The sequence below is a fragment of the Lolium perenne genome, chromosome 1, assembly GCF_019359855.2.
Source record: "Lolium perenne isolate Kyuss_39 chromosome 1, Kyuss_2.0, whole genome shotgun sequence".
NCBI lineage: Eukaryota > Viridiplantae > Streptophyta > Magnoliopsida > Poales > Poaceae > Lolium > Lolium perenne.
The window spans coordinates 119,400,013-119,472,101 of record NC_067244.2 but is presented as its reverse complement, the minus strand read 5'-3'; the positions used below and the strand labels follow the sequence as shown (position 1 = coordinate 119,472,101).

The 72,089-nt window shown below is 43.7% G+C and overlaps 2 protein-coding genes and 1 pseudogene across 4 annotated transcripts; 1 reads left to right on the top strand and 2 right to left on the bottom strand.

Moving 5' to 3' along the window:
* The first annotated feature begins 37,518 nt into the window (after positions 1-37,518).
* Positions 37,519-56,024, top strand: LOC127300235 (UDP-glucose:glycoprotein glucosyltransferase). Of its 3 annotated transcripts, none has more exons than XM_051330334.2 (37): positions 37,519-37,902; positions 38,753-39,130; positions 39,225-39,372; positions 40,314-40,485; positions 40,925-40,998; positions 41,094-41,190; positions 41,300-41,412; positions 41,584-41,699; positions 42,436-42,493; positions 43,545-43,697; positions 44,317-44,415; positions 44,527-44,661; positions 46,430-46,498; positions 46,699-46,787; positions 46,879-47,041; positions 47,182-47,316; positions 47,469-47,571; positions 47,661-47,755; positions 47,877-47,989; positions 48,126-48,336; positions 49,162-49,230; positions 49,770-49,915; positions 50,236-50,325; positions 50,613-50,760; positions 51,676-51,732; positions 51,805-51,935; positions 52,025-52,113; positions 52,189-52,502; positions 52,577-52,669; positions 53,290-53,351; positions 53,783-53,885; positions 53,968-54,126; positions 54,243-54,383; positions 54,510-54,553; positions 54,629-54,743; positions 55,239-55,391; positions 55,484-56,024. In XM_051330334.2, the coding sequence occupies exons 1-37, from the start codon at positions 37,724-37,726 to the stop codon at positions 55,652-55,654; spliced, it is 4,785 nt and encodes a 1,594-aa protein (XP_051186294.1). In that variant the 5' UTR covers positions 37,519-37,723; the 3' UTR covers positions 55,655-56,024. The 3 variants fall into 3 exon arrangements, with proteins under 3 accessions (XP_051186294.1, XP_051186285.1, XP_051186302.1); XM_051330325.2 differs by having other exon boundaries at positions 50,224-50,325; XM_051330342.2 differs by lacking the exon at positions 52,577-52,669 and having other exon boundaries at positions 50,224-50,325.
* A 2,840-nt stretch (positions 56,025-58,864) lies between these two features.
* LOC127300228 (uncharacterized) lies at positions 58,865-60,326 on the bottom strand. Its single transcript, XM_051330317.2, has 5 exons — positions 60,113-60,326; positions 59,900-60,023; positions 59,526-59,781; positions 59,315-59,440; positions 58,865-59,228 (listed from the first exon to the last, which is right to left on the bottom strand). Exons 1-5 carry the CDS (start codon positions 60,199-60,201, stop codon positions 59,104-59,106), a joined length of 720 nt encoding a protein of 239 aa, XP_051186277.1. The 5' UTR covers positions 60,202-60,326; the 3' UTR covers positions 58,865-59,103.
* A 195-nt stretch (positions 60,327-60,521) lies between these two features.
* LOC127332942 (uncharacterized) lies at positions 60,522-65,633 on the bottom strand (annotated as a pseudogene).
* Between the last annotated feature and the right edge of the window lie 6,456 nt (positions 65,634-72,089).

Here is a 72,089-nt window from a genome sequence, read left to right as displayed (position 1 = left end):
GCAACATATGCATAGAGGCATATGTGACACATAGCCATTCCACCAAATCTTGACCTATGCACTTCTACCTTGACCAAATGGTGTGAAACCTTCTCTAAACCTAATCTCACATTATATGGACCCTAACCCATGCCCAAGTAAAGCAAGGAGAACAAATTACAAGAATAAGAAAAATTGACACATCACCTCTTATGTGTTATGGCCATTTTTGCAAATCCTTGAACTAGACCTTTTGGAATGGTTTCAATGGTTTGTAAATGTTCCCAAACTAATAAGAATCACTTTGGAGTCAAGAAAAAGGCAAATCAAAAAGAGAGAAACAAATAGGGAGAAAATCCCATTTTCACTCACGTACACATTAGCCAATTTTGCAAATCTTCAACCAAGGCCACTTTGGCTTCTGCCATTGTTTGTAAAACACTTATATATGAATAACAAACACAAATGCATCAAAGAAACCCAATTCAAATCAAAGAAATTTGCAAATGCAACTTACATGTGATAATGGTCATGTGACCCATTTATAAAATGTTACCCACTTAACACCCCTGGTTTTGACTTTTCCTAAACCAACATTGACCAACTCTTGCCATGTCATCCAAGACCTCATCAAGATGAACAAGTTTTATGTTGACCATTAGGGTTGACTCTGCCTAGGTTGACCAGAATAGAAGAGACAAGAGGAGACTTTGAAATAAAGAGAAGATCAACCCCAAATTTGAAAACTTGCAAATCAACACCAAATTGACCCCCACCACCACCAATCCACTTCATTTATTATATGAATGAGATCCACCAAAGGAATTTCCAAAATTTGACAAAAACTTTCTTGCGGCCATTTCTACAAACACCTTCTCGGCAACATCCAACTATGTGCCCATGCTGCAATTTTGGTTGGACCAAGTCCAACCCTGGACCCTCCCTGCTGCCCTGAAGCCTCCTCTCACCCCTCAGCATCAATCCATGCCTCTGCCTTCATTGTTGCTTGGTCACCACGACCATGATCATGCATGTCGTGGCATGCCAAGTCCACACCATGCCATCCCTTCCTCCTCTCACATCCATCTCCCCTCACCATGTCAGCTGCCTTCCCCTGACTCTCCTGAAGCTGCTCGTGCACACCTTGGACCAAGTTGACGACGACACTGCCCAGTCCACGCGCGCACAGACACGCCCAGAGGATGCCCACGCTCGCCAGGACGCGCACGGTGACATCCCTGACGCGGCAGAAGTGCAGAACGCTGCCATGCCCCGTCGCCTCACGCCTCCCCTCGCTCTCCCCATGCGCACGTCGACTCACCACGGTCCCCTCTACCTCACGGACATCGCCAATTGGCCGCGGACCTACTATAGACGACGCCCGCGTCAAAGATCATCCGCCACCATACTGCCATACTGCGCCGAAGAGGACGACGCGACTACACCACCTCTAGCCTCGCCATGAAGCGCGTCAGCATCGCCTTGACGTCGCCAACGCCCTGCGCCCCTCGCTTGCCCCTTCGTCGCCTTGGAACGGCGATCTCGTCGTCGACCCGCCAGCTCTGCCACGGCCACCCCCTCGAACCTATAAAAGGAGACCCCTCCGCGAAGGATTTCTCACGCCATTCTACTCCTCTCCTCTCCCTGATCCTCCATCGCTCCTCTCCTAGCCACATCATCGCCGGAAGCCGCCCAATTGCGAGTTGAAGACCCGCAGTACCGCCGCCAAGCAAGCCGTCGATTGCGGCCACCATCCGAGCCGCCGTCTGCTCCATCTACTTCCTCTGCCTCGACAACGTCGCCGCAGCCCATCGCCGTCGATCACCGGAGCCTGGGAGCGCCGCCGACCTCCTACCTCCGCCGTGCCCGCCGCTGCTTCTCGCTGAGGACGACGACGACGCTGCACCGCTCGATCCCCTTCTGATCCAACGGTCGAGGTTAGCCCATACTGTTTCGGTGTTAAAAGCCACTGACTACTGGGCCCCATGCTGTCAGCAGCCCAAAACGTTAGTTGGGCTGGTTTCCTCTGTTCGAACCGTTTTAGCCCATTAACTCTCCCGCCAGCCCACGTTTTAAATTCGAAAATAAAAAATAGAGAAATAATGCAAAACTGGTGTTGTGTTCAAAATTGAATAACTCCAAATCTACTTGGCCAAAATTTACAAATTTATATATTTGGAAAGCATAGAGTTTTCTCTACACAATGCCACTGGATTCAAACCTAGATCTATTATAGAATTAAAGTAGGAAAATAAACAAGACAGGGACTTTTCTACCTTAGAATATTTATTAAAAATCAACCACAAATGTTGTTGAGTTAATTCCAACTCCAATAAATCACATTTCACTTGTACTAATTGTTTATGCAAAAATATGCCATGCTTACTTTGAATGGTCATGGCCTAGATTAATTAAAGGACTATATGGCTATTTCTAGTCAAAGATATTGTCCAAAACTATTTAAAAATAACATGGGAGTGTTTCTCTCATTTAAATCTTGTCATGAACTTTTCAAATGAGATAGAGCCTCTGGTCATTTAGGTCTCATGTGAATTGTTTGATGATATTAAATCACTACCATGTTAGGATTAAATTGTATGAGGTGCTTCACCCCATTTAAATCATTTTCTTAAATGATGAGTATGAAGAGGTTGACTTTGGTCAACCTAGGTCATATATTATTCATGAGAGAAATTAAATCTTAAGAAGATAATGAGAGGAAATTATTTCTCTAAGGAATTAAAGGTAACACCTTAATTAGTATGAGAGGAAATTATTTTTCTTAAATAAGAAAACACATCCACCAACTTAATAGTAATGAGTGATGCTAGCTTAAGTTGTGTGAATCATGTGTGCGCTTAGTTTGGTAAATAAGTTTGGTATGATGATTGTGTACCCCGTATTCGTATTTTAGATGCTAGTACCAAGGAGTATCAAGAAGAGGAGGAGGTCTACTTCCAAGGAGAAGAAGACCACTTTGACCAATTCCCCAACCAAGGCAAGATAATACTCTTGCAAAGTGCAAAGCTCACCATGAGCAAGGCATTACCCCATTTACTTTATGCTTATGATCCTATTTCCCAGTTTTACTTTACAAGCTTTATTTACTTTGGTTTTATCGAAGTACTTTTTGATTCATGATTCACTTGGTTAGTACTGGATCTGTACAAGAGTATCAAGGTTAGCCTAGAAGCAAAGCAAATTACTTAGCACCCCTCATACTTAGATGCTAGTGCTAAATTAAAAGTGACTACTCTAGTTGGGAACTTGTGAAATGAAATGACTTTGAAAACCTTGGAATGATGAGTCATTCTATTGAAAGATTTTGAAGGTGAATATGACTTGTGAATGACTTGGTGAAAGTTTACCAAAACTGATGGTTGGGTTCGGATGCGATACCATTCCAATTTTACAAGTACCCCCACAATACCTGAATCTGGGTAAGGCTTAGCTGGAAATTTATGTGTCTTAGTATGGGTTCCCTCTAAAACAAGCGTCATCGGGGTTATGCCGGAGGCTGCCTCTACAACAAAAGGAATGATGTGAAATGACGTGAAATGAGGTGAATGTCCGGCCCAAGCCATGTGCAGTTCCCAGGCTGACTGTCTGTCTTCACTGGGAGGCCAAGCTCATGGGGAGAGGATCCTATACTAGGGTATGTAAATGAAAGGTTAGGATTGGTAGTTCGCGTACTGCGTACGATAAATCAGGGCCAGTTACCCCTGACGAACTATTGCAATTATTGTGGCACAAGTGTACAACCTCTGCAGAGTTAAACCTATTCGAATAGCCGTGTCCGCGGTCATGGACAGTTGGGAAGGCCATACTGTTCCGTCATCAGAGCTTTTCTAAAAATATGAATGGTGACTTGTGAATTTGAATTTGAAAGGTGACTTTGATTTTGAATCACAACAGAGTTGTGGGAATGACACTAATGTTCCCACTTGAGTTAGTTAGCACATGAAGAGTTGTTTACAAAAATGTTTGTGAACTAAAATTGGCATTATGCAAAATAAACTAGAGCTTAGCACCCCTTACTAGAATTGTTAGCACTTACATTAGTATTAGTTTGCGAGTACTTTAAAGTACTCACGGCTGTGTCCCTGGCTATTCAAATGGCCAGACTATGAAGAGGAGCAGAACTATCAAGATGACGACCAGCAGGACGCCTACGACAACTAGGGAATCTTCTGACGTCAGACGTTGGCCTGTGGACTAGAGAGTCCCTTCTATTTACGCTTCCGCTATGAAACTATGAACCTTGTGTCCGTTGATCAATAGATCAACTATTTGTGTAATATTGGATCATGTGATCTCGATTTGTAAGACGACTATGGTATGTAATGAATGATGACTTATGATATTCAACTATTATGTCTCGCAACAACAATATTCCTGGGATTGCAATGTATGGCATAATAGGCATCTGGACTTAAAAATCCTGGTGTTGACAAATATGATGAATGCAAATAAGCAAGTATGTAAGAATCAATGCACAGTTAACACAAGTGTTTGCTTCTAAGATGGAAGGAAATGGGTAAACTGACTCAACATAAAAGTAAAAGAATGGCCCTTCGCAGAGGGAAGCAGGGATAAAATCATGTGCTAGAGCTTTTCAAGTTTTGAAATCATAAAGAGAGCATAAAAGTAAAGTTTTGAGAGGTGTTTGTTGTTGTCAACGAATGGTAGTGGGCACTCTAACCCCCTTGCCAGACAGACTTTCAAAGAGAGGCTCCAATGTAATTTTTATTTTTGGGTGACACTCCTTCCAACCTTTGCTTTCATAAACCATGGCTAACCGAATCCTCGGGTGCCTTCCATCAATCACATACCATGAAGGAGTGTCTTTTTATTTTAGTTTTATTTAGATGACACTCCTCCCCACCTTTGCTTTCTCAAGCCATGGCTAACCGAATCCTCGGGTGCCTTCCAACAATCACATATCATGGAGGAGTGTCTATTTGTAAAATTATGAAGTTTAATCAATTGGGGCTGGGAACCCCATTGCCAGCTCTTTTTGCAAAATTATTGGATAAGCGGATGAAGCCACTAGTCCATTGGTGAAAGTTGCCCAACAAGATTGAAAGATAAAACACCACATACTTCCTCATGAGCTATAAAACATTGACACAAATAAGAGATAATAACTTTTGAATTGTCTAAAGGTAGCACACGAAGTATTTACTTGGAATGGCAGAAAAATACCATGTAGCTGGTAGGTATGGTGGACACAAATTTTGGCTCAAGGATTTGGATGCACGAGAAGTATTCCCTCTCAGTACAAGGCTTAGGCTAGCAAGGTTATTTGAAGCAAACATAAGTATGAACCGGTACAGCAAAACTTACATAAGAACATATTGCAAGCATTATAAGACTCTACATTGTCCTCCTTGTTGTTCAAACCCTCACTAGAAAATAATTAGACTTTAGAGAGACCAGTCATGCAAACCAAATGTCAACAAGCTCTACGGCATTTCTTCACTAATAGGTGAAAAGTACATGATGCAAGAGCTTAAACATGATCTATATGAGCACAACAATTGCCAAGTATCAAATTATTCAAGACATTATACTAATTACCACATGTAGCATTTTCTGTTTCCAACCATATAACAATTAACGAAGTAGTTTCAACCTTCGCCATGAACATTAAGAATAAAGCTAAGAACATATGTGTTCATATGCAACAGCGGAGCGTGTCTCTCTCCCACACAATGAATGCTAGGATCCAATTTTATTCAAACAAAACAAAAATAAGAACAAACAAACGCTCCAAGTAAAGCACATAAGATGTGACGGAATAAAAATATAGTTTCACTAGAGGTGACCTGATAATTTGTCGATGAAGAAGGGGATGCCTTGGGCATCCCCAAGCTTAGATGCTTGAGTCTTCTTGAAATATGCAGGGATGAACCACGGGGGCATCCCCAAGCTTAGAGTTTTCACTCTCCTTGATCATATTGTATCATCCTCCTCTCTTGATCCTTGAAAACTTCCTCCACACCAAACTCAAAATAAACTCATTAGAGGGTTAGTGCATAATCAAAAATTCACATGTTCAGAGGTGACATAATCATTCTTAACACTTCTGGACATTGCACAAAGCTACTGAAAGTTAATGGAACAAAGAAATCCATCAAACATAGCAAAACAGGCAATGCGAAATAAAAGGCAGAATCTATCAAAACAGAACAGTCTGTAAAGACGAATTTTTCTGGGGCACTAAACTTGCTCAGATGAAAATGCTCAAATTGAATGAAAGTTGCGTACATATCCGTGGATCACTCAAGTAAATTGGCAGATTTTTCTGAGTTACCTACATAGAATACTACTCAAATTCGTGACAGCAAGAAATCTGTTTCTCCGCAGTAATCCAAATCTAGTATGAACCTTACTACCAAAGACTTTACTTGGCACAACAATGCAATAAAATAAAGATAAGGAGAGGTTGCTACAGTAGTAACAACTTCCAAGACTCAAATATAAAACAAAAGTGCAGAAGTAAAATAATGGGTTATCTCCCATAAGCGCTTTTCTTTAACGCCTTTCAGCTAGACGTAGAAAGTGTGAATCAAGTGTTATCAAGAGATGAAGCATCAACATCATAATTTTCACAACTTGTCACAATAGGTATCTTAGATGTTCCATTATCTATAGTGGTATTAAGGGCTTTGTCAATTTTAGGCCTATAATAGTTTTTTGGTTTAGGCACCTTAGAGACATACATGAACCTTTGCTCCTTACCCACATAAACTTTCTCCTTAAACTTAAGAGAAGAAAAAGTTGAACCCAAGGTTCCCATAGCTTCTTCAAGTTCACTAATCCTATGGGTTTGATTATCATGAATATCACAAGCTTCTAAGACGGCAATTCTCTCATTAATTCCACCTAGAGATTTATCAAGTTTATCAGTGCTATTAAGTAATATTTACAATTTAGTATTAATACTTGGAAGATTTTGCTCTATGGTCTCCAACTTTTTCATGAAATCCTCAAGAGAGATTTCAATTTTAGCTTCATTAATAGGTAGTATTCCGAATAAACTCTCAATATTGCAACTAGCTTCTAAAGCAGGAGTACCTAGGAAATTACCTCAAGCGAGACTATCAAGAACATACCTATTCCAGCTGGAGATACCAACATAAAAATTCCTGAGTAGGATAATAGTGGAGTGTTTCTTAGTGCACCTATTATGAGCATCACTAATCCTATACCAAGCATCTTTTAAACATTCTCCCCCTTGTTGCTTAAACAAACAAACTTCAACCTCAGGATTACTCATTTTAGTAAATAAAGCAAACTAAATAAAGTAAATGCAAGTAACTAATTTTTGTGTGTTTTTAATATGGAGAACGCAAACAAGATAGTAAATAAAGTAAAGCAAGTAACTAATTTTTTTATTTTGATATAAGAAAGCAAACAAAGCAGTAAATAAAATAAAGCAAGACAAAAACAAAGTAAAGAGATTGGAAGTGAGAGACTCCCCTTGCAGCGTCTCTTGATCTCCCCGGCAACGGCGCCAGAAAATGTGCTTGATACACGTGAGGCACACGCTCATTGGGAACCCCAAGAGGAAGGTGTGATGCGTACAGCAGCAAGTTTTCCCTCAGTAAGAAACCAAGGTTATCGAACCAGTAGGAGTCAAGGAGCACGTGAAGGTTGTTGGTGGCAGAGTGTAGTGCGGCGCAACACCAGGGATTCCGGCGCCAACGTGGAACCTGCACAACACAATCAAAGTACTTTGCCCCAACGTAACAGTGAGGTTGTCAATCTCACCGGCTTGCTGAAAACAAAGGATTAAATGTATAGTGTGTAAGATGATGTTTGTTTGCGAAGAACAGTAAAGAACAATGTTTGCAGTAGATTGTATTCAGATGTAAAAGAATGGACCGGGGTCCACAGTTCACTAGTGGTGTCTCTCCAATAAGATAAATAGCATGTTGGGTGAACAAATTACAGTTGGGCAATTGACAAATAAAGAGGGCATAACAATGCACGTACATATCATGATGAGTAGTGTGAAATTCAATTGGGCATTACGACAAAGTACATAGACCGCTATCCAGCATGCATTTATGCCTAAAAAGTCCACCTTCGGGTTAGCATCCGCACCCCTTCCAGTATTAAGTTCCAAACAACAGACAATTGCATTAAGTATGGTACGTAATGTAATCAACACAAATATCCTTAGACAAAGCATTGATGTTTTATCCCTAGTGGCAACAACACATCCACAACCTTAGAACTTTATGTCACTGCCCCAGATTAAATGGAGGCATGAACCCACTATCGAGCATAAATACTCCCTCTTGGAGTTACAAGTATCAACTTGGCCAGAGCCTCTACTAGCAACGGAGAGCATGCAAGATCTTAAACAACACATATGATAGATTGATAATCAACATAACACAGTATTCCATATTCATCGGATCCCAACAAACGCAACATGTAGCATTACAAATAGATGATCTTGATCATGTTAGGCAGCTCACAAGATCGAACAATGATAGCACAATGAGGAGAAGACAACCATCTAGCTACTTCTATGGACCCATAGTCCAGGGGTGAACTACTCACACATCAATCCGGAGGCGATCATGGCGATGAAGAGTCCTCCGGGAGATGATTCCCCTCTCCGGCAGGGTGCCGGAGGCGATCTCCTGAATCCCCCGAGATGGGATTGGCGGCGGCGGCGTCTCTGAAAGGTTTTCCGTATCGTGGCTCTCGGTACTGGGGTATTCGCGATGAAGACTTTTTATAGGCGGAAGGGCAGATTCGGAGGGCTGACGGGGGCCCCACACGCTAGGGCGGCGCGGGCCCCCCTAGGCCGCGCAGCCCTAGTGTGGCGGCGCCTCGTCGCCCCACTTCGTATCCCCCTCGGTCTTCTAAAAGCTTCATGGAAAAATAAGACCCTGAGCGTTGATTTCGTCCAATTCCGAGAATATTTCCTTTGTAGGATTTCTGAAACCAAAAACAGCAGAAAACAGCAACTGGCTCTTCGGCATCTTGTCAATAGGTTAGTGCCGGAAAATTCCATATATATGACATAAAGTGTGTATAAAACATGTGAGTATCATCATAAAAGTAGCATGGAATATAAGAAATTATAGATACGTTTGAGACGTATCAAGGACTACGAAGATGATGGAGGATATCAGGACGACTATGCGACCTAGGACGATCTCCAAGTCAGCCTCCTGTAGGTCTAAGGCATGACTTGGGCCCGACGACGTTGACGTGTATCCGCTGCTATGTTTGTGAACTTGCCCATTGTGGCATTTATGTAAGACTGGTGCATGTGACCCCGATGTTGTAAGACTTATTTATTCAGTACTGTAATGGATGATGTAATCTGGATATTCAGTTCGGTTATGTGCTCACGGTGCACTGATCATGGGATCGTGAGTTGAATGCATAACAGGGTATTTCGGACAGCTAGTCCGGGGTCCCCACACTGTGGTTGATGGCATTGGCTCACGAAGCGCAGCAGATTGGCCCTGATCAGTTCGAAATCCAGAATTCGCGTCCTCATAACCAACAAAGGCATGCAGACGAGTAAAAACCGAGTTGATTGGGACCGCATTAATTTGATCATTAGGGCCCCAAAAGATCTTCCCCAAATGTTCCTCCGATGGCTTGGCCGCGATCAACGCCTTGATTTCTTGTAGGTGCACATCATCAAGAGAATCCAAAACAGAAGTAATAGGCTGATCATCAATAACAAAACGTGAACATCGCAAGATCTGTTGAAAGTCAAACCCAGCAAGAATAGCTTTTGAAAGAGATTGTTTCTCTTGGTCAGAAAAACGATGCAGAAAGGAGAGCCTTGAGGGTTGTATAGGTCGAGGTGCAGGCCTTGCAAGAGGAACAGAATTTGCTCCGGTCAGAGGCTGGTTGACAACTGCAGCATAAGATTGTTTGCCGACAACTGTCCAGGACATATGTTCTTGTTGCTCCCAAAGAAGAAATTCTCGAGCAAAATTTGGACCTCCATTACCCCACAGGAGGAAGAAAACATCAAAATCCTTACACTTAAAATGTCGGAGGCTGTTAACAAAGAAACCCACTTGCTTGTTACAAACTGAAAATCTAAATGTTTTGTCACGCAGATGTAAGACCTTGAAATCTTGCGGGATACCACCCAGACACGCTTGCAGAAACAGAGCAACCATGGTTGCGTCAAGACGGTGCTTCGAACGGCCAAAAGAAGCCACAAGGAAGAATTCTTGTCGACTGTGAGATGCCGAGAAGGCTACTGGGAAGTGGAACAAATTCCAAATCTGCTTTTGCAGGTTAATGCCAGGACGAAGGTCCAGAACAGGGCCATGTTCAGGCTCCTCCATTGCTCGCACAATGGGCTGATCTTGTGAGCAGATCTTGACTCGGTGGCATGGCAGAGAGATCTCGGAGCCCAGAGAGATCACTTCCACAGAATGGAGGAAACGGGCGTCGACCAGAAGCCCCTCATGATCCATGAGGGCAAGCCGCCTTGCATGCGGACGGAAGTAGAGAAAGCCAGAATCGGAGTCAACGGAGAGGGGACGCTTGGAGAGGAAGGAGCAGTATTTTACCTGCCAGCGAGATGGCGTGCCCTCCATTGTTCCCATGGAGAGAGGGAGGGCACAGATTCGGCGGGGAGACGCCGGATCACCGGCGATCGCCGGTGCGAGGGATCTCAGATCTCATCTCACCGAAACACAATTTTTTGCTTTATTTGTAAGTTCGCATATATTAGAGTATTAGTGCATATGTATGAAAAATAACTTACTCCATGCACGGAACATCTCGTACATTCATCCACCGTTGATTTTCTCTTTTCTGCATTGAGATTTGGAGATGGAGGGATCTTTTGCATGCATATCACAACTCATAGTCTATCTCCCATAGCCCACTCTTTTTTTATTTTCAGCCTTAAATCTAAAAGGTCTATATATGTTGAAATAATTATTAAAACGGCAGTTCGTTTGAATCCGTGTTTTTATTTCGATGGTATCTTTTAAACAAGCCAAAAATTAATGATATTCAAAAAACTGAATTCCAAAACCACAATGAAAGATCATGATTCACAAAGAAACAAGTTGTTTAGAATAAAGTTTCATCAAAGTTCGAAACACGAGTTCAAAGTATGATGAAACACAAAATTCACAACGTTTAAAACACAATGAAACAAACAAACCGTTCACAATAAAATTTCATGGGGTGTCATCAAGTTTTTCAAAGTTTCATTAGGTTTCATGAATCAATTTTCCAATATGGTCAAAATATATTCAATATTGCAAAATTATGTTTTATGTTGGCCTTGTTTTGAAGCTCTCTTCACTAGGAACTTGGATATTCAAATGGTTTTAAATTTGAACTTTTAATTCAAAGCCTACATAAGTTTTAAATTGTGAATGGAGAGGGAGTGAGCTGACGCAACATCATATCCTAAAGTATGGAAAAGTGTCAGTGTTGTGATACATGCATTTTGCATCATCATTTATATGTCATCTGATACATATTTTACCATTACATATATGCATGATTATTAAGTTATTTATAAATTTTAGTTGATTTACAAGACTTTCTTCCAAAGTCTCAATGTTTTTTTATTTAATTCCGAGAGGCGGAAAGCCACCTTTTCCATTTTAGTTTCAGTGACCTTACAGAGCTCGAATAATTCAAGGAAAAAATCATGGAAGTTTTTCATCATAAACAAGAAATGGAGCGCTGGAGGGACATGAGGGGAGCCACGTGGCGCAAAGTTGGGCCCATGGCGTGGCCCACCATGCTCGTCGCGTCATTAGGGCCCAACTCGCCCCTGCGCACTCCTTGGCCCCCTCCTTTTTACGAGATCCATCCTCTCGGGAAAAAAGAGTCACGCCATAATTTTTAGGGATTTTTTTGAGGTGGCGGTGGAGGCGAAAGTCCAATTTTTCTTCGGGAGAGGGCAACTCGTGCTGCTTCGAGGCAGTTGAGGAGTGCAAGTCGAAGCCATCGTCGTCACCAACTCCTCCTTAGCATGGGGGAGTCTCTCCATTAATATCCTCACCATCTCCACCATTATAACCATCATCATCTCTGAGATCAACGCCACCCCTCTAGTTTGGTAGATTCGAACACTAGATCATCTTTGTGATATATAGTGCATGATCGTACTTGGTTATTTGAGATTATTTGGTGGTGAAGTTATATTTGTAAATTGTGTTGTATTCATTATACCATTCATCAGATCCATGTTTAAGAGTTGTGAGCAGTTGCTCATTTCCATGAGGGCATAGGATGTCATAGCCATGATTTTTGTATAATATGAGTTGAGTATTTCGTCAAGTGATACACTTTGGTGTGGTTCTACGATGGTATTGTGAGAATGTCAACTGCATAGTAGTTGACCTATATAAGCTTATAGGGATGCAACTTAGAGTAAGAAAAAAAAGGAACGTGAAGTGAAACAAATCATGGCCCAACTCAAGAATGGCAATGGGTAAGGTATGAGCATGGTAGAGCAATACCATACCCATACATGTGTAATGATTGGGTACAAAATTCTACCCATACCCATATCCACGGGTATGAAACTTAACCCACACCCATACCCATTGGGTACCCGACGGATAAATAAAATAGAACACACATTATTTAAAATTTTACATTTATTGGTAGAATATTGGATGAAAAAATCAATTGTCTCATCTCAATAACAAGTAGTTGAATGCATGGTAATTATCAAAATTTATAAATCACAATCTCATACTCTAACTCATAAGTCAACAAGAGTAGACATGCCACATGACAAATTGGCAATAAACGGGTAGCTTATGGGTATACCCATGATACGTCTCAAACGTATCTATAATTTCTTATGTTCCATGCTAGTTTTATGACAATACTCACATGTTTTATATACACTTTATATCATTTTGATGCATTTTCCAGCACTAACCTATTAACAAGATGCCGAAGCGCCAGTTCCTATTTTCTGCTGTTTTTGGTTTCAGAAATCCTACACAGGAAATATTCTCGGAATTGGACGAAACAAAAGTCCACGGTCTTATTTTCCACGGAGCCTTCCAGAAGTCCGAAGAGGAGACGAAGAGGGGCGACGAGGCGGCCACACCATAGGGGGCGCGGCCCCACCCCTGGCCGCGCCGCCCTATGGGGTGGGCCCCTCGAGCGTCCCCCGACTCTGCCCCTTCGCCTATTTAATCTCTCCGTCGCGAAAACCCTAGTACCGAGAGCCACGATACGAGAAAAGTTACTGTGATGCCGCCGCTGCCAATCCCATCTCGGGGGATTCAGGAGATCGCCTCCGGCACCCTGCCGGAGAGGGGAATCATCACCGGAGGGCTCTACATCACCATGCCCGCCTCCGGACTGATGCGTGAGTAGTTCATCCTTGGACTATGGGTCCATAGCAGTAGCTAGATGGTTGTCTTCTCCTCTTGTGCTATCATGTTTAGATCTTGTGAGTTGCCTATCATGATCAAGATCACCTATTTGTAGTGCTACATGTTGTGTTTGTTGGGATCCGATGAATATGGAATACTATGTCAAGTTGATTATTGATCTATCATATATGTGTTGTTTATGATCTTGCATGCTCTCCGTTGCTAGTAGAGGCTTTGGCCAAGTTGATACTTCTAACTCCAAGAGGCGGTATTTATGCTCGATAGTGGGTTCATGCCTCCATTGAATCTGGGACAGTGACATAAAGTTCTAAGGTTATGGATGTGTTGTTGCCACTAGGGATAAAACATCAATGATTTGTCTAAGGATATTTGTATTGTTTACATTACGCACAGTACTTAATGCAATTGTCTGTTGTTTGCAACTTAATACTGGAAGGGGTGCGGATGCTAACCCGAAGGTGGACTTTTTAGGCATAGATGCATGCTGGATAGCGGTCTATGTTCTTTGTCGTAATGCCCTAAGTAAAACTCATAGTAGTCATCATGATATGTATGTGCATTGTTATGCCCTCTCTATTTGTCAATTGCCCAACTGTAATTTGTTCACCCAACATGTTATTTATCTTATTGGAGAGACACCACTAGTGAACTGTGGACCCCGGTCCATTCTTTTACATCTGAAATACAATCTACTGCAATCATTGTTCTCTGTTGTTCTTTGCAAATAAACATCATTCTCCACACCATACGTTTAATCATTTGTTTACAGCAAGCCGGTGAGATTGACAACATCACTGTTAAGTTGGGGCAAAGTATTTTGATTGTGTTGTGCAGGTTCCACGTTGGCACCGGAATTCTTGGTGTTGCGCCGCACTACACTCCTTCACCAACAACCTTCACGTGGCCTTCATCTCCTACTAGATCGATAAACATTGGTTTCTTACTGAGGGAAACTTGCTGTTGTACGCATCACACCTTCCTCTTGGGGTTCCCAACGGACGTGTGCTTCACGCGTCATCAACCCACAGATACAAGGCTATACCCGTGCCCTGCCCGTGACTTAACGAGTAGGGTACGGGTACTATCCATGGGTATAAAAATAAGCCTATACCCTGCCCATACGGGTATGCGCGATACCCGTTGGTACCCATACCCATGGGTAAAATTTTCATCCTTAAGGTTACATTGAAGTTGTTTTTATTTGTATTCAGTTTTGTCCACTTTATCTAAATTGGTATGGATGCTCCTCAAGTTATCAATTCCTCTTTATTATGCTATATGCACATGCTTAATGTGCCGAAAAAAACTTATGATCTTAATAATGCATTCAATATTCCTACTAATGCCATTGATGTTGTTATTAAGGAACCATTTACATGAGATGGAAGTATGTAACCTTAGCAATAGTAACATATAACTACCCTCTTGTCAATTTCATATGCAATGGTGTTCTGCTGGAGCAATGGTTTTCTCTGGCCAACAAATATTATTCAAAACTATTTTCCAATGGATAGAAACAGAAATTGGAAAATTATGAACTAGAACTTGAGGGGAATTAATTCTAAAAAGAAGTGGCTTGTGCTTTCAAATAAAATTGATGCGTCTAGTTGTGATATCATGTGTCTACAAGAAACAACGAGAGAAAAAAATTCATGTAATATATGAGGAAGTTATGCCCAAAGAAATTTGATAAATTTGAATTCCTCCCATCAGTTGGTGCCTCTAGGGGAATAATTATTATTTCGAATGGATCCTTGTTCACTTGCTTTCTCAAATGAATTTTCAATCTCTGTCATGCTCACTAGTAATCTTTCCAACGACTCATGGATTTTAACCAATATATATGGACCCTGCTAGGCTGAGAGAAAAGCTAGGTTCATTAATTGGTTTTCAAATATTGATATGCCAGATGACTATGATTGGATTATTGTGGGAGATTTCAATTTTATAAGACAACTCTTTGATAGAAATAAATCTAATGGCGATGTGAATGACATGCTCATTTTTAATGAGGCTATAAGTAATCTTAGACTTATTGAGCTACCTATGAAAGGAAGAAAATTCACATGCAGCAACATGCACTATGACCCTCTTTTGGAAAATCTGGACTAGTTTTTTTTTACCTATGCTTCTTGGACACATTCTTACCCATCCACTTTTGTGTATTCTATAACAAAACCAACATCTGATCATGTGTCTTATGTCATTTCCATTGGTTCTAAGATCCCTAGAGTAAATATCTTCAGATTTGAAAATTTATGGCAGCAACACAGTAAATTTAAAGACATTGTTCAGAATGCTTGGAACATCCCTGATGGATATAGTGACAATGCAAAAAGGGATTAATGCCATTCAAAAACTTGAGAGGATGTTTAAATTTATGGGCAAAGAATCTCCCCTGATTGAAGGATCTGATAAACAAAGTGAATTATGTGATGTCTCTTCTTGATACTTTTGAAGAGTTCATAACTTTGTCTCTAGATGAATGGAATCTTAGAGACATTTTAAAATCACATGTCATTACTCTCCTGTGGACTCAAAAAGCATATTGGAGACAAAGAGGAAAAATCAATTGGGTAAAACTTGGTGATGCAAACACAAAGTTCTTCCATACCAGAGCAACCATCAACTATAGGAACAACTATATTTTCTATGTTGAAAGATGAAACAAATAATCATATTGCAGATCATGCTGGCAAAGCTAAAATTCTTTGGAATACCTTTAAAGAAACAATGAGAAAATCCGATTGTCTAAAAGTGAAAGTTCAATGTCGGTAACCTAGAGGGGGTGAATAGGTTCTGCAAATTTTTCTTGACTTGTTTTCAATTTTAGGCTATGCGGATAAATAAAGTGGCCTAATGCAAACTAAGTGGAGCACCCTATATGGCAAAATACATATATCAAGAAATTCAACCTCGATGTCTATCACAAATAAAATAAGTGGAAAGAAATAACCGAAGCATGCGGAGACGACGATGTATCTAGATGTTCACTTCCTTGAGGGGAAGCTAGTCACTGTTGGAGAGGTGCGGGTACCACAAAGGATCCTGAACACTACGAAGGCTCACCGTCTTCTCCATGAGATCCTTCCACGAAGTAGGAGCCCTTTCCACTATGTGAAGAACTTAGGGAGGCCTTCTATCCCATACAAACTTTCCGGCTCGATCACAACTTGATTGCTCCCGGCGACCGCTACCGCCTTGGAGTCCTCAAGCTCCGAGAGTAACAAGATCGAAGCTAGAACTTGACATGAGGCTCAAATCGCAAATTTGATTGGTGGAAAGAGAGATGATGAAAAGATCTTTCAATTGGATGGATCCAATCTCAAAGTTGTTGGTTAAATCTCTCTTGATGAAAGGATTGTTGGAGAAGAGTGCAAGAGAGAGTAAGAGGATGAAGAACTTGATATGAATCTCAAAATAATGGCCAAGGCAAAGATCCACAAAATTAGCCCCTTCCAAATATATAGCAAAACTAACTGTTTTTATGTCAAAATCGTGCTATAACGTGTACGATTGGTACCGGCTCCAGGCCCGGTATGATTAGTCGAAACTCCTGTTTGGGACGTTTTTTCCCTGTCATACCGGCCAAACGCCCGGTATGACCGGCCATACAGAAAAGCAAGAACACTCGGTACGAAAAATACCATAACTTTTGCATCCTAACTCCATTTTGGATGATCTTGGGCATGTTGGAATCACAACAATCAGATTTAAAACTTTATGCATAGAAACATCATAGTCCAACCATGTAGTAAGAATATCAATGTGAAATAATTGATCTAACTAAAAAGACAAACCGATAAAAACTCTAAACTTGAACTTCAGCCAGAGTTCCAGACTCCGATTTCATGATCTTGGGCTCATTAGAATCACAACAACGAGATATACAACTTTGTGCATAGAAACATCATAGTGCAACCACGTAGTAAGAACATCAATAAGAAATATTTTACCTAACTAAAAGGATAAAACGATAAAAACTCCAAACCCAAAAACGCAATAGAATATGCATACGAATTATGTTTTCGATGAACTTGGGCTTTTGAAAGGCTAGCAACAAGCTCAAGAACCTCTCACAGAGAAACACCAAGATGAATGTGGAAAACGTTGAAGTAAAAGGATGGAAAACTTTGATGGAAGTAGAGAGGAAATGATTCGAGCCAAGTACCAAATAAAATCTTTGATCCCCTCTTAATAGCGCGGGGTCCAATACTCAGGAAAAACCAAAAAGAGGAGACTACCTTGTCGCGCTTTTCCGAGTTCCATCTTCGAGATCTCTTTCGAACTCCGTCTCGAGCTCTTCCTCGCCCTTTTCACGACGTGACCCGACACCATAAGAGGGCGAGAGAATTAGCCGCATTCTGGTTGACCTTGATAACAATGCTTATACTTCATTCAAGCCGGAACACCACAGTTAATCGCATGCTCTAGGTCTTGGTCGCCAATAGCTCAACTCATGAGACTTGGAGGATTGTGACACCGACTTCGAGCCAAAGCTTCTCTCTTGACATCAACTATCTTGAATCCAACAAATGGACTTCAAACAAAACCTATGGAGTATTTATTCAAACAAAAACCTCAATGGAAATATTAGTCCATATGAATCGTCAGCAATTACCAAAAACAAACATAGGGGCAAAATACCCTTACAAAAAGTGCACTTCAATCTTCAAGAAATATATGAGAATAGTATGGACAACAACATGAGAGATGAGTTGGTAACTCTTTTTTCTGACACTGAAATTGATGATGTAATCAAGGAGCTCCCCAATGAGAAATCTCCTGGTCCAAATGGCTTCAATAATGAGTTTATCAAAAATTGTTGGAACATTATTGGTGTAGATATAAAAAAGGTAATAGATAATTTCTATGATGGAAACATCTTCTTGTAAAGTATCAACTCTTCATACATCACTCTAATTCCGAAAACTGATAGTCCTTTATTGCCTTGAGATTTTATACCCATCTCTCTGTTGAATAGTGTCCTCAAAATTGTGACAAAACAGAAATCATTCTCAAGCTTGTTCACAAAAATCAGCATGGTTTTCTCAAAAAAAAAATCAATACAAGATTGTCTTGCATGAGCTTTTGAATATCTTTACCAATGTCACAAATCAAATGAAGAAACTTTGGTATTAAAATTAGACTTTGAAAAAGCTTTTGACAAGATTGAGCATAGATTCATTTTGGAAATTTTAAAGGCAAAAGGATTTGGTGAAAAATGGATCAAATGGATAGATATAATCCTCAAAGTGGTACTTCTACTGTACTACTGAATGGTGTCCTTGGAAAAAATTCATTGCAAAAGAGGACTTTAGGCAAGGAGATCCCCTCTCTCCTTTGCTTTTTGTCCTAGCATAGATTTGCTTCAATCCATATTAAACAAAACAATGTCTCATGAGCTCATTTTGAAACCAATTCCTTTCCCTTATCCTAACTTTCTAGTGATTCAATATGCTGATGACACTCTGGTGGTTATGAAAGCGGATGCAACTCACCTCATGTGTTTGAAGGCAATGTTACATACCTTTGCTGAATCAACTGGGCTAAGAGTCAATTACCATAAATCCAATATGACCCCAGTAAACATCGAAAATGAAAGAATGTTGCACTTCGCCGCCACTTTGATGTCAACACCCGGATTTTTAAGTCCGGATGCCTATTATGTCATACATCGCAATCCCAGGAATATTGTTGTTGCGAGGCATAATAGTTAAGTATCACAGTCATTATTCATTACAAACCATAAGTCTTACAAATTGGAATCACATGATCCATATTACACGAATACTTGATCTATCGATCAACGAACAAACACAAGTTCATAGTTCATAGCGGAAGCGTAAGATACAAGGACTCTCGAGTCCACAGGCCAACGCTTGACGTCGGAAGACTCCTAGTTGTCGTAGGCGTCCTGCTGGTCATCTCCTTGTTCATCTTCATACTCTGGCCATTTGAATAGCCAGGGACAAAGCCGTGAGTACTTCAAGTACTCGCAAACTAATACTAATGTAAGTGCTAGACAATCTAGTATGGTTTGCTAAGCTCTAGTTTATTTGCATAAAGCCAATTTTAGTTCACAAGTATTTGAGAAAAAGCTTATTCAAGTGCTAACTAACTCAAGTGGGAACATTAGTGTCATTCCCACCATTTAAGTGGTGATTTCAATTCAATTCACCACAAGTCATTTCACCATCTTCTTTCAACATCATTTTCAAAGATATGACATCGGAAACTGTATGGCCTTTCCAACCGTCCGTAACCGTGGACGCGGCTATTCGAATAGATTTACACTCTGCAGAGATTGCACACTTGTGCCACAACATTTGATTTCATCCGTCGGGATTACCCCGAATCATCGTAACACAGTACGCGGATCATCAACCATAACCTTTCACTTACAAATCCTAGTATGAGCACCTCTCCCCATGAGCTTGGCCTCCCAGTGAAGACCAACTGTCAACCTGGGAACTGCACAGGGCTTGGCCGTACAATTCACCTCAATTTCACATCATTTCTTAACAACGGAGGCAGCCTCAAGCGTAACCCCTATGACGTGTGTTCAGAGGGAACCCATACTAAGATGCATAAACTTCCAGTTAAGCCCTACCCATAATCAGGTATTGTGGGGGTACTTACTAATTGGAAAGGTATCGCATTCAAACCAATATCATGCTTATCAAAAATCACCATCTTCTCTTTGTCATATTCACCTTCAAAAATCATTCAATGGAATGCATCATCATTCCAAGGTTTCAAATTCATTTCAAGTCACATTGTTCCCATCTAGAGTAGTCAAGTTTTATTCATTAGCACTAGCTCTAAATCATGAGGGGGCTATCTTGCTTTGCTTGATGGAGACTAACTTTACTACTCTAGTAAACTTCTTTACTTTGACCAAAGTTAACTATAAAAGTAACTCTTTGAGAAAACAAGTAAAAACTTGTAATGTATAAACTTGGGATAGGCTTATGTAAGAAAAGGTAAGATTCATGGTGCCTTGCCCCAAGGGGCTTTGCACTGTGCAAGAATATTAGCTTGCCTTGGTAGTTCTCAAAATTCTCCTCCTCCTCCTCTTGGTAGCAACCTTCTTCTTCGGTGTACTCTCCGGTGCTAGCGTCTAAATTTGAATACGAGTATAATTACTCACTAATTCAATGGCTATTCCATGTATCACATATAAACACACAAACTATTCTATGCACACAAATAATCCAATTAAAGTGCATGGGTTGTGTTGCTTGAGGAGAATTTACTCCTTTTCATTTAATATGTAAATGATAGTTTCCATAGGGTTCTTGAGAAATAATTTCCTCTCATTGAAATCTTCTTAAGATTTAATTCCTCAAATCATCATGGATGAACTTATATTGACCTAAGTCAAATTTTCATCCTTATCATTTGAGAAAATGATTTAAATGAGGTAGACCACCTCATACTATTTAATAGTGCTACATATGATTTAAATCTCCAAGTAATTCATATAAGTGAGTTTGGCCAGGGGTCCAAACATCACATGAATTCATATGAGGCAAGATTTAAACGAAGTATAATACTTCATATGAATTACTTAATAGTTTTGGACAATATCAACTAGTTAAACTAGCCATATTATCCATCACTTAAACTAGGGCATGATCATGCAAAGTGACCATACCATTTTATTGCATAAACAATTAGTGTAAGTCAAATGTGAGCTATTAGAGTTGGAATTAACTTAATATCTATTTTGGTTGATTTTTAATAATTATTTGAATATGAAAAAGTCCCTGCCTTCTTCTTTTTATCAAATTAATTCTACAATGAATCTGGTCATGGGACCAGTGGCATTGTGTAGATATTTTCATTAGCTTTCCAACAATATAAAGTTCATTAAATTTGGTTGAGCCAATTTAAATCTATTGAATTTCAAATTTGGGCAGTATTGAAATTCATTTGGAATTGTTTAAATAAGATTTGAATTAAACAGGCCGGCGGGAAAGCTAAATGGGCTGAAAGGGTTTAAAACGGCCCAAGGCCAGCCCAGCCACAGTCCAGAGACGCGAGGCGCGCTGACAGCAGGGGGCCACCCGTCAGCGAGTTATAAAACCCGAAACGGTATGTTTGATGTGGGGCGTTGGATTAGATCAAAGATCAACGGTCGAGGTTCATCGTCGTCTCCGACGAGAACCCGACGTGCTGGCGGCGAGCCTAGGGGGTCGGAGGGCTTGCGGCGGCTCCAGCTAGGGTTGGTAGTATGCTCGACGAAGTTGTGGACGATGGCGGTGCTCCTGGTACAGGTGGCGTCGCCTGAGGTGGTCTGGTTCGCCGGCGATTGCTGCAGAGCTTCTGCGGTGGCAAGCTTCCGCGGCGGCGAGCTTCTGATTGGCCTTGCTCCAGCGAGAATCGAGTGAGTGGTGAGGTGGTTGAGAAGCAGTGAGAGGTAGAGAGCGAGGTGGTGTGCTTGGTTCTATCCAGGGAACTCCCTATTTATAGAATCGAGTGAGGGTTGCGGGGCAGGGTGGTGGTCGACCATGGCGCAGCGTCTCCGGCGAGCTAGCGAGCTAGGCAAGGGTACGGCAGTGTTCTACGGTTCTTGGCGATGCGTTTGGTGGCGACAGCTTGGTCGGGCGGTGGTTAATCTGGTCGCCTTGCTTCCACGACGGCCGCGGCGTTCACGGGATGTGGTCGTCGTCTCCGGTGGCGGCGGGCACGGGTCGTGGTCGAGCGCGTGTCTGCGAGCTTTGTGGCGACGCGGCGATGCTCAACCCGCAGCTAGGTGGTCCAGGGCGTGCGTGAGGTGGCCAGGGCGCGTCCATGCACGTGCATGCGCGACGTCGTCGGCATGGCGAGCGCGTTCTGGGCGCGCTGTCTCCGGCCAGTGTCAAGCTTCTCCTCGACCGTGGCGATGCTAGGCGGTGCTAGGGCAGCGAGGTGGAGCTCTGGGACATGGTGGCTGATACGTCTCCGACGTATCGATAATTTCTGGTGTTCCATGCCACATTATTGATGATATCTACATGTTTTATGCACACTTTATGTCATATTCGTGCATTTTCTGGAACTAACCTATTAACAAGATGCCAAAGTGCCAGTTGCTGTTTTCTGTTGTTTTTGGTTTCAGAAATCCTAGTAACGAAATATTCTCGGAATTGGACGAAATCAACGCCCAGGGTCCTATTTTGCCACGAAGCTTCCAGAAGACCGAAGAGAAGACGAAGTGGGGCCACGAGGTGGCGACACCATAGGGCGGCGCGGCCCAAGCCCTGGCCGCGCCGACCTAGGGTGTGGGCCCCTCGTGCCGCCTCTTGACCTGCCCTTCCGCCTACTTAAAGCCTCCATCGCGAAACCCCCAGTACCGAGAGCCACGATACGGAAAACCTTCCAGAGACGCCGCCGCCGCCAATCCCATCTCGGGGGATTCAGGAGATCACCTCTGGCACCCTGCCGGAGAGGGGATTCATCTCCCGGAGGACTCTACGCCGCCATGGTCGCCTCCGGAGTGATGTGTGAGTAGTCTACCCCTGGACTATGGGTCCATAGCAGTAGCTAGATGGTTGTCTTCTCCCCATTGTGCTTCATTGTTGGATCTTGTGAGCTGCCTATCATGATCAAGATCATCTATCTGTAATTCTATATGTTGCGTTTGTTGGGATCCGATGAATAGAGAATACTTGTTATGTTGATTATCAAAGTTATGTCTATGTGTTGTTTATGATCTTGCATGCTCTCCGTTACTAGTAGATGCTCTGGCCAAGTAGATGCTTGTAACTCCAAGAGGGAGTATTTATGCTCGATAGTGGGTTCATGTCTCCGTGAATCTGGGGAAGTGACAGAAATCTCTAAGATTATGGATGTGCTCTTGCCACTAGGGATAAAACATTGGTGCTATGTTCGAGGACGTAGTTACTGATTACATTACGCGCAATACTTAATGCAATTGTCTGTTGTTAGCAACTTAATACTGGAGGGGGTTCGGATGATAACCTGAAGGTGGACTTTTTAGGCATAGATGCATGCTGGATAGCGGTCTATGTACTTTGTCGTAATGCCCAATTAAATCTCACAATACTCATCATAATATGTATGTGCATGGTCATGCCCTCTTTATTTGTCAATTGCCCAACTGTAATTTGTTCACCCAACATGCTGTTTATCTTATGGGAGAGACACCTCTAGTGAACTGTGGACCCCGGTCCAATTCTCTATACTGAAATACAATCTCTTGCACATCTTTGTTCTACTGTTTTTCTGCAAACAATCATCATCCACACTATACATCTAATCCTTTGTTACAGCAAGTCGGTGAGATTGACAACCTCGCTGTTTCGTTGGGGCAAAGTACTTTGGTTGTGTTGTGCAGGTTCCACGTTGGCGCCGGAATCTCTGGTGTTGCGCCGCACTACATCCCGCCGCCATCAACCTTCAACGTGCTTCTTGGCTCCTACTGGTTCGATAAACCTTGGTTTCATACTGAGGGAAAACTTGCCGCTGTACGCATCACACCTTCCTCTTGGGGTTCCCAACGGACGCGTGCTGTACGCGTATCAGTGGCCGTGGCTGGAGAAGAAAGAAGAGGGGTGGAGCTCGACGTGTGGCATGTGGCCGGCATGGCCATGCCATAGCTTGCTTCTCCTCTCTCCTTAGGGTTCCTATGTGGTATTAAGTGAGAGAGGGGACCAGGGGACCATTTAGGGTAGTGTAGTGTAGATTAGGTTTAGGTAGATCACTATTTCAAATAGTGTCCAATAGTGCCATAGATGCTATTTGCAAAATTTGTCCAAATTTGATTTAATTCAAATTGTTGCAAGTGTTGAATTGTAAGTATTTCAATGAGTTAGAAATGGCCAGAGGTGGTGAGAGGTGGTGGTGGAATTGTTGAATTCAAAGATTTGCAAATTTGGCTAAGTGGAAGATTGTTGAACATGTTAAAAAGTTGAAACTTTGGATGAGCATAGCTAATGATCAAGGAAGAATTTGGCATGGTGATCTTTACAAAAAGTGTTCACCTTGATGTTGTCTTGGAAGTGGTGCAAAGAGTTAGCAAGATTTGGTTTGAGAAAATTGAATGGCAATGGCTCAAAGTAGTGATCAGGCTATAATTTGCAGTTTTGACCATTATCATATGTGAGCTAGTTTTGCATTTGAAAATTATTTGAATTGTGATTCCTTGATTCCAAATGTTGTAATAAGTGTTTAGTAACATTATTCAACTAATGGTGAAGACCAAATGGGTCTAGGGTCAAAATTTATAAAAATGCCATAGGGCATATGAGAGGGTTTTTAGGGTTTTGCAATTATGTGATTTTCTTCCTTTTTGTGATTTAATTGGTTTGTGATCTTCTCATGATCACCTTAGGGTTTTAGAGTATAGCAAACACAAGTAATAACAATCATCATGGCATATCAATCAAATGCACAAGTCCTATGCAGGGTACTATATGCAATTTTGAAAAGTTTTTGTTGGTTTGAAATTTTGCTCTCTGGAATTCTCTAACTTTCTTTTTATTGAAATTTGGGATGTTACAAATCCTTCCCCCTTACAAAAGATCTCGTCCCGAGATCGAAAAGAAAGTTAGGTACTAAAGAGATCTGGGTACTCCTTCTTCATGAAGTCTTCGCGTTCCCAGGTGGCTTCATCCTCGGTATGATTGCTCCATTGTATCTTTAGAAACTTGATGCTTCGGGTGCGGGTGGTTCGGTAAGCTTCCTCCAGGATGCGAATCGGCACTTCGCGGTAAGTCAAGTCCTTGTTGATATCCACCGATCGGTGATCGATGTTCTTGAACACTTCGGTCTTCTCCGGGACTTCAAGGCACTTCCGGAGGAGTGAGATATGAAACACGTCGTGTACAGCCGATATTTCTTCAGGCAACTCCAATTGATAAGATACTTCACCTCGGCGGCTGAGGACTTTGAAAGGTCCGACATATCGGGGTGCGAGCTTTCCTTTTAGCTGGAATCTCTGCATTCCTTTCAAGGGGGATACCTTGAGATAGACGAAGTCTCCGATCTCGAAGGTCATCTCCCGACGTCTCTTGTCGGCGTAGCTCTTCTGTCTTGATTGCGCCGTCTTGAGGTACTCTCGGATCTTGTGTACTTTCTCTTCGGCTTCACGAAGAACATCTGGGCCAAAAACATGGCTTTCTCCGACTGACCAGTTCAGGGGGGTACGGAATTTTCTTCCGTACAAGGCTTCAAAGGGGGCCATCTGTAGGCTGCCTTGGTAGCTATTGTTGTAAGAGAATTCTGCGTAAGGTAAGCAGTCTTCCCACTTGGATCTGTATTCCAGTACACATGCTCTCAGCATGTCCTCCAGTATCTGGTTGACTCTCTCAGTCTGTCCGTCGGTCTGAGGATGATAGGCGGTGCTGAAATTCAGACGGGTTCCTAGTCCTTCATGCACTTTCTGCCAGAATCTTGAGGTGAACTGTGATCCTCTATCTGACACTATCGATTTCGGGGTTCCGTGCAGGGCGACTATTCTGGAGATGTATAGTTCCGCTAACTTTGGGCCTTGGTAGGTGGTTTTGACGGCGATGAAATGGGCGACTTTGGTTAATCTATCGACAACTACCCATATGGAATCATTGCCTTTGCTGGATTTGGGCAGTCCGGTGATAAAGTCCATTCCTACGGAGTCCCATTTCCATTCCGGAATCTGTAGTAGTTGCAACAGTGCGGCGGGTCGTTGATGTTCTGCCTTGACTCTCTGACAGATGTCACACTTGGCGATGTAGCTGCCGATTTCTCTCTTCATTCCGTGCCACCAGAATTGCTCCTTTAGGTCTTGGTACATCTTGGTACCTCCGGGGTGGATTGAATAAAGGGTGTCATGGGCTTCTTGCAGGATGACTTGCTTCAAGTCTGAGTCCGATGGTACGTAGAGACGTTCTTTGTACCAAAGAACTCCGGCTTCGTCTACGGTGAATCCGGGGGCTTTTCCTGCGGCTATCTGTTTCTTGATTCCGTCAATGCTAGCGTTGTCCTTCTGGGCTTCCTTGATCTGGCTAACCAAGGTGGGTTGCAGTTCTATGCTGGCTAGGAATCCTTCACTAACAAGTTCCAGGCGAAACTGTTCAAACTCTTGATGCAAGCTGGGCTGTTCGGTTGCGAGCATGGAGTTCAACTGACACGGCAGTCGACTCAAGGCATCCGCTACCACATTGGCCTTGCCGGGGTGGTAGTGAATCTCCATGTCGTAATCTTTGATCAATTCGATCCATCGGCATTGTCTCATGTTCAGCTCCTTCTGGGTGAATATGTATTTGAGGCTCTTGTGGTCGGAGTAGATCTCGCATCGATTACCCATGAGGTAATGACGCCAAACTTTCAAGGCTAAGACCACGGCGGCAAGCTCGAGGTCATGGGTTGGGTAGTTCTGTTCATGTTGCTTCAGCTGTCTTGAAAGGTAGGATACAACCTTGCCTTCTTGCATAAGCACACATCCAAGACCAGTCTTGGAGGCGTCGCAATATACGTCAAAGGGCTTTGCGATATCTGGCATGATCAGGATTGGGGCTGTGGTCAATCTACTCTTGAGCTGTTGAAAGCTCTCTTCACACTTGTCGGTCCACTCAAACTTTCTGTCCTTCTTCAACAGTTGGGTCATTGGTCGAGCGATGCTCGAAAAACCTTCTACAAATCTGCGGTAATATCCGGCTAATCCAAGAAAAGCGCGGACCTCGGTTTGGGTGGTTGGGGCTTGCCATTCCATAACAGTTTTGATCTTGGCGAGATCTACGGCAATTCCTCCTGCAGACAAGATGTGTCCCAGGAATCCAACTTCTTCCAACCAAAACTCACACTTGCTGAACTTGGCATACAACTTGTGCTGTCTAAGGGTTTCTAGGACGGTCTCCAAATGCTGTTCATGTTCCTCTTCGGACTTGGAGTAGACGAGAATGTCGTCGATGAAGACAACGACAAACTTGTCCAAAAAGTTCATGAAGATCTTATTCATGAGATTCATGAAATAAGCGGGGGCATTGGTCAGTCCAAACGACATGACGTTGTACTCGTACAACCCATATCTGGTGGTAAAGGCAGTTTTTGGAATGTCGGTGGCTCGGATCTTCAGCTGATGGTATCCAGTTCTAAGGTCGATCTTGGAGAAAACTTTGGCTCCGGTGAGTTGATCAAACAAGTCTTCGATCTTGGGTAGGGGGTATTTGTTTTTGATGGTGACATCGTTAAGCTTACGATAGTCCGTACATAAACGATTTGCACCATCCTTCTTGTCCACAAACAAGATGGGGGATCTCCAGGGGGATGCACTCGGTCTAATCAGACCTTTGGCCAACATATCATCTATCTGTTTTTTCAGCTCCACAAGCTCGGTTGCGTTCATGCTGTAGGCTCTCTGGGCTATGGGTCCAGTTCCGGGGATTAACTCGATGATAAACTCGATATCTCGATCCAGGGGCATACCGGGTAGATCATCCGGAAACACATCAGGGTAGCGACAAACGACCCTGATTTGATCCAGAGTTGGCTTGGATACACTTTGGTTGCAGGTGAATTTTCTGGGTAGTTTTTCAGAGATATGCTCTACTACGATACCGGTGCTGCTGGTCATGGTTATGGCTTTCTTGGCACAGTCTATCAATCCATTGTGCTTGGACATCCAGTCCATCCCTAGTACGACTTCCAAACCTTTGGTTCCCAGAATGATTAGATTGGCATAGAAATCTACATCATGGATTTTGATGGGTACATTTTTGCAAAATTTTCTGGCTTTGGTGGTTGATCCGGGGATTTGAACTATCATAACATGCTTCAAACTGAGGGGTTGAATTTTACTTGTTGATGCAAAGTCTTCGGTGACAAAAGAATGAGATGCTCCGGAATCAAACAACACTCTGGCAGGGATGTGGTTGACAGAAAACATACCCAGTACAACATCTGGTGCTTCCTGGGCTTCTTCGGCGTTCATGTGGTAGAGACGGCCGTTGCGGTTATTGGGGTTGTTGGGGGCGAACTTCTTGCCGGTGGAGACACGGCGTTGCTGCTGAGCAGGTGCAGCGGTGTTGCCGGCGAGCTTGGCGAGACGCTTGGGACACTCGTTGGAGTAGTGCCCCACTACACCACACTCATAACAGGTGATGGTGGTCTTGTCCTGCTTGTTCGCAACGGGGACGGCGTTGCTTCCGGTTCTGGGAGCGGTGTTGGTGTTGTTGTTGTTGTTGTTGGGGGCTCTGGGCGGAGCGCGGTTGTAGTTGTTGTTGTTGTGGTAGCCTCCTGGCTTGGAGTTTCCTCCACTCCGGTTCTGATAACCGGAGCGCGAGTTCTGCATCGGTGGCTTGTTGTTTCTCGGAGTGAAACCTCCGCTTGAGCTGGGGCGAAACTTCTGGGTATGGCTAGACCCACTTTGATTCGCCATGCGGCGCTTGCGGTTCTCATTTGCTTGGTTCAACTTGCCCTCCATCTGGATGGCGGAGTCAACAAGGGCTTCGAGGTCGGCAAAGGGGATGTTGACGAGGACAGTCTGCATCTCATCATGCAGTCCGTTCAGGAATCTCTCCTTCCTCTTCTCAACGGTGTCAGTCTCATCAGGGGCGTACCTCGACAGTGTAAGAAACTTGTCGCGGTATTCAACCACCGTCATGCGACCTTGTTTTAGTTCACGGAACTCATCCCTCATCTTTTTGATAAGACCCGGGGGTACATGGTACTTGCTGAACTTTAGCTTGAAATCCTCCCAAGTCATGAATTGACCTCCGTTCATGGCACGGGTGCTTGTCCACCAAGCGCGGGCTGGTCCAGCGAGATAGTGGGTGGCGAACAAGACCTTCTCGTTGGCTTCCACTCCGGCTACTTCCAGGTTGTTCTCCATAGTCTGGAGCCAGTCGTCGGCGTCGAGGGGTTCCTCGGTCTTGCTAAACACCGGAGGGTTGGTGTTCTGGAAGTTCTTGAGTTTGGATCCGGGGTGGTCATGATTTCCAGGACCTTGATTGGCGAAGTTCTGCAAAGCGGCGATGTTGGCTTGGCGTTCAGCTCTTTCTGTCTCCCTGTCGGCAAGCAGGGTTTGCAGCAGTTGCATCATCGCGTCGTTGGTGCGATTGGGAGGGGCCATCTGAAGATATAGAAGATCATGAGATAAGAGGGAACATTCTATGGTACATTTTGGTTAAGTTTGAAAACATTTGAAAACTTGTAATCTCTTCATGACAAACATAACATTCATTCATTCATGCAACACATAGTACAAACTAACACTCACATACTCCCATGGTTTTAAGAACCATTCTCATGCTACGATACAAAGGACGGGATACAACTCACACCTACATAAGTGAAACTAGTGCAACTACTCCTCATCCTCAACATCGATCGGGACGTAGTCGTCAGGTCCTGCCTCCAGGAACTCGTAGTCCTCCTCCTCGGTGAACTCGTCCTCCTCAAAGTCGTCGTCGTCGCTCAGGAAGGCTCCTCCTCCCTGAAGGTCGATGCCTCCGTCGTCATCCTCCAGCTCACGAATCTGATCCTCCTGGGCCTTGACAGTGGCCTCAAGTGACGCGATCTTGGCGCGAAGGCGCACAATCGTAGCGTCCTTCTTGGCACGCTGCTGGCGAAGGCTCTTGCGGTCGTTATTGAGTAGCTTGATCGCCTCACCCTGCTCTATGATGTGAGCATGGGTCTGGTTCGCGTAAGCGCGAGTGGCGTCGAGGTCCTTCTGAGTCTGGTAGAGCATGAAGTCCAGGTGCTCAGCATGGTGCCTCAACTCCGGGTGCGGCTGCAGCTCCATGGGCACTCCCATGGCATCACGCCTCACAAGGTGTGCGTAGCGCGACGCGAGGATGCGCACCACGTTCTGTCCGCAGAGGCGCGCAAGTGCCTCCTGAAGGCCACGTGCGAGTCCGTCGAGCCAGTTGCTCTCGCGGAAGGAGAAAAGGATCCTCTCCGAGGTGGGAGGCTCCATCTTGCCCCTCAAGTCGGCAGTGATGACCCACTGCAACTCTCCTCCGGGCGTGTCGTCCAACTGAACCCCGTGGAACTCGGGGTGTGGGCGCCCAAGGAAGTCAGAGACGGCGTTGAGGTCGTGCTCGAAGATCAAGCTCCCTCCGTTCCCAAGCTGGTAAAACTTGGTGTTGATGGGTTCATTCGGCTCCATCTGAAAGAGAATTGGATGAGTAAGTTAGAGAGTGCAAAGTGTGACAAAATTTTAAGTTGATTCAAATAAGATAGAACATGATTCATCAAATTTTGGCAAAGTCTCAAAGACAAGAGTGTAAGTAAATTTTCACAAATATTTTCTTTCATTTGATTTCAAAGTTAAGTTTTTCAGCACGCCCATTCTAACTAAGGTCTTCTAAGGTCAAACAATGGCTCTGATACCAACTTGTCAACACCCGGATTTTTAAGTCCGGATGCCTATTATGTCATACATCGCAATCCCAGGAATATTGTTGTTGCGAGGCATAATAGTTAAGTATCACAGTCATTATTCATTACAAACCATAAGTCTTACAAATTGGAATCACATGATCCATATTACACGAATAGTTGATCTATCGATCAACGAACAAACACAAGTTCATAGTTCATAGCGGAAGCGTAAGATACAAGGACTCTCGAGTCCACAGGCCAACGCTTGACGTCGGAAGACTCCTAGTTGTCGTAGGCGTCCTGCTGGTCATCTCCTTGTTCATCTTCATACTCTGGCCATTTGAATAGCCAGGGACAAAGCCGTGAGTACTTCAAGTACTCGCAAACTAATACTAATGTAAGTGCTAGACAATCTAGTATGGTTTGCTAAGCTCTAGTTTATTTGCATAAAGCCAATTTTAGTTCACAAGTATTTGAGAAAAAGCTTATTCAAGTGCTAACTAACTCAAGTGGGAACATTAGTGTCATTCCCACCATTCAAGTGGTGATTTCAATTCAATTCACCACAAGTCATTTCACCATCTTCTTTCAACCTCATTTTCAAAGATATGACATCGGAAACTATATGGCCTTTCCAACCGTCCGTAACCGTGGACGCGGCTATTCGAATAGATTTACACTCTGCAGAGGTTGCACACTTGTGCCACAACATTTGATTTCATCCGTCGGGATTACCCCGAATCATCGTAACACAGTACGCGGATCATCAACCATAACCTTTCACTTACAAATCCTAGTATGAGCACCTCTCCCCATGAGCTTGGCCTCCCAAAGAAGACCAATCGTCAACTTTGGAACCGCACAGGCTTGGCCGTACAATTCACCTCAATTTCACATCATTTCTCAACAACGGAGGCAGCCTCAAGCGTAACCCCTATGACGTGTGTTCAGAGGGAACCCATACTAAGATGCATAAACTTCCAGTTAAGCCCTACCCATAATCAGGTATTGTGGGGGTACTTACTAATTGGAAAGGTATCGCATTCAAACCAATATCATGCTTATCAAAAATCACCATCTTCTCTTTGTCATATTCACCTTCAAAAATCATTCAATGGAATGCATCATCATTCCAAGGTTTCAAATTCATTTCAAGTCACATTGTTCCCATCTAGAGTAGTCAAGTTTTATTCATTAGCACTAGCTCTAAATCATGAGGGGGCTATCTTGCTTTGCTTGATGGAGACTAACTTTACTACTCTAGTAAACTTCTTTACTTTGACCAAAGTTAACTATAAAAGTAACTCTTTGAGAAAACAAGTAAAAACTTGTAATGTATAAACTTGGGATAGGCTTATGTAAGAAAAGGTAAGATTCATGGTGCCTTGCCCCAAGGGGCTTTGCACTGTGCAAGAATATTAGCTTGCCTTGGTAGTTCTCAAAATTCTCCTCCTCCTCCTCTTGGTAGCAACCTTCTTCTTCGGTGTACTCTCCGGTGCTAGCGTCTAAATTTGAATACGAGTATAATTACTCACTAATTCAATGGCTATTCCATGTATCACATATAAACACACAAACTATTCTATGCACACAAATAATCCAATTAAAGTGCATGGGTTGTGTTGCTTGAGGAGAATTTACTCCTTTTCATTTAATATGTAAATGATAGTTTCCATAGGGTTCTTGAGAAATAATTTCCTCTCATTGAAATCTTCTTAAGATTTAATTCCTCAAATCATCATGGATGAACTTATATTGACCTAAGTCAAATTTTCATCCTTATCATTTGAGAAAATGATTTAAATGAGGTAGACCACCTCATACTATTTAATAGTGCTACATATGATTTAAATCTCCAAGTAATTCATATAAGTGAGTTTGGCCAGGGGTTCAAACATCACATGAATTCATATGAGACAAGATTTAAACGAAGTATAATACTTCATATGAATTACTTAATAGTTTTGGACAATATCAACTAGTTAAACTAGCCATATTATCCATCACTTAAACTAGGCCATGGTCATGCAAAATGACCATACCATTTTATTGCATAAACAATTAGTGTAAGTCAAGTGTGAGCTATTAGAGTTGGAATTAACTTAATATCTATTTTAGTTGATTTTTAATAATTATTTGAATATGAAAAAGTCCCTGCCTTCTTCTTTTTATCAAATTAATTCTACAATGAATCTGGTCATGGGACCAGTGGCATTGTGTAGATATTTTCATTAGCTTTCCAACAATATAAAGTTCATTAAATTTCGTTGAGCCAATTTAAATCTATTGAATTTCAAAGTTTGGGCAGTATTGAAATTCATTTGGAATTGTTTAAATAAGATTTGAATTAAACAGGCCGGCGGGAAAGCTAAATGGGCTGAAAGGGTTTAAAACGGCCCAAGGCCAGCCCAGCCACGGTCCAGAGACGCGCGGCGCGCTGACAGTAGGGGGCCACCCGTCAGCGAGTTATAAAACCCGAAACGGTATGTTTGATGTGGGGCGTTGGATTAGATCAAAGATCAACGGTCGAGGTTCATCGTTGTCTCCGACGAGAACCCGACGTGCTGGCGGCGAGCCTAGGGGGTCGGAGGGCTTACGACGGCTCCAGCTAGGGTTGGCAGTATGCTCGACGAAGTTGTGGACGACGGCGGTGCTCCTGGTACAGGTGGCGGCGCCTGAGGTGGTCTGGTTCGCCGGCGATTGCTGTAGAGCTTCCGCGGCGGCGAGCTTCCGATTGGCCTTGCTCCGGCGAGAATTGAGTGAGTGGTGAGGTGGTTGAGAAGCAGTGAGAGGTGGAGAGCGAGGTGGTGTGCTTGGTTCTGTCCAGGGAACTCCCTATTTATAGAATCGAGTGAGGGTTGCGGGGCAGGGTGGTGGTCGACCATGGCGCGGCGTCTTCGGCGAGCTAGCGAGCTAGGCAAGGGTGCGGCAGTGTTCTACGGTTCCTGGCGATGCGTTTGGGGGCGACAACTTGGTCGGGCGGTGGTTAATCTGGTCGCCTTGCTTCCACGACGGCCGCGGCGTTCACGGGATGTGGTCATCGTCTCCGGCGGCGGTGGGCACGGGTCGTGGTCGAGCGCGTGTCTGCGAGCTTCGTGGCGACGCGGCGATGCTCAACCCGCAGCTAGGTGGTCCAGGGCGTGCGTGAGGTGGCCAGGGCGCGTCCATGCACGTGCATGCGCGACGTCGTTGGCATGGCGAGCGCGTTCTGGGCGCGCTGTCTCCGGCCAGTGTCGAGCTTCTCCTCGACCGTGGCAATGCTAGGCGGTGCTAGGGCAGCGAGGTGGAGCTCTGGGACATGGTGGCCGTGGCTGGAGAAGAAAGGAGAGGGGTGGAGCTCGACGTGTGGCATGTGGCTAGCATGGCCATGCCATAGCTTGCTTCTCCTCTCTCCTTAGGGTTCCTATGTGGTATTAAGTGAGAGAGGGGACCAGGGGACCATTTAGGGTAGTGTAGTGTAGATTAGGTTTAGGTAGATCACTATTTCAAATAGTGTCCAATAGTGCCATAGATGCTATTTGCAAAATTTGTCCAAATTTGATTTAATTCAAATTGTTGCAAGTGTTGAATTGTAAGTATTTCAATGAGTTAGAAATGGCCAGAGGTGGTGAGAGGTGGTGGTGGAATTGTTGAATTCAAAGATTTGCAAATTTGGCTAAGTGGGAGATTGTTGAACATGTTAAAAAGTTGAAACTTTGGATGAGCATAGCTAATGATCAATGAAGAATTTGGCATGATGATCTTTACAAAAAGTGTTCACCTTGATGTTGTCTTGGAAGTGGTGCAAAGAGTTAGCAAGATTTGGTTTGAGAAAATTGAATGGCAATGGCTCAAAGTAGTGATCAGGCTATAATTTGCAGTTTTGACCATTATCATATGTGAGCTAGTTTTGCATTTGAAAATTATTTGAATTGTGATTCCTTGATTCCAAATGTTGTAATAAGTGTTTAGTAACATTATTCAACTAATGGTGAAGACCAAATGGGTCTAGGGTCAAAATTTATAAAAATGCCATAGGGCATATGAGAGGGTTTTTAGGGTTTTGCAATTATGTGATTTTCTTCCTTTTTGTGATTTAATTGGTTTGTGATCTTCTCATGATCACCTTAGGGTTTTAGAGTATAGCAAACACAAGTAATAACAATCATCATGGCATATCAATCAAATGCACAAGTCCTATGCAGGGTACTATATGCAATTTTGAAAAGTTTTTGTTGGTTTGAAATTTTGCTCTCTGGAATTCTCTAACTTTCTTTTTATTGAAATTTGGGATGTTACATTTGAACTGCAAGAAGGGAAGCTTTCCTTTTACTTATCTAGGCCTACCCCTAAGCATCACCAAACCTTTCTTGGAATATTTCCTGCCCATGGTCTAGAGAGTCCAAACAAGACTGGGAGGCTTTCCTCACTGCCAATCTTCTTCATGTGTTTCTTTGATGTTCCCATCACAATTAAGGACCAAGTGATCAAGTTCATGAGGCATTGCCTTTGGAGGAAGAAAAATAATGAGGTGCAAGCAAAGGGCTCCGCCCTCATTGCATGGAAGAAAATTTCCATACCATAGAATCAAGGTGGCCTAGGGGTTCCGAATATTGAAACTCAAAACATAGCTCTATTACTAAAAAAATCTACACAAATTCTACAATAACCATGACATTCATTGGGTTAGGCTTGTCAAAGCATCATATTATAGTAATGGAAATTTGCCTGGTTCTACTATTGAGGGATCTTTCTGGTGGAGAGCTCACTTGAAACTAATTGATGTCTACAAAGCAATGGCCAAGTGCAATTTGGGAGATGGAAAATCTAGCCTTTTCTGGACTGATATTTGGGACGATAGTTGCCTTCAACAGAAGTTTCCTCACCTACTTACTTTTACAAGAAATCACTTCATGACTGTTGAAGAGGTGATGCAAATTGAGTTTCTGGAGGACCTCTTTCACTTACCACTCTGTCAGCAAGCCTTCAGTGAATTTGAACAAATGGAAATTATCTACCATAATGCAAGAGCAAGGATTGAGGAAGGCAACAGTGATATGTGGACTTACATCTGGGGCAATAATACTTTCACTACCAAACATGCATATACCACCATGATTGGCTATCATGTTGTACAACCCCATTTGAGATGGCTGTGGGATTCATCATGTCAACCGAAAGACAAATTATTTTTCTGGTTACTTCTCCATGACATACTACATAGCAGGAATCTCGTGAGAAGGAAATAATTTCAGCTCCAATCATATTCATGTGTTACTAGTTTACTACATAATGTTCTCAAGAAGAAGAAACAATGTTTCATCTATTTTAGACGTTCCCCTTTGCAGTGAAATCCGGGGACTTTATTTGTACACAAAGAGGAATTCCTCAGTGATATGAAGGATAAAATGAAGTTGCCTTTTGCAATGGAGATTATTATTTTGGTTGCTTGGGGCATTTGGATCACAAGAAATAACAAAATCTTCAACAATCAAACGCCAAGCTTTGCAAATTGGAAGGGTACTCTCTTACAAGAGGAAAAAGAAGCATGCAGATTATTGAAGGAGTGGTTACAATCGTAAGTTTAGTCTATTATAGTGCAACTAGTTTTGTTTCTTTGCTTTTGTTCTGGAAGAGATCCTCTCTCTTCATGTTTTGTATCATAATTGTTGAAGACATCTAATCCATCGGTTTGGTTAGATACCGTTTATCCATATAGACTACACACGACGAAGATAGATGGTTCGTGCGAATCGATAGATATTGTCTAACGGTATCCATGCAGACCAGTTTTTTGTGAATGGGTCGAGGCAGTAAAAGGGTCTAGATGATAATCGGGGGGAGAAGAGAAAAAAGAGAGGAGAGAAGTAGTGTGGTCGATGGAGTTGTTTCACTCCGCAACTGGGATAGGCCTGGAGATAGATGGTATGTGCGAAATTGATAGACCTTGTGTCCTGGTGTCACGAGAGTAGCATATTTCTGTATAGGGAGAACGATTATCCACGGGGTATGTTGTCTTAGGGCATCTCTAGCGGGGGGATACCCAAACAGACACATACGTTAGGTTTCTGTCCGCGCGGGCAAAGAGCTGCGACACAAATCATTTTTTCCACCGAACTAATGAATTTCCAGACCAATTTTGATCTGTAAATTGGTCGAGGCGGACAGTAGATAGAGTTGAATGGTACCATCAATCTCTCAATTAGTACTCTTCATCCTACATGACCTAAAAACGACATGATTTATGGTAAAAATGCTGATGTTGTTGGGAAAACAATGAAATTGCAACAAGAAATTTCCCTCCAAAATAGAGCACACACATTAGCAAGGTTTTCTATGGATTCAGTTCTAAGGATTGTAAACCTATGAATCAAATGGTCGTAGGAAAGATAATCCTTATGATTATATCCTCAAAATATCATATGGAATTTCTCTAGGGACTACTTGATTCGTACGCAAATGCACATGATTAGGGAAAATATATGTTGCAATGTCAAGCCAACTCCAGTCGTATAGGATTAGATTTACATGAAAGCTTTTTTGGTTGCACCATAGAAAAGTGCAAGATTCTTCCATATGAAATATAGTGAAAATGAAATTCTAAGAAGAATATTTCCGTAGGATTTATCCCAAGGATTCAAACAACACTAGGATTCTAGTTTTCTAAAATCCTTTGAATAAACAAAAACCCTTGTATAAACTATAAAGAATTGAAAACAGCTAGAGCCCGAGGAATTCCAGCGAGAGGATACCTCGAAATATCCTCCGCTTTGGTAAATCGCCCTTACCGGCTCAAACTAAAGATCCCCCGTTCACTATCGATCCAACGGCGGCAGCCGTTCCTGATTTAAAAGCCCACAAACCCCCACAACATCACTCCCCACCCCCCAGGTCTCCGGCGAAGTCTCCTCGCCCCTCGCGCTCCGCATCTCGTCGCCGACGAACCAAAACCCCTCACAAAATCCCTTCTGATGCGGGCTTCATAGTCCGGCTCCTCTGCCGTGTAGCAACTCGGATCGACGCGGCGGCCGGCGGGAGGGCTTTTGGGTCGAAGCGCGTCTTCACCCATGGCGGCGGCACGAGGGTCCCGATCTGGGGTTTCGCGGGCGGCGTTAGCGCTGGTCGCGGCGGTTCTCGTGGGATGCCTAGCCGGGGGCGTCTCGGCTGCCGAGATCCGGCGGCAGAAGAACGTGCAGGTGGCGCTCCGGGCCAAGTGGGCCGGCACGCCGCTGCTGCTCGAAGCCAAGTGAGTGGTTTCTGGCTCGATGTGCTGGTATATGTGCTAGTTTGTTCGAGAATTTTCGTTTTCACACCGATTTAGTGGTTTTAAGTAAGTTTGTTCTGTATGGTTTTTATCACTGGGATGCGATTCCTGAAATGGTTTCAGAAGAAACCGTGGAAACCAGCTAGTTCATTCTGCTTCAGTAATCACAGCCATGCCAGCGAGCTTAGGATAATATAACGAACTGAACCCGTGAATGAACACCCCTATTGCTAAGATTCCAGGATTTTCCTTCTAGTTGTTACCAGTATGTTGTAGAACAGTTATATGTACTGTACCACGTAACACAATAGGGTTTGTCAGACACTTAGACGTCAATTTGCGTTTGTGGTTCAGCAGCACACATTCGCTATGGTCAACCCATTGAGTTTCACTGAACCGAATCCTACTAAATAAGGGAATCAAAGAGACGTTCCAGGTTTACAAGGTTTTCTGTATCACAAACTAACTATGCTGTGGCAGATAAACAGACCATGTCTTCTCTGTTCACTGATAGGTTGAAATGTTTGCATTCGTTGCAACTTGTTTGTAGTATTTTTGACGCATACATATCTTTGCTTTCTATTGTAGCCAAATCTCTACATGAGTACATGTAGCCAAATCTCTACCTGAGTATATGTAGCCAAGTGCTGTGCTGCTTCAGTTCTCATGTATGCTTTGAAAATTACTCAAATGGATTGGGCCAAAATTGTACAAAGTTCATATTTTGGTCTGATGGGGAAACTTAAGTTAATGTAATGCAACATGTTGCTACTGTCCTATTTTTCTTTTTTTAGTGGCAATACCTAATACTTATGTTTACTACTTCCATTAGTGAACTACTTTCAAAAGAACGGAAGGACTATTTTTGGGATTTTGTTGGCCAATGGAAGGAACTGGACAAAGGATCTGAATGTCTGACTGCCAAATGTTGTGTTCAGAAGATTGTTGAGGATGTCCGCTCACTTCTCAGCGAGGCACTGGCTTCAGTTTTTGAGTTTTCTCTTACCCTTAGATCAGCATCGCCGAGATTAGTGCTGTATAGACAGCTCGCAGAGGAGTCTTTATCTTCACTTCCTGTCAAGGATGATGCACTGGAGCAAATTCCTGGCAACGGGCCTGTGGAAGAAACTTGCTGCTGGGTAGATACAGGGAGCACTTTATTGTTCAACTCAGCTGATCTACATAAATGGTTAGAGGGATCAGGCAAAGGGTAAGCAACTAAGCATCTTCATTTCTTATCTCTTTGTCAGTTTGTTTAGGGCTTCCGGCTATAGGGTGGGAAACTCAGAACTTTCGTTGAACAGGGACTCCACTGGACAACCTGAACTCTTTGACTTTGACCATGTGTATCCTCGCTCAAATATTACTGCTCCAGTTGCTATATTTTACGGGGCTGTTGGGACAAAATGCTTTAGAGAGCTGCATGTTCATTTGGCAGAAGCGTCAAAGCAGGTAAAATACTTTTGGTTGTCTTTCGGTGTATTTCAGGGCATCCAAGGTCCCCAGAAAACAATGAACTCTGGAAAGTAGATATATAAGGTCTTACACAAGGACATTTTATATCAAATGCCTTTTTTTGTTAGAGGGGTACTGTTAATAAACGCTGATATTCCAGCTATCATGTCACGTACGTAGCCTGTTTAGATTGGAGCTCAAGTGTGCCATGCCAGACTGTGGTATTAGTAACTACTTTTTTGCTAGGATTTGCTATAGACTCATCACCATTTTTGTTTGCATGGCAGTGCTCAAGCTGAGTATCTTAGTTGCATTTAGCTTCAGTTGAATCAATGAACTTTGCAAAATACATCAAATTACCAGATATTTGTATTGGATATTTTGGATGGCAGCTTTGCTGTACAAACCAAACAACCCCATAATCACTGATACCCTGCTGCCTTGTGGTTTCTGGTCGATAGTACTACTAACTGGGAGATCATCTTCCATATGGTAAGAAAACTTAGATGCATTTTGGTCATATTTATAGCAAATATTTGTGAACAGTGAACATATTGTGTTTAGTTAATCATGCCAAACCTCCTGGCTATCCTACTATTTGGATCCTGTATAGTTTCTATCTTATTAACCTTTTCCTGGACAAGACCCACATGGGTAATTGTCTGAACTGTGAACAAGATTGATATTTGTAGATAGTTTAACGTGTCTTTAACCGGATCTGCTTTTATTATATGCCTTTGTAACTTCGAATGCCGAAATAAATTTAATTAATCATGACTACATTTATCCTCTATGAAAACAATAACTGCTGACAATATTCAGTTTTCTTGTTATTGCACTTTACTTCTTGCTTTTGCCTCTCCAATTGTACTGTATTATATATCTTTTCCTTGGCTTTAAACTGTACATGTCTAATATACAGTATGTGTTGTATACAGGGAAAAGTCAGATATGCTCTGCGTCCTGTTCTGCCATCTGGATGTCAGGCTTCATCTAGCTTTTGTGGTTCCATTGGTGCTGCAGATGCAGTCACTTTGAGTGGTTATGGGGTGGAACTCGCCCTAAAAAACATGGAATACAAGGCCATGGATGACACTGCTATAAAGAAGGGTAACTACTAGGTGTTTTATTTGCTCTAGAGCATGTAGTCATCACCACTCAGCTCTTAACAAGAAATATTTTATTATGTAATTTTCAAGTAAATCATATCCCATTGAAAATGAGCAAGTGAAAACCTTGTGCACACATCTTTATACATGAGACATGGTTGTAAGTGTGTCTACACCCCTCTGCAAGATGCATTTTCCCATATAAAAAGGAGTATGTCCAAAAAATGCATACCAACAACAACCATAAAATGCATACCACCCTAAAGAAAAGTTTTATACTACAGGTGGGAGTACCTAGGTGCTCTTGCATACTTCATACCACTGGTACATACTCCACGCTGCATATAACTCTCTGTTGTTAGAACTGGCATGTTGAAAAAATATTTCTGTACATGTCTATATATTTCAAAATCCTATCGATGCTTATTATGTACTTGCAGGTGTTGCTCTGGAAGATCCTAAAACTGAGGACCTCAGTCAAGAAGTCAGAGGATTCATATTTTCCAAAATTCTGGTTCGTTCAGTTCAATCATAACAATAACTATGGTGACTATTTATTGCATAGATATAGAAGTATTCATATTTATTTCCTTGTCTATCGTTCTCTAGGAACGCAAGCCAGAGCTAAATGCCGAGATTATGGCCTTTAGGGACTCTCTGTTGTCATCAACAGTATCTGACACACTTGAAGTCTGGGAACTCAAAGGTATTGTTGGCCATAGTTTTGTGATTCTATTTGTCTTACAAGTTACAACTGTGCATTATGTGATTGTATAGAAGCACCTCTTTTATGTCTGTTCTGCTCCACGCTACAGACTTGGGTCATCAGACAGCACAGAGGATCCTTCATGCATCAGATCCTTTACAGTCAATGCAGGAAATCAATCAAAATTTCCCCAGTATAGTGTCTTCACTATCACGAATGAAGGTAGTTGTTCTATCTGGGGCTCCCTTTGTATCTTCAGCTGTGCACATAAGTAATTGCCAATAAAATATGTTAATGCGAGTTTGTAAAAGATTTTGTTTCTGAGGATGCTTATAGGAACTACTTCCACGGTCCTAGATGCAGATTATTAACAGCAATGTTTTGATTGTACAGCTTGATGATTCCATAAAAGATGAGATCATAGCAAATCAGCGGATGGTGCCACCTGGCAAGTCACTAATGGCTTTGAACGGTGCTTTGATTAATATTGAGGACCTTGATCTCTACCTGTATGTTTCACTATACCTCCTGGATAATGATGTTTCTGATTATTTACTTTGTTAATGCAAACTAATTTACTTCTTGTGTTATGCGCAAAGTGGACTTTAAACAGTGTATCCTTTAACAACTAGCAGCTAACTCTGGTACTTGTCATTAGAAACTGTGCACCAGAAGATGCATGCTCACAAGTGACAGTTTTGAATTCATAGTGAAAAAAAATTCCACAAATAGTAGTTTGTTGGCACTTTTCAAGCTACATGGCGAGAAAGATGCATCTTTTCTCCCAAAGCGTGCCATAACCACTTGTCCATACATCTTCTCTCATTAAGTTCGGGCATTGTCCTGTGTCTGCCAAGCCCCTCACCCACTGCAACCACACACTCACCTACAACCACCAAAAAGTAAGAACAAACCGGCAACCATTCAATAGGAACTAATTTTAGTGGAGAAAGTCATAACACAATGGCTTTTAACTCTATGAAGTCTTGGAAGCATATGAAGATAATTATGAATAGGCGTTTTTCTTCACTTGCCTTCTTCTTTTCCCTTAGTTTTTCTTCTGTTTCTTAAGTCTGCACTCCTTTATTTTACTTCTTTGTGTGTGCTGTGTTTTGGGCTCTACCTGACATTAATTCACTAACTTTAAAAGTTTTTGTGAAGATACTCATTCGTTTGGCAGTCTGACTTTTAAGTATATCATATATAGCTTGCAATATAGACATTTGATTATGGATTATCCGACAGGTTAATGGACATGGTCCGTGAAGAGTTGTCTCTGGCTGATCAATTCATCCGATTAAAGGTGAATTTCATTTAAGTGCTGCTGAATGTGTGTAATTTGGCCAGCCCTCTCTATATCGAGACAGTAACTTTGGTGCTTGTTGTTAAGTTAATATGAAGTTTTAGTACTCCCTCCGTCCCAAAAAAAGCTTCTCAACTTTTTCTAGATACGGATGTATCTATAACTAAAATATGTCTATATACATGCAAATCTTGACAAAGTTGAGAAGCTTTTTGTGGAACGGAGGAAGTAATAGGGACACATCAACACCTATCTGTATGTTATTAGAGAAATTGGTCGAATCTTGCTATTGAAAGATGAAAACTAGCTCGGGAAACCTGATTATATTTTATTGTGACTTCTGAAGCCATCACATAAATTCTGACTAGAAATGCAGGATGAGATTTGTGGGTCATATTAGTTATTACAGCCAACTCAGTTGCTCATTCTAAAACCTTTATACCACAATACTGTCAAGTGTTGCTTGTTCATATACTATGTTACTGTTTTCTTATCATAGCTCATGGCCATTTGATTTTAACTTGATGTGCCTTCATTTCCTTAATTTGGCTAATTTTGGTGACATGTCAAGGCATCAAGCGCAGTAATTATCTTGGAACTTGAACATTTAATAGTAGTATAGTGCAATGCACATCTAGAAGGCCATCAGAATATTTTTTCTGCAGTTAGGATGTATGGATTTTTTTTCTGCAGAGTATTTTATTTCTGCAGTTAGAAATGAATATTCCAATAACATGTTCATTTCAGCATTTGTACTTTCATGACCAGAATGAGATTTGCATTTTTTTCTGCAGTTAGGATGTATGTTCATTTCTTGGCTATATTCTAATATATTCATTTTTATAATGTTTTCTATTTATGCTGGGAGTTACCATGTTATAAATCAATATAATCATGATATATTGATATCTAGTTAGTAACGAAATTAATGTGCCATAGCTCTATTCTTAACATGTGATTACCTGATTCTATTTTTCTCCTGTTCCGTTTGAGCATGTACTTTCTTACCGATTGACAAATCGTTTCGCACTTGTTGTCAAATGACTACCAGCTGCCTCAAAATGCTGTCCACAAGATCCTTTCAGCAGCGCCACCAGCAGAATCTAATTCATTCCGGGTTGACTTCCGGGGTTCCCATGTTCACTATCTTAATAACTTGGAGGAAGATGACTTGTATAAAAGGTGGAGAAGCAACCTCCAAGAGGTTTGTTCACTTCTCTTTTTACCAACATTAGTGAAGCGAGATTGTCGGTTGAATGTTGCTTTTTTTTTTTGAAAGGAATACGGTAGGGGAAGCCCCTACAGTTTTTTTTTAAAATAATAAGAACCCAATTCTGCGTCCGTGGGGACTTGAACCTGGGTGGCTGGGTTGTACATCCACTTCCCTAACCGAATGAGCTAGGCTCACTGTTGAATGTTGCTTTCCTGTGGCAAGTTAAATGATAACTCAAAATCTTTTATATCCATGGCTTTAGGGGCATAAATTGAGGGCATGTTCTTTAATTATTGTCATTAAAGTATCTTAAGTGACAATGTCTGCAATAGTATTCCGTGTTCTGATTCCATGGTTTCACTTATCATCATTTTTTTACTTTCATGGTTGGTATTAGTTTGTCACAGTATCTTTTACATTTTTTAGTTTGCTCTATCATCCGCGAATAAGTTCATTGGCTATCCCTGCTGGGCGTCCAAGGATAAGCAGCTTATGCTATTCACCATCTATTTGGCTGTTTCTTTCTCCATAGCCTAGTTAAATTGTATCGCATAACTATTTCCAACATTTAATGGTTGTCTCTCCTTTTTTTTTTTCTTTTTCTTTACAGCTGTTGATGCCAGTATACCCTGGTCAGATGCGCTACATCCGTAAAAATTTATTCCACGCGGTTTATGTGTTCGATCCTGCTTCAGCCTGTGGTGCAGAGGCTAGTTTCTTGCTTACCTTTTTCCAATGTGTTTGTTTTTCTCCACCTTTTATGAAGTACTCATATGTTGACTTGTAGTCTGGTGCTTCTCGTTTCACTTAATCTTTACAGACCATTGACATGATCCTGTCCATGCACCAAGATAATGTTCCTGTAAGGTTTGGTATCATAATGTACTCTTCAAGACTCATAAATGTTATTGAAGAAAATGATGGATCTAAAAGCGAGGAGGACACTTCTACTTTGGTAATTTTGTTTTCAGTACTTCATTACTGTGATTTCTTAGGAGCTCTTTGATTTGATGTATAGAACAGCGAACTGGTTTTACATCATTCCTATCTAAGTCTGGGACCTTTTTTACCTCTCTTATCTAGCCCTTCTCATTTACTAGGGCTTCTTAGGTACATGAAATAATAAAAAACACATAGTTACATTCAGTTCCACTTTATCATCATGATGTCCAGCCTTTTCATAGTAAGCAATTTTTGTATCATAAAGTATTGAAGCAACATTAATATGGTTCTCCAGTTGCACATAGACTCCTTTATATTTGGGGTAACTACCATGCAAAGGATGGCCAGTCGCCAGCTTAAATGGGATTACTGCATAGGAATGACGAGATGGCCTGAACTGCAACGATGGACTTCAGATAGGATCTGATTATTTCTTCTCCCTTGATCTCATAAGGCTCAACTTGATCTGTAACAGTATTAATCCAACTCAAAACTCTCAAGGATAACTTTGTAACTAACTAATAACCTATCCCCATCAAGATAAAACTTCTAATCAACTACTAATATATCCCCGTTTCTTACACATAATATTTTCACATGTGCAAGCTGCACATGACACATGCTGTGCACCGCCCCTCACTTCCTCTCCTTGCTGGACTCCATACATGGCAGCTCATTTTTTAGTTGGTCTCTGTCCTTTATAGGGGTCATTGTGCAAAACGCTCAGGTGTCCTTTCCAACGCAAATCCTCCTGAACGCTCTCTTCCTGCAGCAAGTGCTTCTGCTTCTCTCCTTGTCCACAACAGATACACAACATGGAACATGGTATAGAGGATTGGGCAGGGGATCATAGGTTATCGAGGACGAACGAGGGAGACAATAGATTGATAAGTTATTTTCTTACTGCTTGATAGATACTGTTTACATACGCTGCCCCTTATATACGAAAACTTACTTGACCCTTAAGTAATTTTCCTTTGTTCCAAATTAAGTGTCGCAGCTTTGGTCTAGATACGGATGTATCATGTTTTAGTGTGTAGGTTCGTTCATTTTGGAAAAAAGCTGCAACATTTAATTTGGAATGGAGGGAGTAACTTGAAGGATATCATTCTGGTCTCTAACTCTAATCTTATCTCTTTCCTATTTGAATAACTTTTCTTCATATGTAAAGAAGGTATTGGTTAATGCTATACCCGTGCATATAACTACCGGCCCCTTGATGAGCAGCTGACCCTCGAGCTGCTCAGGCGGAGGCCACACTTACCCGTACTGGAAGTAGAACATTGGTTAGGGAGGATGAATGAGAATTGAGGATGATAATACTTGATAAACTATTATCTTATTGCTTGATCAAATCTTTTTCATGCTAGTCCTTTATATAGGATGACCTACAAGTTATATCTTAAATTCAAACTCAAGACCGAACCATAACTCTACCTTCCTAGTTCAATTGCACTCTTCCAAATTTAACTCTACCTTCCTAGTTCAATTGCACTCTTCCAAATTTAACTATGCCTGATCTTACAGTCCAAAACTTTGTCCAATGATGACACTTCTTGATTTGTTCCTTTTCTTAACCTTCTTATCTCTAACATAACCTATTCAACGCATCCACGGATCTACCTCATGCCACCTTGTGCACCCATGATCATAAAAATAGCAGCATACTGTTTTAAGTAGTGGGCCCACATGTAGTTATTTTCCAAATTTTCTAAAACCCGCACTCTAATCATCTAATGGTGTGGATGCACCCCTCTGCTAATATTTTTCCAATTTTACAGATAATGAGGCTTTTCTTGTACATCAAGGAGACATACTCGACACAGTTGGCATTCCAATTCCTAAGCAATGTGAGTGTAATTGCCAAATTTTATTCTTCAGGAAATTGTAATGTACTATTGGATTATGTTTCTGGCATAGCTTCTTAAAAATTAGAATACAAGGGTAGTACGGTAAGGTTAGTTGGATATTTTGGTTGGTCCAACCTATACTGTCTGTAGATGTTCTGAGTTTTATATAGCTGCAGTCTAGTGATAATTTTCTTGCTCAGATACATGGTTCGAGGAATGGTGGCGATGACTACAGTGAAGAGCCCGTGGAAGCTCATCATGTGGAAGAAGCATTTGTTGATTCCTTATTGTAAGCATATTCATTAAAATTAATATATTGTTGGATATAATGCCCAAATAGAATTAGTGTAGTTTCCTTATGTTGTATTTGTAATGCACAGGTCAGGTGCTAAATCTCACCCTCAAGATGAGCTGCTGAAGTTGCAAAAAGAGAACTTGTACAAGCAAGAGGCTGAAGAAAATTCTCGTTTTGTTCACAAACTCGGATTGTATAAGCTCCAGTGTTGTTTATTGATGAATGGACTCGTTCATGAATCAAATGAGGTATTAATTCGCTATCCAACTTAAAAATTGATAAACTGAGAGAAGCACCAAGCCTCCATAATATTTAAATTGAAAAAAGAAATTTATCTTTTTCTACATTTGATAAAATGGTGCCATTCTGCTACTCTTATATTCCGAAGGATGCGACCATGAATGCTATGAACGATGAGCTTCCTAGGATACAAGAACAAGTCTACTATGGGCATATCCAGTCCCATACAGATGTTTTGGAGAAATTTTTGTCAGAAAGTAGCTTCAAGCGGTACAATCCATCAGTAAGTACAAATTTCTGAAAATTTATGGCAGCATTGGCTCTTCATCCTTTTTTTTTTTTGAGAAAACGCAAAAGAATTTGCGTTTCATTTCATTGAACAACGCAAAAGAATTTGCTCTTCATCCATTTAATAATGTTATATTTTATCATCAGATTACTGGAAAGAACACAGAGAAGAGATTTGTTTCATTATTTGCATCGTATCATCAAGAAGATTCTGTACTTCATGACATAAACTACTTACATTCTCATGGAAGTATGCTTCCTACCATTCTTTTGCTATACCTTGTCATCCAGCATCAAAGATCGCTTGTATTAATACATAGTTGTTAAATCTGTCTGCAGCTACAGATGATGTGAAACCTGTAACTCATCTATTTGCTGTTGATCTTTCTTCGAAGACCGGGACAAAGTTGCTTCATCAGGCCATACGTTACCTGGTAGATGCAACGATTGCTTAACATTTTTTTTTGAGGGGGAGCGATTGCTTAACATGCCCATTATAATGTGCTCTTTACATTGTTTTCTCTTGACAATGTCTTGTTCTTCAACACGATACAGATGGATGGGCCTAATAGAGCTCGTGTTGGTCTACTACTATATGCCCGCCGTGATAGTGTTTCTACTATTTTACTTATGAAGGATATCATTGATAGAACCATTTCATCTTTTAGGTTTGCTCCTCTCTCTTTTTTTCTTTTCTTTCCTCACCAGCAGGATTTAGAATGGTACAGCCCTATGGCTTTTCTTTCCCGTCACCGTTGAATAGATCAAGCTTTCTCTGATCTCGTGACTTACTTCTTGTTCTAGCAACACGGAAAAGGCACTGAACTTCCTTCATGGGCTCTGCAAATTTTATGAAGGTCAACATATGGTGGTCTCTTCCGCAGTTGGTGATAGCATTAGCACTATAATGGACAAGGTGTATAGCTTAGCTGCTGAAACTGCCTTGCCTGTTGATGATTATAGAGCGTGGCTAACAAGTTTTTCTGCGGATACAGTTCTCAAAGGGATTGACAAGGTCAGCATCTGAGGCCTGAGCATTCTTGCCCACCATGTGGAATTCTCTCTCTAAATTGCTAATATGTGCATTTGTGCAGTTTTAACTTTTACGAGTGTCTTTAAAACTTGGCATACATTAAGGGCTGGAACTGAGCTGGGTTTAGGCATACACTAGCAAGACTTAACTTTTCCCTTGTTCATTTGATAGCTTAGTTTGTGTATAGTTTACTCATTTGATAGCTCAGTTTATAGTGTTTGGCTGGATGGGCATAAAACCTGCAGAAATTCCAGAAGCTCCAGCCATCAGGCTTGGCCAATATAGTAATATTGTCCTTGGTTTAGCTTAAGAGCCCCTAAAAACTGCAATACTTCTGTACTTGTAGGTTGTTAGGATTTTTTTTTTTTGAGGAAGTATGAGCTGAAGTTGGGCCTAGCATTAGGTCAATTTCTGTAGCTGAGCCCAAATTTGTGAATAAACCTGACCAAATTCTGGTTTTTATCTCGCCCAATCCTGTTTACATAGCATGCTCTCAGGACTTGTGACACAAATAGCATACTAGATTACTAGGTGACCACTATCGCACTACCTGCTTCTTGCATGTTGCCTACTGGCTCACTCCATGTTCAAGGTTAGTTCAGCCTTTCAAGCCAAAACCAGTGTTTAAATTCCTCTTGTTCTCGGCTAATGGTAACCTACTGTAAGTAAACCCCTGTTAAACTTGCCGACCACATGCTATTTTTTTGGCAAAAACTGACTCGTGAGTCTTATGTTTAACTTTGAAGTCAATGCTTTTGTGTCAGTCTCCAAACAAATTTGCTCAGACATATTTCTTTGGTTGTGCAGTTGTCAGACTTCTTGTTTGGTCAATTGGGGCTTGAATTCGGTAGCAATGCTGTGATTACTAATGGACGGGTAAGATTTATGCTTCCTTCATTTCTCTCTTCATGTCCAAAATGGTCCCAGTGTTCTTTGTTATTTTGGTGTCTTGCAAATACTCCCTTTGTCTCGGTGTAAGTCCTTCAGGACATTGTCACGGTCTCCAACATGACACTTTGACCATCACATTTGTTGGTTGCCGCTTCAAATAAAACAGTTCTAAGAAAGCAGAAAATTTTGATGGGAAATAGCAGGTTAGAGCCCAACTGAGCATATTAAATAAGGAAAAAAGAAAAATGATAAACAATTGTACATTATGTAAGTATGTGTATTTTATGGTGGATCGTGTACTATCAATTTGATGTTGTCAGTGCTGCTACCTATTGTTATATGGATAGCTATTCTTAACAATGTTGGACAGAGATTCTAAAAAGACTTGTAATGTGATATGGAGGGAGTAGCTATTACACTCACGGACTATCATACCCATGATAGCAATTATTTGTGGCTGCAAGGTTATTCCACCTGATTCCTAAGCAGCTCTGTAGTTCATGACTGTTATTCCTACCTTGCAGATTTTTGTTGTGGGTGAAGGCGACTCGTTTTTAACCGATGATTTAGGTCTCCTTGAGTCTATGGAGTATGAGTTAAGAACGAAATACATACATGAAATAATTGAAGAGGTTGAATGGACAGGTGTTGACCCTGATTACTTGACAAGGTAAGATATATCATGTAGTAGTTTCAGTGGCTTTTCTATATGCTTTGTAGTGTGTGGGGCGCATATATTTGCCGACACCTTTACATGTTGCTTTTTATAAATATATTAGATGATGAGCTCTGAATAAGTCATATTCCACAAATTCCCCCTTTCCTTCTTCCCTTTCTGCGCCAGTTTTGAGGTGACAGCTAAAAAGGGATACCCTTGAAAGTTATGTGTCGAAAGGAGTACTATTATCGGGAATGATTAGAAGAAACATATAATGCTGAGACTTACCATTTTCGAAAACTTATGCTCCCTGTTTTCAGCAAATTCTACAGTGATATTACCATGCTGGTGTCCTCATCAATGTCTGTCCGTGAAAGACCATCTGAAAGAGCCCATTTTGAAATTTTAAATGCGGAACACAGGTAGCTACCTCTTCTTCTGCATGGATAAACATTCAGCTCTACTGTTTGTTATTATGTGTTAGTACGCATGTTCATATTGTGGTCACTTGTCAGCACTATAATTGACCTCTTATTGGCTCCAAGCACAAAACTATCATTTACTAGGCTCAAACTCATGTTGCTTTCCTGTTTAGCTAAGCATAAATCACATGCACTGAATTATAACTTGAACCTAAATAAAATTTGGAGTATTTTGTATTAATGATTACTTCATATAGTTTGATCTCATTTCCTTCTCTATCTCGCAGCGCAATTAAACTGAATATTATGAATTCGAGTATTCACATTGATGCTGTCATTGATCCACTAAGTCCGGCTGGGCAAAAAATTTCTCCACTTCTACGCATACTCTGGAGACGGATTCGACCCAGCATGAGAATTGTCCTTAATCCGATTGTATGTAATTTTTTTCCTTATCAGTTAGTATATAATTCTGCATCCAAAATTAGTTAATATCTGTATTACTGTTTGGCTTTTGTTTTGAAGTTCTAAATATCCAGTCAGAGAAATGAATCAGTTAGCATATGATTCCGCATCTAAAGTTAATTAGGGCTCCTTTGATTCATAGGATAGGAAAATTATAGGAATAGGAAAAACATAGGATTAGTATGTCATGTCTAGTTGAATCCTATAGAAAGATGAGTTTTCTTTTATTGTGCCAACAAAAAATTTCCATGAGGTATGACCTCATGTTCTTTTCCTATAGGATTTGCACTACAAGATTTCTATAGGATTATTTCCTATAGGATATGTTCCTATGAGTCAAACAACTAGTGTAGGAAAAAATCCCATAGGATCTAAATCCTACATAATTCCTACACAATTCCTATGAACCAAAGGAGCCCGTAAGGTCTTAAAATCATATTGTATTACAGTCACTTAATTGGCCCAGTTGTTGCCAAGGTTAGGTGATGCACATGCACCTTAATAGTCCAGAGACTCGTCTATTTTCTTGAGCTATCTGGTTAATCTTTTCTTCGTACTTACAATCGGTTGATTAAGTCCAACAACTGGAACATTTTAAATGACTTCACTAGCTTGAGAATTGTTTTCATAATTCATTTATGATTCTCTGCAATAATATTTTTCATTAGATCTGCAACCTTCATGAGCAGTTTTTTCATGATTTGTCTGTCCTGTAGATGGTAAGAATGTAAGATGCATTGTAAACATATCTCTTTGAAATTGAAGTCTTATCATTTGAGAGAGTATGGCGTATTTTATTGAAGACTATGTGTAGGCGGATCATGCATGATCCTGCAGTAGCTGCAACACTATCGATTTAGTGCTAACATTTTAAATCATTTTCAGAGTTCCCTCGCAGATCTTCCTTTAAAGAACTACTACAGATTTGTTCTTCCGTCGATGGTAAGACCACACATATTTACTGTCCTGCACATCCTCACTGCCTACCATAATGCCTGACCATTTCATGTGCAGGATGATTTTAGCAGTACAGATTATTCTGTACATGGACCTAAAGCTTTCTTCTCAAATATGCCACTATCTAAAACACTGACAATGAACATCGATGTTCCTGAACCATGGCTTGTTGAGCCTGTCGTTGCCATGTAAGCTAGCCACATAGCAGTAAGCAAATATCAGAAGTTATTTTATAGTTAAGTATCATCACTTTATTGTGGTTGTTTTTCTGTGTCAGCCATGATTTGGATAACATCCTATTGGAGAATCTTGGGGATGTTAGAACATTGCAAGCTGTATTTGAACTTGAAGCGCTCCTCCTTACAGGTATGATTATGTCGTAAGTCATGACCATCTGTTGTGTTGAGGTAGATTGTTGAGCGAAGATAATTGTTTTTTCAGGTCATTGCATGGAGAAAGATCGAGAACCTCCCCGTGGACTACAGTTTATCCTTGGCACCAAACAAAGACCACACTTGGTAGACACACTTGTCATGGCTAACTTGGGTTACTGGCAGATGAAAGTCTCCCCAGGGGTGTGGCACCTACAACTCGCTCCTGGGCGTAGTGCTGATTTGTATGAGTTACCTTCGAAACTTGTTGCCATTGATAGCTTGAGGGGCAAACTTATACACATTGAAGTGCAAAAGAAAAAGGGCAAGGAGCACGAGGACTTACTAAATGCTGCCGATGACAACCATTTCCAGGAAAAGACGGTAATTTTATTATTAGTTTAGTTGTTAAAATATCAATTCTAAACATCATTTCTTCTAAATGCTTTTTAATGCAGGATAACAAAGGCTGGAATACCAACCTTTTGAAATGGGCTTCTAGTTTCATTAGTGGTGATGCATCATTAAAAAAGAAAGCTGAGAAAAACACTGTTAGTATTTCTTCTGTTGGTTATTTAATTCCACTGAATGTTACTGCTGACAGGGCACAGCAAAGAAAAACGAAAAACCAAGTTTAATTGCCCAAATTTGCATGATTTTTTTCTGGAGTTGCTTCGAATACTTAAAAGAGTTTTAATGAGGAACTGTTCTAGTGTTACGTATTGAACTTTGCGAAGGAATGTCTAGATCAACCTATCACAAGTGTGGCAAATCTTTTTGTATGTTAAGTGTGGTGATTCCTTGGGAAACAACACAACAATTGTTGATTGAGACAGATTCAGAAAATATAGATTATGTTAGCTCATTTTGTTTTACGGAAAGCAAATTACATTGCGAGTAAAGACTTGGAATACTGAACTTTGTTAGGCAGTTTGACAATCTGTTTGATGAAAAATATTTTTGAACTGTTACAGTTACACCTTTGCTCTCGTTGTTGCTGATGAAGATATTTCTTGTAATATGTATTTATAGGAATGCTACTAGAATAACGATCCCATGTGTAAAGGTTACAGGCTAGTGTCATGCATGCTTGTATTTCATTTTACTGGTTATACTCCACATTTTGGTGCTCAGAGATAGTCCAACAGTTTTGCTTTGCACCTCTATTCAGGCCCTTAAGGATGCAAGACAAGGGGAGACAATTAACATATTTTCTGTTGCTTCTGGGCATTTGTAAGTTTCCATTTTGAGCACTTCTTAGCTATGTTGTAAGCACTTCTTAGCTATGTTGTGTAAATATGAATAGCATTCTCTGTGGAGGTTAATGCTGTTCACTGTTGCTTACAGTTTATTGTTCTGACACTTGCACATATGCGATTCAGCCTGGAAGTCATGTTCTGAGTTAGTTGCAAGCATTGTTAACTTTTTATTTCTAGTTAGTGGCATTATTAGATCCTGCACTCCAGTCTAATTTTACTGGAGCAAAATTCTACTCTCTGTTCCTAAATATAAGATGTTTTGGTAAGCCAAATTGACTTGCCAAACATCTTATATTTAGGAACGGAGGGAGTAGTTGCACTCACACAACATACTACTCCTGAAAGAATATCATACTGAGAAATTATGAATTGAGTATGATTTAGCTTTAAATTTTCCTGTTGCAGGTATGAGCGTTTCCTCAAAATTATGATCTTGAGTGTTTTAAAGAACACTCAAAGGCCAGTGAAATTTTGGTTCATAAAGAACTATCTATCTCCACAATTTAAGGTAGATGAGCCACTTTTGAGTTGATTGATTAATGAGAAGATCTTAGGTGTCTCTGTTGTTTTCTAACCAGTAATCCTGCCAGGACGTCATACCCCACATGGCTCAGGAATATGGATTCGAGTATGAGCTTATCACGTACAAATGGCCAACGTGGCTGCACAAACAGAAAGAGAAGCAACGGATTATATGGGCGTATAAGATTTTGTTTTTGGATGTCATATTTCCACTTTCTCTGAGGAAGGTAGTTTTCTCTATATTATGATCTACTTGCAATCCTGCTTCATGATCTTTAATAGTCGAAGCAATTCTAGTCTCATTGTCTTCTAATGATGTTGTTTCTCTGATACTTTCAAATAGGTTATTTTTGTCGATGCTGATCAAATTGTGAGAACAGACATGGGAGAGCTGTATGACATGGATCTGAAGGGCCGTCCCCTTGCATATACTCCATTCTGTGATAACAACAAGGAGATGGATGGCTACCGATTCTGGAAACAAGTTAGTTACCAACTTAGCACAAACCATATTACTGCTGTAATCACATTATATAAGTCAACTTTAAAACGAATATGGTTTTCTCTACTGTCTGCTGACTTATTTTGGTAATCCCCCCTTTGGCTTAAGGGTTTCTGGAAAGATCATCTGCGAGGAAGGCCATACCATATCAGGTGGGTGACCTTCTACATGAAGTACGCTTCAATTGATTATTGCTATTATTGTGTAAATGATTGTTGTTGTTTCAGTGCTCTTTATGTTGTTGATTTGGCCAAATTTCGACAAACCGCTGCTGGGGATAATCTACGAGTTGTTTATGAAACACTCAGCAAGGACCCCAATAGTCTATCAAATCTTGATCAGGTACATATATTTGATCCCCCTTACACATAATGTTTGGTGGAACTTTCTGGTAAAAAATAATGTTAGGTGGAACTGGCCGGGACTGCATGATTAGTGATTGTAACCTGCAGACAAGGGTTAAAGTTGCTGATGAACTGAATGTCTTTGAAAGGCCCAAACTATTGGGAAAAAAATACTTTTTGAATTCAAACATGATTTCACACAGTAGATATGTTGTATTCAAACATCAATTAAAAATTCAAATATTGTATTTTATTTGAAAGTTATGTACAGCATGGCAGCACGAACCACTTCTTTCTATTCACAAAAGCTCAAAAACTTCCATAGCAGGTGCAATCTTTTTTTGAATGTCTACCTCTACCAGTTTCAGTTTGCGTTGGGATTAGCTACTTTCTTTCTGGCAGTAAAATCCTGCATTTAGAACCAGGCTCCAGAGTGCAAATATTCATAAAAGTGAACATGAGTCCAATGCTTACTTGTAGCACTTTTACCCAGGATCTTCCGAATTATACTCAACATAGTGTGCCCATATTCTCACTCCCTCAAGAATGGCTCTGGTGTGAATCTTGGTGTGGAAATGCCACAAAGGCAAGAGCAAAGACCATTGATCTCTGCAACAATCCAATGACAAAGGAACCGAAGCTTCAGGTAAAATTGCCACTTGAAATAATTCATTCCCTATTGCAGTCTAGTACTACTATTTTTTTTTGGCTAATCATAAGATTATACTTACTCTCTAGGGTGCTAAAAGGATAGTTCCAGAGTGGGTCGATTTCGACAGTGAAGCAAGGCAGTTCACCACACGAATTTTGGGGGAGAATGCAGAGATTGCCGAGTCCACTTCTCCACCCTCTGATGCACCAAAGCCTGATGATAAAGACTTGAGCCAAGATGTGAAAGATGAGCTATGAGCTACCGCCTCAACCTTAGCTTGATCATCTTCGAAGCAAGACAACTATACTGGTCTGATGCCCCAGCAGAAAACATAGTTGGTGCACAGGATAACAAAGTGCAGGCCCCATAGCAACTGTATCAGTAACTGTAAACACATTATACCTGTAGCACATTGGCCATGTCCCTGTCGCCATCATCGACGCAGCACACCAGAGCATTTTTGTACACCCAAATTCTGTAGGGCTAACTTGCCTGATGTAGATTGATGATGGATCAATGTAGTATCTAGATGATAGATGTGGCGAACGTTTCTCTAGGAAACTTTGTGACTAAACAATTTATATACTCAAGATGTTGCTAGTGCTATAAAACATATCCCTTTTGCTAGATCTTGGCTCACCAAAAACTTAATTGGAGCTCGGTTGATTGATTCCCCCACCCTCGGATCAGCATGGAGGTGGAGGAGAGACCAGCTACCCAGAAGAGAGCACCGAGCCGTAGCCGCCGCTAGCTGTGGTAGAGAACGCGAGGAAGGAACTTTTTCTTTTTGAACAGGGGAGGCCCCGAAGGACCTAGAGCTTCATTGCATTTGACTGCAGTGGAGGTACAAATTACAGAAAGGGTCGAAGAAAAACTGAAAATTACAAACCGACCCTTACAATTTGCACAAAGAACCCTAAGAAAGAAACAGGAAAAGCAATCCAGTCCAGCTCCTCCTCCACCACAGCAGGGCTCGCCGTAGTCAACCTGCTTGCCGGCGGGGATAAGACCACTTGGGGCATGGAGGTGGGAGCCAACTACGGCGCAACCAGAGAACCTCCGCCGGAGGTTGATTGAGACCTGGAAGTGACAGCCGAACACCATCGCTCGAGGTTGGAGGGGCCGCCTTTCGGCCATGTAGAACGACGACAGTGGCGCCGTAGGAAACCTCCAGTGAGAAGCTACGCCACTCCCCTGATGCAGATCCAGTGGGCAGCCGACCAAGCGCCGCACCCCCTCCCCAATCGCGCCACCATGACGGATCAGGGAGAAAAGCTTGCAGCTCCGGTCTTGACCACCAGATCCCGCCGAATCAGCGTTATTTATGGAGATCTCCACGCTCTTCCACCGCCGCAACACCGGCTCCGACCACCAGAGCACCTTGAAGCAGTGGAAGAAGATGGTGCAACGCCAGATCTGACTGAGAAGATCCGCCGCCTCCCTCCCGGCATAGACGCCAAACGCCATATAGGACCAAACTCTAGACCTACCACTACAACTATCTACTCCGGCGCCTGCTCCTTCCCTACTCCAGCCGGCTATTCCGGCGGAGAGGACATCGGAGCGGCCCGGCGAGAGAGAAAGGCCTCTCAACTACTGTAGCAGAGCGAGAGAAGGGGAGGGGGGGAATGAGAGCGCCCGTGAGGAAGGAACTTAGGGTGAGGGGTGCAGGAACAAGAGACGATCCAAGCAGTAGTCGCTCATGAGGTATGGGCTTGGGCCCTTGCGCGGTGGGACAAGCTCGAGTTGATGCCCGTCGTTGGCACATAGATTGTGCACCTAGGAAGTGCGGAGGGACACTGTGGACGGCGATCTTCTTGGTCTTCTGGTGTATCTGGTGGCATCGGAACGACGTAGTGTTCAATGGCACCACCCTGGAGGCGGCGGCCATCAGGCGTAGGATCAGGGAGGAATTCCACGGGTGACTACTAGGACTAAGGGCATCTCCAGCGGCGCGACACAAACGGTCGCCGACCGTTTGCGTCCATCGGGCCGAAAAATGCGTCTGGTACCACCTCTAGCGGGGCGACGCAAAGTGACCGGGCCGTCCGCGGCGACGCAAACCTGACCCAAATATGCGCCTCAGATGCGTCTCTGCGGCTCCGCTCGCGTCTGGCGGACATTTCGTCGGGCCCGCCTGGCAGCAACCCTGCGTCGATGCGTCTTCTCAGGCGCGCCAGCGACTGGCGCCGCTGCGTCACTTCGGCAGTCCGCGCCACGTTAATGGCGATGCCTCGGCTGCCGAGCGGCCGCCGCCTACCTCCGCCAACCACGTTAATGGCGACACCACGCGTCCCGCGGCCATCGCCTGCCACCGGCCTATATAAAGAGGGCACGCGTTCTTCTTCCTCATCCACTCCTCCAAACAAACCCTAGCCGCCACAAGCTTCACCGTAGCGCCGCCTAGCTCTTCTTGCGACGCAGCCAGACCCGCAAGGAAGTCCATGGCGAGTCCTGGTGGCCGGCGAGGCGGTCGAGGCCGCGGGCCTGGGCGCCCCCGGGGCCGGGGTAGGGGCCGCCGTGGTGGAGCTGCTATGGCCCCATGCTCGCCATCGCCTGCGCCCTCCTCGTCTTCGCAGGACGACCGCTGCTTCGAGTTCCTCCTCTGCATCGACGGCGACACACTCGACATCAAGTGGCTCCCGGACAAGCTCGCCGAGTTCGTCGATGGCGTCGAGCCGGCGCACTTGCAGCTACGGGAGTCTAGATGCAACTTCTGCCCGTGGACCGTCGAGGTCTTGTTCGACGGGCAGGGCAAGATGTACCTGCACACGGGGTAGAACAAGTTCGCCCGCGACCTCGCGCCCGAGCCCAGCTACCAGCTCACCTTCCTCTACGAGGGGGACATCGAGATGATCGTCAAGGTGTTCGACGACACAGCCTGCCGCAGGCACTACCACACCGGCGAATCCGGCTCGGACACCGATAGTTAGAACTTAGAGTGTTCTTTCTTTGCAGCAAATATGGCTACGGGCCAGTCGAAGCCACTAGTGAAGGTTTCTGGTTGTTCTTCCTCGGAAGAACCAACAGGGGCGCCGTCACCAGCTGGATTTTCCAGTTTGGGTGACTAGGTGTGCCCTTAAATGTTCTTTCTTGGCAGCGAACAAACATAAATCAACACAACTGGTTTTTTTTAAATGTTTTTATTTGTGTCAACCATGGTTCAAACTAAAACTATGTATTAGTTTGTGTAAACCATGTTGCAAACTATGTATTAGTTTGTGTAAAACAATGTTCCAATATGTAATATTTGGAACTATATCTAAATGGAGAAAAGAAAAAAAAAACAAGTAAAAAATGCGTCGCCCCGCTGGAGCTACCCCAGACGCAAACGGACGCGCGCGAACAAAAACGGTCTAAGCTACTTTTTGAAGAGATACTTTTTTTAAGCCATGCTTTCAGCCCTTGTTCCGACAATCGGGGTGTTTTCCTTTTCCACAACATTCCATGTCTTCTCAATCTTAATATGCCAACCATTTGTAAATTTGACCAACTAGGAAAATTATATGAACATCTGTCACTAAAGTAGGAAAGTGCAGATTGGGGGCTTTACATTTCAAAACTAACTTTGAATACGCAGGTTAATCCGAACATTCACAGATGTCTGGCGCCTGGTTTGGCACATTTATATTACACATGGGGAGTAGAGAACATCATGTCTCTAATCTGAAATAAACAGAGGCCAAGCTCGCCATGGCCGCAGATGCTAGTGCCACTCCATGCCTCCGAGGCTGATGGATCCCATGCCTTCCCACATGTCTTCCGTCCAACCCACCTCCTCGCCGTCGACGCCCTCCTGCTCGCCCTGCCACAGCCCGCCGCCGCTCGCGTCTGACAGCCAAAACCACCACGCAGCTCAGCTCAATGGCTACCCAACAATTTACTCGATTCAGAACGTATTTGGCGAGAGATCTTACAGTGATTGTATAGGCCATTGTCGCCCTGGCCACGGCCGGCGGGCCTCCCCCTCCTCGTCGACGGCGGTGGCCTCGGCTTCGGGTCGTCGCCGAGCACCACCACGTGCTTGCGCTCGTCGCCGCGTCCTGAGCACGTGAGACCAATGTCGTGTCACAACTCAGAGACTAGCAGCATGAAGTGAGCGAGGAAGGCGAATGGAGGCGCACGCACCGAGGGGGCTCTTCCGCTTCCTTGAATTCAGGCGGCGGCTCCCTGCCGCGATGTCCGCGACGTCGAGCCGGACGGCGCTCTCGCTTCCGCCGTCGTCGTCCGCGGCCTCCGCGGAGCATTCCGGTCTCGCCGCTGGGGGCGACAAGCCGTTGAACCGCCTGAACACCGCCGCGTTCAGGGCGCTCGCGTCGCCGGCCTCGCGGCCGCCCCCGTTCTTCGCCGAGGAGCCCACCGAGGAGAACGCGCTCGCCTTCTCCTGCCAGATCCCGGGACAAAATCACCTCTTGTTCGGTGCGTCGTCTCCGTCAAGAACGGAGAAAGGGGACGCGACGCAAGGGAGAAAATAAATTAAGCGCAGATCGATTTGCCAATACCTTGATGGTCTTGTTGGTGACCCTGACGATCTCCCGCTTCGGTGGTGCCGGCGGGGAGTTCGGAACCTCGACCTCATCCTCCGGCCGTGGCGGCGGCGGCGGATTCAGTTCCCCATCCGCAACTCTGAAGGTTCCAAGATAGAAACGCGATGGTTAGAGGACGATAGATCGAAGATGAAGACAAGATTCATTGGTGGTTTTCCCCTCCTCTACCTGGGCTTGAAGAGGAAAGATTGCAGGGTGGTTTGGCCGCGGGACGACCGGAGTCTGCTCAGGTATGCCTTCTGATTCTGCTTCCTCATCCTCTATTTTCCCCAACTGTTGGCTCTCTCTTTCCTTTTCCCCTTTTCGTGTCTAGCACTAGTCCGCCTAAATTCTTTGGCGCCAAAGGTCTTCAAAATTCCAGCCTCCCGCCAGAAAATTTGGGGACAGATCTCGAAGGCAAAATGCAGCGCGAGAGACCACAGAGTTATAGTACTACATGATGCGGCGACGATTACTCATATTCTAGATCTTAAGAAACCACCAATTCGATGCAAAAATTGCAAGAGCGCAGGATAGTATTCCATTTCCCGACAGGAATGCTGTTACAATTGCTAAACTGAAGTTCCACCATTGGTCGCTACTTTTGGTTCAGGAGCCTGCGGTACAGCCAGACGATGAACAGCAGCTGCGCCATGGAGACGACCAGGAGGACGACCACCAACACTGGGCCGATGCTCCACTTGCTCCCAGAGCCACGCTTCGTCCTATGGCGGCGACGGCGGCGTGATGCCATCTTACGGTAGTACTGCATCGAGCTGAGGAACCGAGCTCGCAGGGTGTCCGTGTCGGTGTCGGCCCAAATGGCGGTGTACACCTTTGGTGCCTCATGCGGGTCCTCGGCCTTGACGTCGATGGAGCAATGCGCGCTGTCATTGGTGTGGCGGTTGGCGTGGTGTCTGATTGCCATGGTAGCTTCGGTGGTGCAAGATGGGGTGAACGCAGGCTTCCACTCTGGATTAGTGTTCGCTGATACTTCAGTAGATGGATGCTCCACTGACCCAACCTTGCATTTGTCCAAGGTTTTTCTTGCCATGCCTGGAATTGTCTTGATGGATGCGCCTATGCCATTGCCAGGATCTGCGAAACTAGCTTCTTGCTTCTTCACTGCCCGTTGCTTGCGCCAGGCTAAACTTGCAGGTAACCTGCAAGGCTCTGAATCACACCTGGTTTCAGTAACACTGGTTGCTTTAGATTCTTCATGATTTGTTATTGGATTGGCTGGCAAACTGGTGCTCTTGCCCTCTATATGACCACCAATGCTGTCAACAGCACTAGAAGTCGGACCTTTGGCAGTGTTGGGAACCTCTTTTCCTTCACTGGATAACCGTTGTTCATCACAGAGTAAACGGAAGTCAGGAGAAGCTTTAGTAATACTTGCGGTGTGATGACCTTTAAGGGTTAAGCTGCTATCAATAGTAGCAGCAGATTCTTGTGCCACTTCTCCGTCTGGTGGAATATCTGGCATAGTTGCTGCATTTGTACCTGCAGTTGCTATCTCATTTATCTTGCCGGCATTCTGATTGGCTGTGTTCGGTGAATAAATAGTGGCATCCATATGATCATCGTTTCCTATGTTGAATGTTACTTTCCTGGAGTGAGCCATGATTGCAGGTGAAACATTTTCAGTTCTATCATCGCCCAATTCTTTAGTGTCCCTGTTGACTACTTGTGTTTGCACCTTACTTCCACTGTCATCAACTCTCCTGGCCTGTCTACTGATGTTAGCAAAGTTATCTCCTTTATTCAATGTGCATTCCTTGCTTCGAAGTGAACTGACGTTCAAATTTTGATCAATTTCAGTACTATTGATCGCTCGAGACCCTTCATGAGCCAAGCTATGACCAGCTGCAGCAGCAGATTTGTTAACAGAAGTACCTCCAGAAGTGCCAGCATCAGTGGGAACATCTTTTCCCATCTCTGACCTTCTTCGCCTGGTAAGGACTGAAGTGATGGCATCAGGACCAGTTTCATGAGGGGTAAATTTTGACAAACCCATATCAGAGTCTTCACTACGATTATCAGTAACAACAACATGCAATTTCTCCACTTGCGCATGGGCTTTAGTTGGATGAGCAGGAAGGATCACAACTGAATGTGCATCTTCCTCAGCTTCACCGTCTTCAGGGATAATTTCTGCCAGCTTATGCATGCGACGTTGGCTATTCCTCTGCACAGACCTGTGTGTGTCCCTACGGTTCACATTGTCTTCAGTCCTGATAGCTTCTTTCTTAACCGGTTTTGAGTCAAAGAAGCCACTGATTTCTTGATAACCAGTACTTGAAGCTGAAACCAGATCATCTTGATTGACATTTGTGTTTCCTGCTGACGCATCATCGGCATTATCAGAATCAACAGTTTTTCGTTCCATGCTAAGTTTACTTTGAGAATTCACATTGCTTTCGAAGATGTAAGGGTTCTTGGCATAGTATACATAACCGGGACCGATGGTCAGCCCGTGTACTTGTACAATGTCCTTGATCAGGGGCCAGTCTGGGCCATCAACCAGACACCTTTTCAGCACCTTGATTGTACTCGTGACATCCAGCGACTGCAGCTTTCCCGCAAGAGGCTTGATCCATCTTGGAATCTCCTGCAATTGATGATCAAAGATGTGCACGGCCTGCAGCCTGTCAACGTTCTCCACAATCTGCAGCATTGGGCAGTGCGATATGCTAAGGTCCTCAAGGGAAGGCATGCTTGATATCTTCTTCAGATTGGGGGTGTTCCAAACGCTCAATTCCCTCAATGCAGCAATGCCCTCCACAGCCTTGATGCTTGCCATGTCCACTATGCGCAGCTCCATCAGGGATGTCACATGTCTGAGGCCACCAGGCAGACGTCGCAGCTCGGGGCAGCTCTCTAACTGCATCGCCTGCAAACAAGGCAACGCCTCTGCCTCGATCTCCATCCATCTCTGGAGCTTATGCAACCCTTGCAAGTGCAGGTTCTCGAGCTTTGGAAAAGGTACCTGGTGGTGATTGCAGCCCATGAACTCTGCATCAATGAACTTGAGAGCTGAAGAATCGGCAACGTGCAATGATCTCAGCTCTGGCAGTTGACCTAGTGGAGGAAGGGGGAGGTTGCACCCTATGATGTCGAGACGGCGGAGATTCGGAAGCAAGATCGCTGACAGCCATGTCGGGAACTTTGCCCCAAAATAGTTGGAAATCTTGAGCGACTCCAGGCATTCTGGAGGGTTCATCTCTTGAAAAACAGCCTCAATCTTCCTGACCTCAGCTGGTGCCTGAAACAGATTGACATTGCCACTGCATGATAGCGCGAGCTCCCTGAGGCTTGTCTTTACAGCGAGTGCCGCCTCGGCTGCCTCGGCCGGGCTGGCAGCCTTCTCTAACTTCTGTACATGGAGTGTCCTCAGCTGGTACAAGTGCTTGAGCTCAGCCAGAGGCCACTCTCCCCTATCTTGTGTGGCACGCGCTTCTGTGCTTGTCACGCCGAAGTACCGGAGCGACTTGAGGCTTCTCAGCTCGCCTACTCGGAACGCGCCAGCATTGATCACCGTTCCGGCAAGATCAAGGTCTCTGAGTCCTCTCAGATGCTCTATGCTTTTGGGCAGAGCATGCAGTGACTTGCACTCTCTGAGCAGCAAGAACTTGAGGCTCGTCAGGTTGCCGATGGACTCTGGAACTGCATGTATCCTTGTCCCGGACAGGTTCAGGAACCTCAGATGAACTAGATTCCCCAATGTCTCTGGAACGAGCTCAAGTCCTGTTTCACTCAGGTCTAGGACTCTCAGATGATGCATCCTTTCGAAGATTTTTCCTGCTGTTGCCAGTGGGTTCTTGGGAAGCAGCAGTGTTCTTATCCTATCTGAACTCAGAACCCAGTCAGATACTGCCGCCATGTTTCTTCCAGGAAGCGAGACGCGCCTCAGCGCGAAGGAGCCATCGCCGTCGTCGAGCGGCCGCTGGGCATTGCCGGTGAAGCCCTCGCCCTGCAAGAGCAGCTGCGCCAGAGCATGTAGCATTTCGTGCATCGTGCACCTCTCCGTGCCGCCGCTGTGCGCGTCTTCCTCTGTCGTCTGGAGAAGGTTCCGTCCGACGAGCTCGTGGTAGTACTCCTCGGCTACCTCCTCGACGGTGGCGCCGACCCTGGTCTGCACGAACCGTTCGGCTACCCACTGCTGCACGAGCGCTCGCCTGTCCACGGCGAAGCCCGGGGGAAACAGCGAGCAGTACAGAAAGCATTGCTTCAGGTGGCACGGCAGGTCGTCGTAGCACAGGTACAGCGGCGTCATGGCGTTGTCCGGCAACCCCTTCACCGACCATGCTGGGCTGCCGAGCACGTCCTCCCACTCGCCGGCGCTGGCCTCCCGTGTCCGCAGCACGCCGGCGATCGCCTCGATGGCCAGCGGGACGCCGCCGCACTTGTCGACGAGCCTCTCGCCGAGGCCCTTCAGCCGGCCGGTGTCGCCCTCTTCGTCAGCCACGCACGCCGCCACGCGGAGCAGCTGCCAGCCGTCGTCGGCGCCCAGCCTATTGACCCGGTGGACGTTGCTGGCGCCCATCGCCCGCGCGATGCTGCCGCTCCGCGCGGTGATCAGCACCTTGCTGCCGCGGCCGCCGCGCTCCAGTCGACTCCGTAGCACGTCCTCCCACACCCCGCCGTACCACACGTCGTCGACCACCAGCAAGAACCTCTTGTTAGCCACCAGGCCGGCCAGCATTGCCTCGAGGTCGGCGACGCTCTCGTCCCCTGCTGTGTCGCCACCGACGGCGTCGACGACCTGCGAGAGCAGGCCGGCCTCGGTGTACCCCCTGCGTAGGCGAACCCACGACCTTATCTCGAAGATGCAGCGCACCCTCGCACTATCGTATACCGCCTTGGCGAGCGTGGTCTTGCCAATGCCGTCTGGCCCGATGATGGCCACGACCTCGCATGCGGCTCTGCCCTGCGTCTGCGTCAGCCGATCAACGAGCTGGCGTGTGTCGTCTTCGATCCTTTTGCCGACGATGCCGTGGTGATTCCGGCGCCGGAGCACCGTCCGTGTCTGGACGGTGCGATCAGCGGCCGATGATGCTTTGAGCTGCAGCCGGCGCTGCTCCTTCAGGACAGCCTTGAGCTTCTTGCTCGCGTTCTTGATCTCGGCGGCCACCTCGCGGCGTGGCTCGGCATCGTTCTCGCAGCACGAGGATAGCAGCCAAGGGAGAGCCTGCACGTACAAGAGCTGAAGCAAATTAACGAAACCTACAACGCAATGCACATACGCGACCGTGTTACTTTGTTCGAAGACAGAGGTAGGAATCTCGCCTGCTGCTGTTGCTGCGGTTCCCTGTCCCTGTACCGGCGCCCCGCGACTTTGAACCGGTCGACGGCGCCGTCGGACTCGTACACCGTTGCGCGCACCGTGGCTAGCCACTCGGAGGCGTCGTCGTCCCTGCGCGCCGCCCGCGCCTCGGCGTCGTCAACCGCCGCGGCCACTCTCTCCAACCTCGCCGCCAGCTTACTTGCCACCGCCGCGACGCCCAGCTCCCGCGCCACCTCTCCCTTCGCCACGCTGCGCCACCGCGCCGCGGTGTCCGGCACGAACGCGCCGAGCACCACGGCCATGTCAATCGCCTCCTGTACCGATCGATGTCGTCTGGCCGAGAGGATTGATTCGTTTTTATTTTATTTATGGAATTGATGATTTGTTGTTTGGTAGAGAGAATAAAAAAGAAGATCAACTACGAATTTATCTACGCTCGAAGTCAACTATAACAAGGAAGAACAATTTTCAGAATATCATTACGTCCCGGACATCGCGTCATGATGAGCATGCACTTGCTGCGGTTGGGCCAAAGCTGCTCGGAATTGGTCTGGCCTTCCATGATCAGGAGCAACATGTATATTACCCGAAAGAAGGCAGCGAACGCCTTCAGCTTCCTTCATAGATCGGTTCTTCCATCTTCTGTCGGTGTTCGTCGACGTTAGGAGAAGTGGGTGATCCGATCTATGCGTAGATTTTTTAATAAAAGTACCATTCGGTTCAAAATAATTGCTTAGAATAGATATAACAAATATTTTGAATCAAATGGAGTAGTATTTTCAGTAGATTAGATTAGGGTTATGGTAGTCATCTTATGTTTGGCCTCCACAAAAAAAAAATCCGCATTTGGGGGAAAAAAGAAACAAAGTTGGAAACAACCAACCAATTCTTAGGCGATCCCGCGCCGCCGCCGCTTCCTTCCCCGCCCTGATCTCCCGCCGCTGCTGGTACTCGCCGGTTCGTCCGACGGAGGAGCATGTCTATTCCGAAGTGGACGGCGGGTTTCCCATCGTTCGCAGAGGAGAGGAAGATGGGGGAGGAGAGGGCGTGAAGGGAGAAGGAGGCGGAGATGGCGGAGGAGAGAAAGCAAGCGCTGCTGCGGCGGAAGCTGCTGATTCTCCAGATCAGCCTCGCATCGCCGTGGGCGATCGAGCAGATGGCAAAGGGGTGGCTGAAGGAGATAGGCCCTAGAGGCAATAATAAAGTGGTTATTATTTATATCTTTATGTTTATGATAAATGTTTATATATCATGCTATAATTGTATTAATCGAAACATTAGTACATGTGTGATATGTAGACAACAAGAAGTCCCTAGTATGCCTCTTAAACTAGCTTGTTGATTAATGGATGATTAGTTTCATAATCATGAACATTGGATGTTATTAATAACAAGGTTATATCATTATATGAATGATGTAATGGACACATCCAATTAAGCGTAGCATAAGATCTCGTCATTAAGTTTTTTGCTATAAGCTTTCGATACATAGTTACCTAGTCCTTATGACCATGAGATCATATAAATCACTTATACCGGAAAGGTACTTTGATTACATCAAACGCCACTGCGTAAATGGGTGGTTATAAAGGTGGGATTAAGTATCCGGAAAGTATGAGTTGAGGCATATGGATCAACAGTGGGATTTGTCCATCCCGATGAAGGATAGATATACTCTGGGCCCTCTCGGTGGAATGTCGTCTAATGTCTTGCAAGCATATGAATAAGTTGATAAGAGACCACATACCATGGTACGAGTAAAGAGTACTTGTCAGGAGACGAGGTTGAACAAGGTATAGAGTGATACCGAAGATCAAACCTCGGACAAGTAAAATATCGCGTGACAAAGGGAATTGGTATCGTATGTGAATGGTTCATTCGATCACTAAAGTCATCGTTGAATATGTGGGAGCCATTATGGATCTCCAGATCCCGCTATTGGTTATTGGTCGGAGTGAGTACTCAACCATGTCCGCATAGTTCACGAACCGTAGGGTGACACACTTAAAGTTGGATGTTGAAATGGTAGAACTTGAATAAGGAATGGAGTTCGAATATTTGTTCGGAGTCCCGGATGAGATCCCGGACATCACGAGGAGTTCCGGAATGGTCCGGAGAATAAGATTCATATATAGGATGTCATTTTATGTGAATTAAAATGACGCGGAAGGTTCTATGGAAGGTTCTAGAAGGTTCTAGAAAAGTCCGGAAGAAACCACCAAAGAAGGTGGAGTCCACATGGGACTCCACCTCCATGGCCGGCCAACCCTAGTGGGGGTGGAGTCCCAAGTGGACTCCCCCTTAGGGGGCCGGCCACCCCCCCATATGGGAGGTGGAACTCCCACCTCTAGTGGGAGTCCTAGCTTGGGTAGGTTTCCCCACCATATGGAAGGTTTTTGGTTCGGGTCTTATTCGAAGACTTGGAGACCAACACTTGGGGTTCCACCTATATAATGAGGGGCCAAGGGGAGGGGGCCGGCCACCCAAGAACCACCAAGGTGGCCGCACCCCTTAGTGGCCGGCGCCCCCCTCTCCCAAACCCTAGCGGCCTCTCTCCTCCACTAAATCCCGCACGCTTAGCGAAGCTCCGCCGGACTTCTCCACCACCACCGACACCACGCCGTCGTGCTGTCGGATTCAAGAGGAGCTACTACTTCCGCTGCCCGCTGGAACGGGGAGGTGGACGTCGTCTTCATCAACAACCGAACGTGTGACCGAGTACGGAGGTGCTGCCCGTTCGTGGCGCCGGAAGCGATCGTGATCAAGATCTTCTACGCGCTTTTGCAAGCGGCAAGTGAACGTCTACCGCAGCAACAAGAGCCTACTCTTGTAGGCTTTGGAATCTCTTCAAGGGTGAGACTCGATAAACCCCTCGTTGCTACCGTCTTCTAGATTGCATCTTGGCTTGGATTGCGTGTTCGCGGTAGGAAAATTTTTGTTTTCTATGCTACGTTATCCTACAGTGGTATCAGAGCCGTGTCTATGCATAGATGGTTGCACGAGTAGAACACAATGGTTTTGTGGGCGTTGATGCTCTTGTTATCTTTAGTTTGAGTACTTTGCATCTTCGTGGCATAGTGGGATGAAGCGGCTCGGACTAACTTTACATGACCGCGTTCATGAGACTTGTTCCTCGTTCGACATGCAACTTGTATTGCATAAGAGGCTTTGCGGGTGTCTGTCTCTCCTACTATAGTGAAGATTCAATTTACTCTTCTATTGAAAACATTAGTATCAACGTTGTGGTTCATGTTCGTAGGTAGATTAGATCTCTCTCGAAAACCCTAAACCACGTAAAATATGCAAACCAAATTAGAGACGTCTAACTTGTTTTTGCAGGGTTTGGTGATGTGATATGTGAAGGAGATATGCCCTAGAGGCAATAATAAAGTGGTTATTATTTATATCTTTATGTTTATGATAAATGTTTATATATCATGCTATAATTGTATTAACCGAAACATTAGTACATGTGTGATATGTAGACAAACAAAGAAGTCCCTAGTATGCCTCTTAACTAGCTTGTTGATTAATGGATGATTAGTTTCATAATCATGAACATTGGATGTTATTAATAACAAGGTTATATCATTGTATGAATGATGTAATGGACACACCCAATTAAGCGTAGCATAAGATCTCGTCATTAAGTTATTTGCTATAAGCTTTTCGATACATAGTTACCTAGTCCTTATGACCATGAGATCATGTAAATCACTTATACCGGAAAGGTACTTTGATTACACCAAACGCCACTGCGTAAATGGGTGGTTATAAAGGTGGGATTAAGTATCCGGAAAGTATGAGTTGAGGCATATGGATCAACAGTGGGATTTGTCCATCCCGATGACGGATAGATATACTCTGGGCCCTCTCGGTGGAATATCGTCTAATTTCTTGCAAGCATATGAATGAGTTCATAAGAGACCACATACCACGGTGATTTATGTAAAGAGTACTTGTCGAGACGAGGTTGAACAAGGTATAGAGTGATACCGAAGATCAAACCTCGGACAAGTAAAATATCGCGTGACAAAGGGAATTGGTATTGTATGTGAATGGTTCATTCGATCACTAAAGTCATCGTTGAATATGTGGGAGCCATTATGGATCTCCAGATCCCGCTATTGGTTATTAGTCGGAGTGAGTACTCAACCATGTCCGCATAGTTCACGAACCGTAGGGTGACACACTTAAAGTTGGATGTTGAAATGGTAGTACTTGAATATGGAATGGAGTTCGAATATTTGTTCGGAGTCCCGGATGAGATCCCGGACATCACGAGGAGTTCCGGAATGGTCCGGAGAATAAGATTCATATATAGGATGTCATTTTATGTGAATTAAAATGTCGCGGAAGGTTCTATGGAAAGTTCTAGAAGGTTCTAGAAAAGTCCGAAAGAAACCACCAAGGAAGGTGGAGTCCACATGGGACTCCACCTCCATGGCCGGCCAACCCTAGTGGGGGAGGAGTCCCAAGTGGACTCCCCCTTAGGGGGCCGGCCACCCCCCCATATGGGAGGTGGAACTCCCACCGCTAGTGGGAGTCCTAGCTTGGCTAGGTTTCCCCTCCATATGGAAGGTTTTTGGTTCGGGTCTTATTCGAAGACTTGGAGACCAACTCTTGGGGTTCCACCTATATAATGAGGGCCAAGGGGGAGGGGGCCGGCCACCTCAAACACCACCAAGGTGGCCGCACCCCATAGTGGCCGGCGCCCCCCTCTCCCCAAACCCTAGCCGCCCCGCTCCTCCACTTCCCGCACGCTTAGCGAAGCTCCGCCGGACTTCTCCACCACCACCGACACCACGCCGTCGTGCTGTCGGATTCAAGAGGAGCTACTACTTCCGCTGCCCGATGGAACGGGGAGGTGGACGTCGTCTTCATCAACAACCGAACGTGTGACCGAGTACGGAGGTGCTGCCCGTTCGTGGCGCCGGAACCGATCGTGATCAAGATCTTCTACGCGCTTTTGCAAGCGGCAAGTGAACGTCTACCGCAGCAACAAGAGCCTCCTCTTGTAGGCTTTGGAATCTCTTCAAGGGTGAGACTCGATAAACCCCTCGTTGCTACCGTCTTCTAGATTGCATCTTGGCTTGGATTGCGTGTTCGCGGTAGGAAATTTTTTGTTTTCTATGCAACGTTATCCAACAGTTGTATCAGAGCCAGGTTTATGCATAGATGGTTGCACGAGTAGAACACAATGGTTTTGTGGGCGTTGATGCTCTTGTTATCTTTAGTTTGAGTACTTTGCATCTTTGTGGCATAGTGGGATGAAGCGGCTCGGACTAACTTTACATGACCGCGTTCATGAGACTTGTTCCTCGTTCGACATGCAACTTGTATTGCATAAGAGGCTTTGCGGGTGTCTGTCTCTCCTACTATAGTGAAGATTCAATTTACTCTTCTATTGAAAACATTAGTATCAACGTTGTGGTTCATGTTCGTAGGTAGATTAGATCTTTCTCGAAAACCCTAAACCACGTAAAATATGCAAACCAAATTAGAGACGTCTAACTTGTTTTTGCAGGGTTTGGTGATGTGATATGGCCATAATGTGATGATGAATATGTATGAGATGATCATTATTGTATTGTGGCAACCGGCAGGAGCCTTATGGTTGTCTTTAAATTTCATGTTGAGTAGTATCTCAAAGTAGTTGTAATAGTTGCTACATGGAGGACAATCATGAAGACGGCGCCATTGACCTTGACGCTACGCCGACGATGATGGAGATCATGCCCGAAGATGATGGAGATCATGTCCGTGGTTTGGAGATGAAGATCAAAGGCGCAAAGACAAAAGGGCCATATCATATCACATATGAACTGCATGTGATGTTAATCCTTTTATGCATCTTATTTTGCTTAGATCGCGACGGTAGCATTATAAGATGATCCCTCACTAAAATCTCAAGATAATAAAGTGTTCATCCTTAGTAGCACCGTTGCCAAGACTTGTCGTTTCGAAGCATCTTGTGATGATCGGGTGTGATAGAATCAACAAGTGCATACAACGGGTGCAAGACAGTTTTGCACATGCGGATACTAAGGTGGCCTTGACGAGCCTAGCATGTACAGACATGGTCTCGGAACACGTGATACCGAAAGGTAGAGCATGAATCATATGATTGATATGATGAACACTTTGAGTGTTCGCCATTGAAATCACACCTTGTCTCGTGATGATCGGACATAGGTGCGGTGGATTTGGTTCGTGTGATCACTAAGACAATGCGAGGGATATTGTTTTGAGTGGGAGTTCACCTAGATTTTTAATTATGTTGAATTAAAATTTGAACTCAATTTATCATAAACTTAGTCTAAACTTTTGCTAATATATGTTGTAGAGATGGCGTCCCCAATCAATTTTAATCAGTTCCTAGAGAAAGAAAAACTTAAGAGCAACGGTAGCAACTTCACCGACTGGTTCCGTCATGTGAGGATCTTCCTCTCTGGCGGAAATCTGCAATATGTGCTTGATGCACCGCTAGGTGACCCTCCTGCAGAAACTGAAACCGATGAAGTAAAAGCTGTTTACGAGACTCGGAAAACTCGGTACTCTCAAGTTCAGTGTGCCATCCTGTGCCGCCTGGAATCCGATCTTCTAAAACGTTTTGAGCACCACGATCCTCATGAGTTGATGAATGAGCTGAAAGCTATATTCGAGACTCATGCGGCCGTGGAATGCTATGAAGCATCGAAACATTTCTTCAAATTGTATGATGGAAGAAGGCAGCTCCGTTAGTGAGCACATGCTCGCCATGACCGGGCATGCGAAGAAACTCAGTGACTTGGGAATAGTGATTCCTAACAGACTGGGGATTAATCGTGTCCTTCAATCACTGCCACCAAGTTACAAGAACTTTGTGATGAACTACAA

Coding starts and splice junctions, on each gene's coding strand:
- LOC127300235 (XM_051330325.2), top strand. CDS start 37,724: ATGGCGGCGGCACGAGGGTCCCGATCTGGGGTTTCGCGGGCGGCGTTA. Junction 46,499..46,698: donor CATTCCAATTCCTAAGCAAT/GTGAGTGTAATT, acceptor TTTCTTGCTCAG/ATACATGGTTCGAGGAATGG. Junction 51,733..51,804: donor GATTTGTTCTTCCGTCGATG/GTAAGACCACAC, acceptor TTTCATGTGCAG/GATGATTTTAGCAGTACAGA.
- LOC127300228 (XM_051330317.2), bottom strand. CDS start 60,201: ATGAGGAAGCAGAATCAGAAGGCATACCTGAGCAGACTCCGGTCGTCC. Junction 59,441..59,525: donor GAAGCGGAAGAGCCCCCTCG/GTGCGTGCGCCT, acceptor TCACGTGCTCAG/GACGCGGCGACGAGCGCAAG. Junction 59,229..59,314: donor CAATGGCCTATACAATCACT/GTAAGATCTCTC, acceptor TTTGGCTGTCAG/ACGCGAGCGGCGGCGGGCTG.